The 71040-nt window shown below is 49.1% G+C and overlaps 4 protein-coding genes across 6 annotated transcripts in view; 3 read left to right on the top strand and 1 right to left on the bottom strand.

The window, feature by feature from the left end:
• The first annotated feature begins 13928 nt into the window (after positions 1–13928).
• On the top strand, positions 13929–46930 carry LOC122922319 (nuclear receptor subfamily 1 group I member 3-like). 2 transcript variants are annotated; one of them, XM_044272890.1, is made up of 9 exons: positions 13929–14061; positions 32429–32676; positions 33345–33475; positions 39292–39482; positions 42139–42353; positions 44344–44489; positions 44781–44897; positions 44981–45086; positions 46288–46930. In XM_044272890.1, the coding sequence occupies exons 1-9, from the start codon at positions 14020–14022 to the stop codon at positions 46421–46423; spliced, it is 1332 nt and encodes a 443-aa protein (XP_044128825.1). In that variant the 5' UTR covers positions 13929–14019; the 3' UTR covers positions 46424–46930. The 2 variants fall into 2 exon arrangements, with proteins under 2 accessions (XP_044128825.1, XP_044128826.1); XM_044272891.1 differs by lacking the exon at positions 13929–14061 and adding an exon at positions 18287–18379.
• Positions 46931–48476: 1546 nt separating this feature from the next.
• Positions 48477–59158, bottom strand: TOMM40L (translocase of outer mitochondrial membrane 40 like). Its single transcript, XM_044272882.1, has 9 exons — positions 58986–59158; positions 58662–58875; positions 58446–58513; positions 58124–58216; positions 57937–58038; positions 57763–57868; positions 57341–57463; positions 55010–55086; positions 48477–49062 (listed from the first exon to the last, which is right to left on the bottom strand). The coding sequence occupies exons 2-9, from the start codon at positions 58771–58773 to the stop codon at positions 48820–48822; spliced, it is 924 nt and encodes a 307-aa protein (XP_044128817.1). The 5' UTR covers positions 58774–58875; positions 58986–59158; the 3' UTR covers positions 48477–48819.
• Positions 59159–59485: 327 nt separating this feature from the next.
• On the top strand, positions 59486–68727 carry SLC25A44 (solute carrier family 25 member 44). The gene is made up of 5 exons (XM_044272881.1): positions 59486–59621; positions 61384–61471; positions 64040–64691; positions 64874–65001; positions 67509–68727. Exons 3-5 carry the CDS (start codon positions 64061–64063, stop codon positions 67698–67700), a joined length of 951 nt encoding a protein of 316 aa, XP_044128816.1. The 5' UTR covers positions 59486–59621; positions 61384–61471; positions 64040–64060; the 3' UTR covers positions 67701–68727.
• Positions 68728–70745: 2018 nt separating this feature from the next.
• The window catches only part of PMF1 (polyamine modulated factor 1), a 4852-nt gene continuing 4557 nt past the window's right edge, over positions 70746–71040 (top strand). The window contains exon 1 of one of the 2 annotated variants that reach the window (XM_044272884.1): positions 70746–70954. In XM_044272884.1, the coding sequence (XP_044128819.1) occupies positions 70794–70954 (161 nt within the window). In that variant the 5' untranslated portion in view covers positions 70746–70793. The remainder of the gene's footprint in view (positions 70955–71040) is intronic. The other variant, XM_044272883.1, reaches the window with a different exon arrangement.

Below are 71040 nucleotides of genomic sequence, written 5' to 3'. Positions count from 1 at the left end.
AGACTTTTATTGTTTGATTATTGATGATTTTGGCCACAGCTCATGAAAACCCAAATTTCCCATCTAAAAAAATTAGCATATTTCATCCGACCAATAAAAGAAAAGTGTTTTTAATACAAAAAAAGTCAACCTTCAAATAATTATGTTCAGTTATGCACTCAATACTTGGTCGGGAATCCTTTTGCAGAAATGACTGCTTCAATGCGGCGTGGCATGGAGGCAATCAGCCTGTGGCACTGCTGAGGTGTTATGGAGGCCCAGGATGCTTCAATGCGGCGTGGCATGGAGGCAATCCGCCTGTGGCACTGCTGAGGTGTTATGGAGGCCCAGGAGGCTTCACTGCGGCGTGGCATGGAGGCAATCAGCCTGTGGCACTGCTGAGGTGTTATGGAGGCCCAGGAGGCTTCACTGCGGCGTGGCATGGAGGCAATCAGCCTGTGGCACTGCTGAGGTGTTATGGAGGCCCAGGATGCTTCAATGCGGCGTGGCATGGAGGCCATCAGCCTGTGGCACTGCTGAGGTGTTATGGAGGCCCAGGAGGCTTCACTGCGGCGTGGCATGGAGGCAATCAGCCTGTGGCACTGCTGAGGTGTTATGGAGGCCCAGGATGCTTCAATGTGGCGTGGCATGGAGGCAATCAGCCTGTGGCACTGCTGAGGTGTTATGGAGGCCCAGGATGCTTCAGTGCTGCGTGGCATGGAGGCAATCCGCCTGTGGCACTGCTGAGGTGTTATGGAGGCCCAGGATGCTTCGATAACGGCCTTAAGCTCATCCAGAGTGTTGGGTCTTGCGTCTCTCAACTTTCTCTTCCCAATATCCCACAGATTCTCTATGGGGTTCAGGTCAGGCGAGTTGGCAGGCCAGTTGAGCACAGTAATACCATGGTCAGTAAACCATTTACCAGTGGTGTTGGCGCTGTGAGCAGGTGCCAGGTCATGCTGAAAAATGAAATCTTCATCTCCATAAAGCTTTTCAGCAGATGGAAGCATGAAGTGCTCCACAATCTCCTGATAGCGGCTGCATTGCCCCTGCCCTTGATAAAACACAGTGGACCAACACCAGCAGCTGACATGGCACCCCAGACCATCACTGACTGTGGGTACTTGACACTGGACTTCAGGCATTTTGGCATTTCCCTCTCCCCAGTCTTCCTCCAGACTCTGGCACCTTGATTTCCGAATGACATGCAACAGTCCAGTGCTGCTCCTCTGTAGCCCAGGTCAGGCGCTTCTGCCGCTGTTTCTGGTTCAAAAGTGGCTTGACCTGGGGAATGCGGCACCTGTAGCCCATTTCCTGCACACGCCTGTACACGGTGGCTCTGGATGTTTCTACTCCAGACTCGGTCCACTGCTTCCGCAGGTCCCCCAAGGTCTGGAATCGGTCCTTCTCCACAATCTTCCTCAGGGTCCGGTCACCTCTTCTCGTTGTGCAGCGTTTTCTGCCACACTTTTTCCTTCCCACAGACTTCCCACTGAGGGGCCTTGATACAGCGCTCTGGGAACAGCCTATTCCTTCAGAAATTTCTTTCTGTGTCTTACCCTCTTGCTTGAGGGTGTCAATGATGGCCTTCTAGACAGCAGTCAGGTCGGCAGTCTTACCCATGATTGCGGTTTTGAGTAATGAACCAGCCTGGGAGTTTTTAAAAGCCTCAGGAATCTTTTGCAGGTGTTTAGAGTAAATTTGTTGATTCAGATGATTAGGTTAATAGCTCGTTTAGAGAACCTTTTCATGATATGCTAATTTTTTTAGATAGGAATTTTGGGTTTTCATGAGCTGTGGCCAAAATCATCAATATTAAAACAATAAAAGGCTTGAACTACTTCAGTTGGTGTGTAATAAATCTAAAATATATGAAAGTCTAATGTTTATCAGCACATTACAGAAAATAATGAACTTTATCACAATATGCTAATTTTTTTAGAAGGACCTGTATATATATATATATATACAGTCCTGATCAAAAGTTTAAGACCACTTCAAAAATGGCAAAAAAATCATAATTAGCATGGCTGGATCTTAACAAGGTTCCAAGTAGAGCTTCAACATACAACCAGAAGAGATGGGAGTGAGACAAAACATTTTTTGAGCATTTAATTAATCGAAAATAACGATTAAACTGAAACAGGCTGTTTTTCAGCTGATCCATAGTTTAGGACCACGTGCCTTTAAAAGGCCAAATCTGTGCAAAGATGTGGATTTATTGTCATCTTCTGTCAGGTAGTCACACGTTGTGATGGCAAAGGCAAAAAAACTCTCCCTTTTTGAACGTGGTGGGGTTGTTGAACTGCATAAGCAGGGTCTCTCACAGCGCGCCATCGCTCCTGAGGTGGGACGCAGTAAGACAGGCATTTGGAATTTCTTAAATGATCCTGTCATCAGCACTGAGCCGGAGGATCCAATTGGCTGTCCGTCAAGACACTGGACGATCCTCGACCCAAATTAAGGCCCTTACTGGTGCTGACTGCAGCCCCATAACCATCAGACGGCATCTGAGACTGAAGGGCTTCAAAAACAAAAAACGTCTTCAAAGACCTCGTCTCCTTGAACGCCACAGAACTGCTCGCTTGGACTTTGCAGGAGAGCACCAAACATGGGACATTCAAAGGTGGAAGAAAGTTTTATTCTCTGATGAGAAAAAAATTAACTTTGATGGTCCTGATGGTTTCCATCGTTACTGGCATGACAAGCAGATCCCACCTGAGATGTTTTCTACGCGCCACAGTGGAGGGGGCGCCATAATGGTCTGGGGTGCTTTTTCCTTCAGTGGAACAATGGAGCTCCAGGAACCGCAGGGGCGTCAAACGGCCGCTGGCTATGTCCAGATGTTGCAGAGAGCATTCCACATGACTGAGGGATCTCGTCTGTGTGGTAACGACTGGGTTCTTCAACAGGACAACACTACAGTACACAATGCCCGCAGGACAAGGGACTTCTTCCAGGAGAATAATATCGCTCTTTTGGCCCATCCTGCGTGGTCCCCTGATCTAAATCCAATTGAGAACCTTTGGGGATGGATGGCAAGGGAAGTTGACAGTAGATGGCCTTCGTGCGGCCGTCTTCACCACTTGGAGAAATGTTCCCACTCACCTCATGGAAACGCTTACATCAAGCATGCCGAAACAATAACGGTGGAGCTACTCATTACTGAGTTAATGTTTGGAAGTTGGATTTCTGTTTTGGGGGGGTTTAGTTTTTTTTTGGAGGTGTGGTCCTAAACTTTTGATCAGCTGAAAAACAGCCTGTTTCAGTTTATTCGTTGTTTTCATTACATTGAATGCCCAAAAAATGTTTTGTCTCCCTCCCATCTCTTCTTGTTGCACGTTGAAGCGCTACTTGGAACCTTGTTAAGATCCAGCCATTTTTCAAGTGGTCTTAAACTTTTGATCAGGACTGTATATTACCATCTTGAGTGCTGTAAAGAGTGAATTTAGGATTACCACCAGGATCCTTGCCTGTAAAGTATCAGCATTAGAAGAATCCCTCCATATACCTCTGCCATTACCTGATCATAGAATCAGTCTTTATAAATAAGGTGGTCGCGCTGCCAGGTATACGTCTCAGTTCACAAGCTCAAGAGAAGCGCCAGTCTTCTGTGCCACAGCCAGCACACCCGAGTCCCGTCGGATGGCAGCCTTTTCTCAAAGCAACCCTCCTACGGAATCTAAGTTTCGGGTGCATAGTGAAGGGCCGCAAGGTTGAGTAAATAGAACTCTTTTATTATACTCACAATAAAATCATAAAATCAGGTCCATCGAATCCAATGCCCATAAAACTTAGATTCCGTAGGAGGGTTGCTTTGAGAAAAGGCTGCCATCCGACGGGACTCGGGTGTGCTGGCTGTGGCACAGAAGACAGACGCTTCTGTTGAGCTTGTGAACTGAGACGTATACCTGGCAGCGCGACCACCTTATTTATAAAGACCGATTCGTGGTCATTTTACCTGCATCGCACGGAGGTCAGCGAAGCCGATTTGACATCAAGAAACGCAGTGGTGAACTTTTTATTTTTGGTTTATTTCACTTTATTTCTTTTATAATTTTAGAATTACCTGACCATAGGATTGCCAGAGAACTTGTTGTGCATATAGAAGCTTCCCATTGATGAACTGCACCAACTGTCCAGAGACTATTGATTGTCAGTAAATGTTCAACTGGTTTACAACCACTGACTCCTCATTCTTACTACCACTACTCTCAACATTTGCACCTAATGGTGCTGGCGTCACGAACCAGGGGCCCAGCCACAAGCACCCTAAACATCACCACCATCAAGGGCACCTCAACCAACATCTGGCTGGAGTGCCTCAGAAGATCCCGTGCTCTCTTCCCATCCGCTGCACTGCTGGCCCCAAGGGACAGCGAAATCGTGAGGACTACTATCCTCACCACCTCATTCACTAGTCAGTTCACACCCAAAATAATCCTTCTGAGTACATTATCTGTACTCAGAGAGCTATCACTATGTGACATCTGTGGTGTTACATAGGACTGCAGGTGACATCTACTACGTTATCTGTACTCAGAGAGTGATCACTGTGTTATCTGTGGTGTTACATAGGACTGCAGGTGACATCTACTACATTATCTGTTCTCAGAGAGTTATCACTGTGTTATCTGTGGTGTTACATAGGACTGCAGGTGACATCGACCACATTATTTGTACTCAGAGAGTTCTCACTGTGTAATCTGTACTTGCAGCGTGCCAGGGCTCCCTGAGAACTCTCTGAGTACAAATAATGTGGTAGATGCCATCTGCAGTCCCATGTAACACCACAGATAACACACTGATAACTCAGTGAGTACAGATAATGTAGTAGATGTCTCCTGCAGGCAGTCCTATGTAACACCACAGATAACACAGTGATCACTCTCTGAGTACAGATAATGTGGTAGATGTCACCTGCAGTCCTATGGAACACCACAGATAACACAGTGATAACTCTCTGAGTACAGATAATGTAGTAGATCTCACCTGCAGTCCTATGTAACACCACAGACAACACAGTGATAAATGTCTGAGTACAGATAATGTAGTAGATGTCTCCTGCAGGCAGTCCTATGTAACACCACAGATAACACAGTGATCACTCTCTGAGTACACATAATGTAGCAGATGTCTCCTGCAGTCCTATGTAACACCACAGGTAACACAGTGATAACTTTGAGTACACATAATGTAGTAGATGTCACCTGCAGTCCTATGTAACACCACAGACAACACAGTGATAACTCTCTGAGTACAGATAATGTAGTATATGTCACCTGCAGTCCTATGTAACACCACAAACAACACAGTGATAACTCGCTGAGTACACATAATGTAGTAGATGTCTCCTGCAGTCCTATGTAACACCACAGACAACACAGTGATCACTCTCTGAGTACACATAATGTAGCAGATGTCTCCTGCAGTCCTATGTAACACCACAGGTAACACAGTGATAACTTTGAGTACACATAATGTAGTAGATGTCACCTGCAGTCCTATGTAACACCACAGACAACACAGTGATAACTCTCTGAGTACAGATAATGTAGTATATGTCACCTGCAGTCCTATGTAACACCACAAACAACACAGTGATAACTCTCTGAGTACAGATAATGTAGTAGATGTCACCTGCAGTCCTATGTAACACCACAGACAACACAGTGATAACTCTCTGAGTACAGATAACGTAGTAGATGTCTCCTGCAGTCCTATGTAACACCACAGACAACACAGTGATAACTCTCTGAGAACAGATAATGTAGTAGATGTCACCTGCAGTCCTATGTAACACCACAGACAACACAGTGATAACTCTCTGAGTACAGATAATGTAGTAGATGTCACCTGCAGTCCTATGTAACACCACAGACAACACAGTGATAACTCTCTGAGTACAGATAATGTAGTAGATGTCACCTGCAGTCCTATGTAACACCACAGACAACACAGTGATAACTCTCTCTTTATATATATATATATTTCTTTATTCAAAGTTATAAAGCATATATAAAATCTTTTTCCCACATATATATAATTAGCCCTGCCCAAACATATTAATTTACAAATAATTTTCGCACAGATATATCCCTTAATATTCCCCCTGCCCCCCATGGTAGCAAAAAAAAAAAGAAAAGAAAAAAAGGTGAAATGACTTAAATGTCTCCAGTCCATAGTGTTATCGGTGAACCTCTCCCGTTTCCTCCACAATCGGGGTGGACAGGCTCCTTCTTCTGCCACTGACCTGTTTACAGTCATCACATTTCTCCGTTCCCTGGTCGTGGGCACAGCAGATGCCAAACATTTCCTAGCAATTTATAGACGAGCCATAAAAAAGGACTTCTATACCATATACTCCATGTCTTTCGTCAAATTACATGGTAAGAACACCAAAAATATCTCCAATCATCTCGCAACTCCACCGCAAATAAATTCTCCCAGTGACTTATTATACCATAAGGGGGTCGTGCTAATAATTCCCTCTAATCCTACCATGTTTCCCCAAAAATAAGACATCCCCCGAAAATAAGACCTCCCCGATAATAAGGCCACCCCCGAACATAAGACCGCCCCAGTAATAAGGCACTCCCGAAATATAAGGCCCCCGAAGCTACGGTAAGGCGCCTGACTCCTCTGGAGCGTAGCGGCGGGCGCCGCCGCGCAGCTCACTGATTGGCCGCAGCCAGAGCTGTTCAGGCTGTGCGAGGTCCCATTAAATCAGAGAGCCCGCGCCGCCGCCAGGACAAGCTGCCGCCTGCTGCTCGCTCTGCCCTGACGGGGTCTGGCTGACTCACAATTAGACAGTGAGTGAGTCGCGCAGGGCAGGAGCCGGGCACATTGTGTGGAATCTGTCCGGCATAGACACACAGGGGGGGGGGGGGGATGTCTGGTGAAGGTGGGAGGGGGGGGGGAGACTAAATAATCCACTGTCCACTGGCACAGGGGAGGGGGATCACTTAAAATGACACAGGGGGATCAGAGGGGGGAATCAAAATGACACAGGAGGATCAGAAGGGGGAATCAAAATGGCACAGGGGGATCAGAAGGGGGGAATCAAAATGACACAGGGGGATCAGAAGGGGGAATCAAAATGACACAGGGGGATCAGAAAGGGGAATCAAAATGACACAGGGGGATCAGAAGGGGGAATCAAAATGACACAGGAGGATCAGAAGGGGGTACTAAAATGGTAATCCCCCTTCTGATCCCCCTGTGCCATTTTGATTCCCCCTTCTGATCCCCCTGTGTAATTTTGATTCCCCCCTTCTGATCCCCCTGTGTAATTTTGATTCCCCCCTTCTGATCCCCCTGTGCCATTTTGATCCCCCTTCTGTTCCCCCTGTGTCATTTTGATTCCCCCTTCTGATCCCCCTGTGCCATTTTGATTCCCCCTTCTGATCCCCCTGTGCCATTTTGATTCCCCCTTCTGATCCCACTGTGTTATTTTGATTCCCCCTTCTGATCCCCCTGTGCCATTTTGAATCCCCCTTCTGATCCCCCTGTGTCATTTTGATTCCCCCTTCTGATCCCCCTGTGCCATTTTGATTCCCCCTTCTGATCCCACTGTGTTATTTTGATTCCCCCCTCTGATCCCCTGTGTCATTTTGATTCCCCCTTCTGTTCCCCCTGTGCCATTTCGATTCCCCCTTCTGATCCCCCTGTGTCATTTCGATTCCCCCTTCTGATCCCCCTGTGTCATTTTGATTCCCCCTTCTGATCCCCCTGTGTCATTTTGATTCCCCCCTCTGATCCGCCTGTGTCATTTTGATTCCCCCTTCTGATCCCCGTGTCATTTTGATTCCCCCTTCTGATCCCCCTGTGCCATTTTGATTCCCCCTTCTGATCCCACTGTGTTATTTTGATTCCCCCTTCTGATCCCCCTGTGCCATTTTGATTCCCCCTTCTTATCCCCTGTGTCATTTTGATTCCCCCTCTGATCCCCCTGTGTCATTTTGATTCCCCCCTCTGATCCCCCTGTGCCATTTTGATTCCCCCTTCTGATCCCCCTGTGTCATTTTGATTCCCCCTCTGATCCCCCTGTGTCATTTTGATTCCCCCCTCTGATCCCCCTGTGCCATTTTGTTTCCCCCTTCTGATCCCCCTGTGTCATTTTGATTCCCACCTCTGATCCCCCTGTGCCATTTTGTTTCCCACCTCTGATCCCCCTGTGCCATTTTGTTTCCCCCTTCTGATCCCCCTATGTCATTTTGATTCCCCCCTCTGATCCCCCTGTGCCATTTTGATTCCCCCTTCTGATCCCCCTGTGCCATTTTGATTCCCCCTTCTGATCCCCCTGTGTCATTTTGATTCCCCCTTCTGATCCCACTGTGTCATTTTGATTCCCCCTTCTGATCCCCCTGTGCCATTTTGATTCCCCCTTCTTATCCCCTGTGTCATTTTGATTCCCCCTTCTGATCCCCCTGTGTCATTTTGATTCCCCCCTCTGATCCCCCTGTGTCATTTTGATTCCCCCCTCTGATCCCCCTGTGCCATTTGTTTCCCCCTTCTGATCCCCCTGTGTCATTTTGATTCCCCCCTCTGATCCCCCTGTGCCATTTTGATTCCCCCTTCTGATCCCCCTGTGCCATTTTGATTCCCCCTTCTGATCCCCCTGTGTCATTTTGATTCCCCCTTCTGATCCCCCTGTGTCATCTTGATTCCCCCTTCTGATCCCCCTGTGCCATTTTGATTCCCCCTTCTGATCCCCCTGTGTCATTTTGATTCCCCCTTCTGATCCCCCTGTGTCATCTTGATTCCCCCTTCTGATCCCCCTGTGTCATTTTGATTCCCCCTTCTGATCCCCCTGTGTCATTTTGATTCCCCCCTCTGATCCCCCTGTGTCATTTCGATTCCCCCCTCTGATCCCCTTGTGTCATTTTGATTCCCCCCTCTGATCCCCTTGTGTCATTTTGATTCCCCCCTCTGATCCCCTTGTGTCATTTTGATTCCCCTTCTGATCCCCCTGTGTCATTTTGATTCCCCCCTCTGATCCCCTTGTGTCATTTTGATTCCCCCTTCTGATCCCCCTGTGTCATTTTGATTCCCCCTTCTGATCCCCCTGTGTCATTTTGATTTTCCCTTCTGATCCTCCTGTGTCATTTCGATTCCCCCCTCTGATCCCCTTGTGTCATTTTGATTCCCCCCTCTGATCCCCTGTGTCATTTTGATTCCCCCTTCTGATCCCCCTGTGTCATTTTGATTCCCCCTTCTGATCCCCCTGTGTCATTTTGATTCCCCCCTCTGATCCCCCTGTGCCATTTTGATTTTCCCTTCTGATCCTCCTGTGTCATTTCGATTCCCCCCTCTGATCCCCTTGTGTCATTTTGATTCCCCCCTCTGATCCCCTTGTGTCATTTTGATTCCCCCCTCTGATCCCCTTGTGTCATTTTGATTCCCCCTTCTGATCCCCCTGTGTCATTTTGATTCCCCCTTCTGATCCCCTTGTGTCATTTTGATTCCCCCTTCTGATCCCCCTGTGTCATTTTGATTCCTCCTTCTGATCCCCCTGTGTCATTTTGATTTTCCCTTCTGATCCTCCTGTGTCATTTCGATTCCCCCCTCTGATCCCCTTGTGTCATTTTGATTCCCCCCTCTGATCCCCTTGTGCCATTTTGATTCCCCCTTCTGATCCCCCTGTGTCATTTCGATTCCCCCCTCTGATCCCCCTGTGTCATTTGATTCCCCCCTCTGATCCCCTTGTGCCATTTTGATTCCCCCTTCTGATCCCACTGTGTTATTTTGATTCCCCCTTCTGATCCCCCTGTGCCATTTTGATTCCCCCTTCTTATCCCCTGTGTCATTTTGATTCCCCCTCTGATCCCCCTGTGTCATTTTGATTCCCCCTTCTGATCCCCCTGTGTCATTTTGATTCCCCCCTCTGATCCCCCTGTGTCATTTTGATTCCCCCCTCTGATCCCCCTGTGCCATTTTGTTTCCCCCTTCTGATCCCCCTGTGTCATTTTGATTCCCCCCTCTGATCCCCCTGTGCCATTTTGATTCCCCCTTCTGATCCCCCTGTGTCATTTGATTCCCCCTTCTGATCCCCCTGTGTCATCTTGATTCCCCCTTCTGATCCCCCTGTGCCATTTTGATTCCCCCTTCTGATCCCCCTGTGTCATTTTGATTCCCCCTTCTGATCCCCCTGTGTCATCTTGATTCCCCCTTCTGATCCCCCTGTGTCATTTTGATTCCCCCTTCTGATCCCCCTGTGTCATTTTGATTCCCCCCTCTGATCCCCCTGTGTCATTTTGATTCCCCCCTCTGATCCCCCTGTGCCATTTTGATTCCCCCTTCTGATCCCCCTGTGCCATTTTGATTCCCCCTTCTGATCCCCCTGTGTCATTTTGATTCCCCCTTCTGATCCCCCTGTGTCATTTTGATTCCCCCCTCTGATCCCCCTGTGCCATTTGATTTTCCCTTCTGATCCTCCTGTGTCATTTCGATTCCCCCCTCTGATCCCCTTGTGTCATTTTGATTCCCCCCTCTGATCCCCTTGTGTCATTTTGATTCCCCCCTCTGATCCCCTTGTGTCATTTGATTCCCCCTTCTGATCCCCCTGTGTCATTTTGATTCCCCCCTCTGATCCCCTTGTGTCATTTTGATTCCCCCTTCTGATCCCCCTGTGTCATTTTGATTTTCCCTTCTGATCCTCCTGTGTCATTTCGATTCCCCCCTCTGATCCCCTTGTGTCATTTTGATTCCCCCCTCTGATCCCCTTGTGTCATTTGATTCCCCCTTCTGATCCCCCTGTGTCATTTTGATTCCCCCTTCTGATCCCCCTGTGTTATTTTGATTCCCCCTTCTGATCCCCCTGTGCCATTTTGATTCCCCCTTCTTATCCCCTGTGTCATTTTGATTCCCCCTCTGATCCCCCTGTGTCATTTTGATTCCCCCCTCTGATCCCCCTGTGCCATTTTGATTCCCCCTTCTGATCCCCCTGTGTCATTTTGATTCCCCCTCTGATCCCCCTGTGTCATTTTGATTCCCCCCTCTGATCCCCCTGTGCCATTTGTTTCCCCCTTCTGATCCCCCTGTGTCATTTTGATTCCCCCCTCTGATCCCCCTGTGCCATTTTGTTTCCCCCTTCTGATCCCCCTATGTCATTTTGATTCCCCCCTCTGATCCCCCTGTGCCATTTTGATTCCCCCTTCTGATCCCCCTGTGCCATTTGATTCCCCCTTCTGATCCCCCTGTGTCATTTTGATTCCCCCTTCTGATCCCACTGTGTCATTTTGATTCCCCCTTCTGATCCCCCTGTGCCATTTTGATTCCCCCTTCTTATCCCCTGTGTCATTTTGATTCCCCCTTCTGATCCCCCTGTGTCATTTTGATTCCCCCCTCTGATCCCCCTGTGTCATTTTGATTCCCCCCTCTGATCCCCCTGTGCCATTTTGTTTCCCCCTTCTGATCCCCCTGTGTCATTTTGATTCCCCCCTCTGATCCCCCTGTGCCATTTTGATTCCCCCTTCTGATCCCCCTGTGTCATTTTGATTCCCCCTTCTGATCCCCCTGTGTCATCTTGATTCCCCCTTCTGATCCCCCTGTGCCATTTTGATTCCCCCTTCTGATCCCCCTGTGTCATTTTGATTCCCCCTTCTGATCCCCCTGTGTCATCTTGATTCCCCCTTCTGATCCCCCTGTGTCATCTTGATTCCCCCTTCTGATCCCCCTGTGTCATTTTGATTCCCCCTTCTGATCCCCCTGTGTCATTTGATTCCCCCCTCTGATCCCCCTGTGTCATTTTGATTCCCCCCTCTGATCCCCCTGTGCCATTTTGATTCCCCCTTCTGATCCCCCTGTGCCATTTTGATTCCCCCTTCTGATCCCCCTGTGTCATTTTGATTCCCCCTTCTGATCCCCCTGTGTCATTTTGATTCCCCCCTCTGATCCCCCTGTGCCATTTTGATTTTCCCTTCTGATCCTCCTGTGTCATTTCGATTCCCCCCTCTGATCCCCTTGTGTCATTTTGATTCCCCCTCTGATCCCCTTGTGTCATTTTGATTCCCCCCTCTGATCCCCTTGTGTCATTTTGATTCCCCCTTCTGATCCCCCTGTGTCATTTTGATTCCCCCCTCTGATCCCCTTGTGTCATTTTGATTCCCCCTTCTGATCCCCCTGTGTCATTTTGATTTTCCCTTCTGATCCTCCTGTGTCATTTCGATTCCCCCCTCTGATCCCCTTGTGTCATTTTGATTCCCCCCTCTGATCCCCTTGTGTCATTTTGATTCCCCCTTCTGATCCCCCTGTGTCATTTTGATTCCCCCCTCTGATCCCCTTGTGTCATTTTGATTCCCCCCTCTGATCCCCTTGTGTCATTTTGATTCCCCCTTCTGATCCCCCTGTGTCATTTTGATTCCCCCTTCTGATCCCCCTGTGTCATTTTGATTCCCCCTTCTGATCCCCCTGTGTCATTTTGATTCCCCCTTCTGATCCCCCTGTGTCATTTTGATTTTCCCTTCTGATCCTCCTGTGTCATTTTGATTCCCCCCTCTGATCCCCTTGTGTCATTTCGATTCCCCCCTCTGATCCCCTTGTGTCATTTTGATTCCCCCCTCTGATCCCCCTGTGCCATTTTGATTCCCCCTTCTGATCCCCCTGTGTCATTTCGATTCCCCCCTCTGATCCCCCTGTGTCATTTTGATTCCCCCCTCTGATCCCCCTGTGTCATTTTGATTCCCCCCTCTGATCCCCCTGTGTCATTTTGATTCCCCCCTCTGATCCCCTTGTGTCATTTCGATTCCCCCCTCTGATCCCCTTGTGTCATTTTGATTCCCCCCTCTGATCCCCCTGTGCCATTTTGATTCCCCCTTCTGATCCCCCTGTGTCATTTCGATTCCCCCCTCTGATCCCCCTGTGTCATTTTGATTCCCCCCTCTGATCCCCCTGTGTCATTTTGATTCCCCCCTCTGATCCCCCTGTGTCATTTTGATTCCCCCCTCTGATCCCCTTGTGTCATTTCGATTCCCCCCTCTGATCCCCTTGTGTCATTTTGATTCCCCCCTCTGATCCCCCTGTGCCATTTTGATTCCCCCCTTCTGATCCCCCTGTGTCATTTCGATTCCCCCCTCTGATCCCCCTGTGTCATTTTGATTCCCCCCTCTGATCCCCCTGTGTCATTTTGATTCCCCCCTCTGATCCCCCTGTGTCATTTTGATTCCCCCTTCTGATCCCCCTGTGTCATGGAAAAATAAGACCTAGCGCATCTTTGGGAGCAAAAATGAACTTTTCAGTGACACCAACTTTACTATTGGAAGTTTGTATAACCCAGTATTATTCACATGAAGCCTAATAAACCAATACGATCCGGTTGTGACTGTGAGGAGTATAAATGTCCATGATATTCCCTAAACACATCCAGGATCTTATCTGGCTCATAACAGATCGCGCCTCCTTTATCGCGAATCGTAGCGACCTTTTTCGTCATATCCATGTAACAGCACAGATGATACAGTGATAACGCTCTGAGTACAGATAATGTAGTAGATGTCACCTGCAGTCCTATGTAACACCACAGATAATACAGTGATAACGCTCTGAGTACAGATAATGTAGTAGATGTCACCTGCAGTCCTATGTAACACCACAGATAATACAGTGATAACACTCTGAGTACAGATAATGTAGTAGATGTCACCTGCAGTCCTATGTAACACCACAGATAATACAGTGATAACTCTCTGAGTACAGATAATGTAGTAGATGTCACCTGCAGTCCTATGTAACACCACAGATAATACAGTGATAACTCTCTGAGTACAGATAATGTAGTAGATGTCACCTGCAGTCCTATGTAACACCGCAGGTAACATTATTTGTGCGGAGTTGTCAGGTGATGATGGGAGTTGTAGTCAGGGCACGGTGTGTGACACTCCTCGCGGGGCTGGGGCAGGTGATGGGGGCGGGCGCTGTTTACCCAGCAGCAGGGAGGGCGGGGGCGCAGGTACAGGCTGTTCTGTACTGACAGGACGGGCAGGTCTGACTTCATTCCCTCGGCATTGTGGGTATTGTGGTCGGACGCTGGAGGTTCTGCAGATGATTACATGGGGCGACCGTACAGATCTGACCGCTGCACAGGTAACCTGGAGCCCAGGACCGGGGCGTTCCCACCTGGCGGATTGTGCTGCCCATGTCTCCCCTCAGTTTCTTTTTTACATCACATATGCAGCAATCTGGCTTCGCCCTATATGATATGTGCGCATCTCCCCCTGAAGGCTGCAGCGCCAGGATGTGACAACCCGGAGCCCCTCTCCTCCAATCACAGGCTGGAGACGTCCAGCATAGGAACCTGCAGCCTGTGATTGGTTCTTTACCTCCAGCCCAATCATTATCTGCTAATGTACAGACACCGATCAGATAAAGCACAAGCGATCGGCCAGAATGTGCAGATACTATAGATTGTCTGATTGTGCAGATGTAATTGGATGGATGACATAGAGATGATTGGACACATCTGATTGTATAGATTGTACGGTGCTGTTATTAGGACGCTGTACGGTGCTGTTATTAGGACGCTGTACGGTGCTGTTATTTGGACGCTGTATGTACGGAGCTGTTATTAGGACGCTGTATGTACGGAGCTGTTATTAGGACGCTGTACGGTGCTGTTATTAGGACGCTGTACGGTGCTGTTATTTGGACGCTGTACGGAGCTGTTATTAGGACGCTGTACGGTGCTGTTATTAGGACGCTGTACGGCGCTGTTATTAGGACGCTGTACGGTGCTGTTATTAGGACGCTGTACGGTGCTGTTATTAGGACGCTGTACGGTGCTGTTATTAGGACGCTGTACGGTGATGTTATTAGGACGCTGTACGGTGCTGTTATTAGGACGCGGTACGGTGCTGTTATTAGGACGCTGTACGGTGCTGTTATTAGGACGCTGTACGGTGCTGTTATTAGGACGCTGTACGGTGATGCTATTAGGACGCTCTACGGTGCTGTTATTAGGACGCTGTACGGCGCTGTTATTAGGACGCTGTACGGTGCTGTTATTAGGACGCTGTACGGTGCTGTTATTAGGACGCTGTACGGTGCTGTTATTAGGACGCTGTACGGTGATGTTATTAGGACGCTGTACGGTGCTGTTATTAGGACGCGGTACGGTGCTGTTAGTTGGACGCGGTACGGTGCTGTTATTAGGACGCTGTACGGTGCTGTTATTAGGACGCTGTACGGCGCTGTTATTAGGACGCTGTACGGAGCTGTTATTAGGACGCTGTACGGCGCTGCTATTAGGACGCTGTACGGTGCTGTTATTAGGACGCTGTACGGTGCTGTTATTAGGACGCTGTACGGTGCTGTTATTAGGACGCTGTACGGTGATGTTATTAGGACGCTGTACGGTGCTGTTATTAGGACGCGGTACGGTGCTGTTAGTTGGACGCGGTACGGTGCTGTTATTAGGACGCTGTACGGTGCTGTTATTAGGACGCTGTACGGTGCTGTTATTAGGACGCTGTACGGTGCTGTTATTAGGACGCTGTACGGTGCTGTTATTAGGACGCTGTACGGCGCTGTTATTAGGACGCTGTACGGAGCTGTTATTAGGACGCTGTACGGCGCTGCTATTAGGACGCTGTACGGCGCTGTTATTAGGACGCTGTACGGTGCTGTTATTAGGACGCTGTACGGTGCTGTTATTAGGACGCTGTACGGTGATGTTATTAGGACGCTGTACGGTGCTGTTATTAGGACGCGGTACGGTGCTGTTAGTTGGACGCGGTACGGTGCTGTTATTATGACGCTGTACGGTGCTGTTATTAGGACGCTGTACGGCGCTGTTATTAGGACGCTGTACGGTGCTGTTATTGGGACGCTGTACGGTGCTGTTATTAGGACGCTGTGCGGTGCTGTTATTAGGACGCGGTACGGTGCTGTTAGTTGGACGCGGTACGGTGCTGTTATTAGGACGCTGTACGGTGCTGTTATTAGGAACGCTGTGCGGTGCTGTTATTAGGACGCTGTACGGCGCTGTTATTAGGACGCTGTACGGTGCTGTTATTAGGACGCTGTACGGTGCTGTTATTAGGACGCCGTACGGTGCTGTTATTGGGACGCTGTACGGTGCTGTATTAGGACGCTGTACGGAGCTGTTATTAGGACGCCGTATGGTGCTGTTATTAGGACGCTGTACGGCGCTGTTATTAGGACGCTGTACGGTGCTGTTATTAGGACGCTGTACGGTGCTGTTATTTGGACGCTGTACGGTGCTGTTATTGGGACGCTGTACGGTGCTGTTATTGGACGCTGTACGGTGCTGTTATTAGGACGCTGTACGGTGCTGTTATTTGGACGCTGTACGGTGCTGTTATTGGGACGCTGTATGGTGCTGTTATTGGGACGCTGTACGGTGCTGTTATTTGGACGCTGTACGGTGCTGTTATTTGGACGCTGTACGGTGCTGTTATTAGGACGCTGTACGGTGCTGTTATTTGGACGCTGTATGTACGGTGCTGTTATTAGGACGCCGTGCGGTGCTGTTATTAGGACGCCGTGCGGTGCTGTTATTAGGACGCTGTACAGTGCTGTTATTAGGACGCTGTACGTGCTGTTATTAGGACGCTGTACGGTGCTGTTATTAGGACGCTGTACAGTGCTGTTATTTGGACGCTGTACGGCGCTGTTATTAGGACGCTGTACGGTGCTGTTATTAGGACGCTGTACAGTGCTGTTATTAGGACGCTGTACAGTGCTGTTATTAGGACGCTGTACAGTGCTGTTATTAGGACGCTGTATGTACGGTGCTGTTATTTGGATGCTGTACGGCGCTGTTATTAGGACGCTGTACAGTGCTGTTATTAGGACGCTGTACAGTGCTGTTATTAGGACGCTGTATGTACGGTGCTGTTATTTGGATGCTGTACGGTGCTGTTATTAGGACGCTGTACGGTGCTGTTATTTGGACGCTGTATGTACGGTGCTGTTATTTGGATGCTGTACGGCGCTGTTATTAGGACGCTGTACAGTGCTGTTATTAGGACGCTGTACGGTGCTGTTATTAGGACGCTGTACGGTGCTGTCATTTGGACGCTGTATGTACGGTGCTGTTATTTGGACGCTGTATGTACGGAGCTGTTATTAGGACGCTGTATGTACGGAGCTGTTATTAGGACGCTGTACGGCGCTGTTATTAGGACGCTGTACGGCGCTGTTATTAGGACGCTGTACGGTGCTGTTATTAGGACGCTGTACGGTGCTGTTATTAGGACGCTGTACGGCGCTGTTATTAGGACGCTGTACGGCGCTGTTATTAGGACGCTGTACGGTGCTGTTATTAGGACGCTGTACGGTGCTGTTATTAGGACGCTGTACGGTGCTGTTATTAGGACGCTGTACGGTGCTGTTATTAGGACGCTGTACGGTGCTGTTATTTGGACGCTGTACGGTGCTGTTATTTGGACGCTGTACGGTGCTGTTATTAGGACGCTGTACGGTGCTGTTATTAGGACGCTGTACGGAGCTGTTATTAGGACGCTGTACGGCGCTGTTATTAGGACGCTGTACGGCGCTGTTATTTGGACGCTGTACGGTGCTGTTATTTGGACGCTGTACGGTGCTGGTATTAGGACGCTGTACGGTGCTGTTATTAGGACGCTGTACGGTGATGTTATTAGGACACCGTACGGTGATGTTATTAGGACACTGTACGGTGCCGTTATTAGGACGCTGTACGGTGCTGTTATTTTGACGCTGTATGTACAGTGCTATTATTAGGACGCTGTACGGTGATGCTATTAGGACGCTCTACGGTGATGTTATTAGGACGCTGTACGGTGCTGTTATTAGGACGCTGTACGGCGCTGTTATTAGGACGCTGTACGGTGCTGTTATTAGGACGCTGTAGGGTGCTGTTATTAGGACGCTGTACGGTGCTGTTATTGGGACGCTGTACGGCGCTGTTATTAGGACGCTGTACGGTGCTGTTATTAGGACTCTGTACGGCGCTGTTATTTGGACGCTGTACGGCGCTGTTATTAGGACGCTGTACGGTGCTGTTATTAGGACGCTGTACGGTGCTGTTATTAGGACGCTGTACAGTGGCACCATTAACCCTTAAATCCCTCTTGGCTATAGAGGTGTATTTTGGGGCCCAGTATTCTGCACTCCCATGACACTTTGCACTGATTCATGAGTATACGCGTTCAGCTTTGCTAGGCAGTCTGGTGGAAGTCCCCTTTAATTGTATCTTCCTGTAGTAGACATGGCAGCCGGGTGATATCTGCCCTCAGCTCATATCCTCTCTACCTTTACATGAGCAAAGTTCAAATTCCGATCCCTGGATGAAAACACTTTAATGGTTTGGCAGCGTGGCGATAGTTGTCAGCTGTCATGTCACAGGCACTCAGGTGGACGGGCATCCTGCCCCGAGACATGATCTAAAGTCACCGCTGAGGTAAGTCCCATCTGATGGGCCACCACATGTTCCCTAATTACCTGACAGATCCGTGACCTCCGCAGTTATACATATATGTATATATAGCTCAACCCTGTAGGATAAGATGTACACGTATGTTTCTAAGCAACGCATTTTATCAACCGTGACTGCAAGCGCCAAATAAAAAATTATGAAACATTCAAGCAGGTAGGTTTATAAGTTATATATGGAGAGTGGTGATGTCACTGATGTAATATATCATTATATGTGGAGAGCGGTGATGTCACTGATGTAATATATCATTATATGTGGAGAGCGGTGATGTCACTGATGTAATATATCACTTATATGTAGAGAGCGGTGATGTCACTGATGTAATATATCATTATATGTGGAGAGCGGTGTAACGGACCGTTTCAGCAGACAAGGGGTTAAAATCCATTTAGGCGATATGCCCCTTTCTGAGAGACAGGCACAGCTACTGCACAACACCAAACTCCCGAATTGGATACAAAATAGCACTCCAAACTGGAACCTCGCGAATAGCTGCTAGCAGACGAACAGGAAAAGCATACAATCAGCTTACACTCCTGGCAATCAGTCTCTAACAGCATACAGGGAATCCCCCAAATAACGAGACAAGGCTCCGTGTTGAGGGTCAAGCAGTGGTCTGTGAGTTAAAATGGCCGCTATCTATTGTTCTCACCATGTGCTTCATCCATTGTTCTCCCCATGGGAATAGTAAAATCCAAGCAAGTAAGGCAAATTATGCAATCCAGGGACAGAGGGCTCAGTCCCAAGTGCCTTAAGACCCAATAACTTAAGGGACCATAATCCCAGGGCAGGAGGCTGGCAAACAGCCCCCTCCAAAACACTGTGGCGAGGTTGGTTTCGCCACACATCTCCCCCTCCCAGGGAAGACTAACCAGATACCTGACCTGGCGGTCAGTACCTGAGTTAGTCTGGCAGTCCAACCACAACCCAATACTGGACCTGTTGAATCTTGGGGCCTGGCTCTGTTCTGTATGTCCCCAGCTGTTGAGTGTGCATCTGCTACTCCTTGCTTTGTGGTTCTCCAGCTTGGAGCTGTAGGTACTTGGTGGGCAGAGGCCAACTGTGCTCTGCCCAGATGCCAGCTCTTCTGCTGGGGTGAGGGGGGTACAAGCCAGTCCTGTAACAAGGGGGTCGGTGGAGCAGAGGCTAGCGGCTCTCTGCCCTGATGCCAGCTCTTCCGCTGGGAAGGGATCAGTGGGTATTGCAGGCTCATCCCCTGCCCCCAGAACTCGGTTGGGAAGTAGCTGGGAAGGGGAGGACTCGCTTACCTCCTCCTCCTGGTATCCCTACGGAGATGGCTGGAGATCTGGTTGTTTGAGGGGGAGACCGACTGTCTCCTCTTTGGCTAAACAGCCCTGTTGCTGGGGGACAGGACCGACTGTCCCTACCCCCTGTGCTGTGAGTGCAGAGACCACGGTCCCATCTGCACAGTTGTGGGGCTTACTGTCTCCCCCTGGTGCGTTAAGCTGCCGCTGGGGAATGGAGACTGGGCTCCCAATTCCCAAAAAATCATGCTGCTGCTGGGGGGCAGGAACAACTACCTCTGCCCCCTGTAACTCAGTCTGCCGCTGGGGAGGGAGGACGCTGCTCTCCTCTCCCTGCATTTCACACTGCCGCTGGGGAATGGAGACTGGGCTCCCAATTCCCTGCAGGACCGGTGGAGAGACCTCGGTCCCATCTCTACCGGCCACCTGGGGTCCTTCCCAGTAACGCTCTACAATATCTGCCCAGCTGAATGGGTCTGGATCTGGGTCTGTCACCTTACTGTCCTGCTGAGCCTTCCCAATGGAGTGGAAGAGATCTCGGTAGTCCTGCTCCAGTTCCCACTCCAGGGTTGCTAGGTGAGCCAGGTCTTGCTCTACCTCATGGGGGTCATCCCACTCATGCCTAGCCTCCCTCTCATAGAAAATGTCCTGAAGTCAGGACTGTGCAGGGCTCCCGAAGTCAGGCTCTGCAAAGGACTCCCATAACAAGCCAGGACCATCAAACTCCTCTCCCTCTGGCTTGTCATGCTCAGCTGTCGAGGGTATATACTGTGCCATATACCACCAGAGCGCCTGGTAGGCATCCTCCAGCCATAGCTCCTGCCATACCCGGTGCTCTAGTTCCTTCACCCATTCCTCCAGGGGCTGCTCTCCCAGGAAGGACATCCGCAGGGCCACTTGCTTCTGCAACCGCTGCTCTTCACTGGGGAGACTCTCACCCCGCTGATATTGTACATTATCCAGGGCCTGGTACCAGATGCCTTTCCTTAATGCATCCCAGCCATCCAGGTCCTCCTCCTCGTATAACACTGCTGGTTCCATCCTGCAGCTGTCTGGGTCGCTGTACTGAGACATGCGTTGCCCTTAAGTTGTAAAATCCACAGAAATGGTGTCTCCTGTAGCTGTCCTTCTGGCTGTAGGAACGATCCCACTGCTGCCACCAATGTAACAGACCGTTTCAGCAGACAAGGGGTTAAAATCCGTTTAGGCGATATGCCCCTTTCTGAGAGACAGGCACAGCTACCGCAGAACACCAAACTCCCGAACTGGATACAAAATAGCACTCCAAACGGGAACCTCGCGAATAGCTGCTAGCAGACGAACAGGAAAAGCATACAATCAGCTTACACTCCTGGCAATCAGTCTCTAACAGCATACAGGGAATCCCCCCAATAACGAGACAAGGCTCCGTGTTGAGGGTCAAGCAGTGGTCTGTGAGTTAAAATGGCCGCTATCTATTGTTCTCACCATGTGCTTCATCCATTGTTCTCACCATGGGAATAGTAAAATCCAAGCAAGTAAGGCAAATGATGCAATCCAGGGACAGAGAGCTCAGCCCCAAGTGCCTTAAGACCCAATAACTTAATGGACCATAATCCCAGGGCAGGAGGCTAGCAAACAGCCCCCTCCAAAACACCGTGGCGAGGTTGGTTTCGCCACAAGCGGTGATGTCACTGATGTAATATATCACCTATATGTGGAGAGCAGTGATGTCACTGATGTAATATATCACCTATATGTGGAGAGCAGTGATGTCACTGATGTAATATATCACCTATATGTGGAGAGCAGTGATGTCACTGATGTAATATATCACTTATATGTGGAGAGCGGTGATGTCACTGATGTAATATATCACCTATATGTGGAGAGTGGTGATGTCACTGATGTAATATATCACCTATATGTGGAGAGCGGTGATGTCACTGATGTAATATATGACCTATATGTGGAGAGCGGTGATGTCACTGATGTAATATATGACCTATATGTGGAGAGCGGTGATGTCACTGATGTAATATATCACCTATATGTGGAGAGCAGTGATGTCACTGATGTAATATATCACCTATATGTGGAGAGCGGTGATGTCACTGATGTAATATATCACCTATATGTGGAGAGCAGTGATGTCACTGATGTAATATATCACTCATATATGGAGAGCGGTGATGTCACTGATGTAATATATCACCTATATGTGGAGAGCGGTGATGTCACTGATGTCATATATCATTATATGTGGAGAGCGGTGATGTCACTGATGTCATATATCATTATATGTGGAGAGCGGTGATGTCACTGATGTAATATATCACTATATGTGGAGAGCGGTGATGTCACTGATGTAATATATCATTATATGTGGAGAGCGGTGATGTCACTGATGTAATATATCATTATATGTGGAGAGCGGTGATGTCATTGATGCAATATATCATTATATGTGGAGAGCGGTGATGTCACTGATGTAATATATCATTATATGTGGAGAGCGGTGATGTCACTGATGTAATATATCACTTATATGTGGAGAGCGGTGATGTCATTGATGTAATATATCATTATATGTGGAGAGCGGTGATGTCATTGATGTAATATATCATTATATGTGGAGAGCGGTGATGTCACTGATGTAATATATCACTCATATGTGGAGAGCGGTGATGTCACTTATATGAGTATATATTGTAACGGCACCGTTTCAGCAGACAAGGGGTTAAAGTCCGTTTAGGCGATATGCCCCTTTCCGAGAGACAGGCACAGCTACCGCAGAACACCAACCTCCCGAACTGGATACAAAATAGCACTCCAAACTGGAACCTCACAAGTAGCTGTCAGTCAGACGAACAGGAAAAGCGTATCCGTCAGCTTACACTCCTGGCAATCAGTCTCCAACAGCATACAGGGAATCCCCCAATAACGAGACAAGGCTCCGTGTTGAGGGTCAAGCAGTGATCTGAAGTGCTGGCACACCCAGCCTGGTTTTTATTACAGTTTTTGCAGATACAGAACAGATACAACATATCCCCACAATGCATCATGGTTTCCTCCTCTCTGTCCCGGAGACGACCGAACACAATCCAATTATCTCTCAGGACAAAGGGAAGTCGCCAATACACATGTGGAGACAACAGGACAGGAATCACCACCCAAACACACAATGGCACACCCCCACAGCAAACACAGACATTTAACATATCCCCAGATAGCTCAAGTCTGAGTGCATATCATTAGGTGAATGGCACTCAGACAACACGAATACAATACTATTAGCTATCTGGGTGCCTCACATAACATACAATTCTACAGACAGATTTAAGCTGTGCGGCCGGTCTGTCTTCTCCTTTACAGTTACTATGGGCCATAATCCTGAGGCAAGAGGCTTTTAAACAGTCCTCTCCAAAACCCAGTGGCGAGGTTGGTTTCGCCACACATCTCCCCCCCCCAGGGAAGACTAACCAGATACCTGACCTCACGCCGGTCGGTACCTGAGTTAGTCTGGCAGGCCACCCACAACAAAATACTGGACCTGCTGAATTTCGTAGCATGTCTCTGTCCAGTGAATCCACCAAAGTTATGTTGGAAGCTGGTACTCCCGGTCTCTGTGTTGCTCCCTGGTTTGGAGTGGAGGTTGCTTTGTGGGCAGGGATCAGCGGTACTCAGCCCTGGTGCCAGCGCTACCACGGAAGAAGCCTGGTTGGAGCCTGGTTGTTGGAGGGGGAGACCGACTGTCTCTACCCCCTGTGCTGTAAGTGCAGAGACCACGGTCCCATCTGCACTGTTGTGGGGCTTACTGTCTCCCCCTGGTGCGTTAAGCTGCCGCTGGGGAGAGGGGGTAACGAGCTCCTCTCCCATACATACTTCCAGCCGCTGGGGAGAGTGACCGACCGCCTCCGCTCCCAATACAGTGTCCTGCTGCTGGGGAAAGGAGACTGGGCTCTCTATTCCCTGTAGGACACTCTGCCGCTGGGGGACAGGACTGACTGTCTCTGCCCCCTGTAACTCCGCCTGCCGCTGGGGAATGGAGACTCGGCTCCCAATTCCCAAAAAATCATGCTGCTGCTGGGGGGCAGGAACAACTACCTCTGCCCCCTGTGACTCAGCCTGCCGCTGGGGAGGGAGGCCGTTGCTCTCCTCTCCCTGCATTTCACACTGCCTTCCCGGCACATCACTCTGCTGCTGGGGGGCAGGAACAACTACCTCTGCCCCCTGTAACTCAGCCTGCCGCTGGGGAGGGAGGCCGCTGCTCTCCTCTCCCTGCACTTCACACTGCCTTCCCGGCATATCACTCTGCTGCTGGGGGGCAGGAACAACTACCTCTGCCCCCTGTAACTCAGCCTGCCGCTGGGGAGGGAGGCCGCTGCTCTCCCCTCCCTGCACTTCACACTGCCGCTGGGGAATGGAGACTGGGCTCCCACTGTCCCGCAACCGTAACTTCCGATGGAGGTCCACCCAACGTGGCAGCTGACCGTCACCTTCTGCCCGGTATAGTAGGGTCGTAGACACTAGATTCCTCACGAACTTCACGTATTTCTCACCTGGATTGGGTCCGAAGAAGTTCAGCCGCAACCACATCATACGGTCAAATTCCTCCACAGAGTATCTGTACTCCACTGCTGGTTCCATCCTGGTGCTTTTAGGGTCACTGTACTGAGACATGCGTTGCCCTTAAATTGTAGAATCCACAGAAATGGTGTCTCCTGTAGCTGTCCTTCTGGCTGTAGGAACGATCCCACTGCTGCCACCAATGTAACGGCACCGTTTCAGCAGACAAGGGGTTAAAATCCGTTTAGACGATATGCCCCTTTCCGAGAGACAGGCACAGCTACTGCAGAACACCAACCTCCCGAACTGGATACAAAATAGCACTCCAAACTGGAACCTCACAAGTAGCTGTCAGTCAGACGAACAGGAAAAGCGTATCCGTCAGCTTACACTCCTGGCAATCAGTCTCCAACAGCATACAGGGAATCCCCCCAATAACGAGACAAGGCTCCGTGTTGAGGGTCAAGCAGTGATCTGAAGTGCTGGCACACCCAGCCTGGTTTTTATTACAGTTTTTGCAGATACAGGACAGATACAACATATCCCCACAATGCATCATGGTTTCCTCCTCTCTGTCCCGGAGACGACCGAACACAATCCAATTATCTCTCAGGACAAAGGGGAGTTCACCAATACACATGTGGAGACAACAGGACAGGAATCACCACCCAAACACACAATGGCACACCCCCACAGCAAACACAGACATTTAACATATCCCCAGATAGCTCAAGTCTGAGTGCATATCATTAGGTGAATGGCACTCAGAATACACGAATACAATAATATTAGCTATCTGGGTGCCTCACATAACATACAATTTAACCGAACGCATAATAACATAAAATACAATTCTACAGACAGATTTAAGCTGTGCGGCCGGTCTGTTTTCTCCTTTAAAGTTACTATGGGCCATAATCCTGAGGCAAGAGGCTTTTAAACAGTCCTCTCCAAAACCCAGTGGCGAGGTTGGTTTCGCCACATATATATATATGTGTGTGTGTATGAATGCATGTGTAAGTATTGTGTATGTATGGTTGTACAGTATATATGAATGTACAGTATGTTTACTCTGGGGGTTCGCTCTGGTAGACAGTGTAAGCGGACGCAGTACAGAGGCAAAAACCAGTTTGTAAAGCAAAACTTCAGTGTTTATTCACACATAAGGCAAAAACAAAACAACACTTTGCAGTCTTGGTGTTAGTTCACACAATGAAAAAATCCCCTTGCTGGCAGTTCTGCCTCCTGTAGTCCACAGCAGGCTTTAGGGGGCCTGTTTCCCCAGCATGCGGCTCTCAGCCCTCCAGCACGGCACAAAGCCTCAGATCCCAAAACAGAGACATCTCTGCTGAGCCCAGCTGCCTATTTAAGGACAGCCAGGTGCTGCCAAAACCCGGAACGGCACTTAAACTCCAGTCCGGTATTTGACCTCACCTGGCTGGAAACCAGCCCAGCCGCACATATTGGGAGGAAAATACCTGCCTTCCCAGACAAAACCCCTCGCTGTGTCACATACCCCCCCTTTGTTCAACCCTGAGGGGGTGAACACACGCCAGACAGTGTACCCAGGACAGGGCATCCGCGTTTCTCTGTAACCGGCCTGCCTATGTTCCACCGAAAACTTTAAAGTTTTGCAAGGAGAGAAACCATCCGGTGACCCGGGCATTTCTGTCCTTGGCCTGTCTCATCCACTCCAGAGGGCAGTGGTCGGTCACCAGGTGGAACTTTCTCCCCAATAAATAAGAGCGGAGAGACTCGAGTGCCCACTTGATAGCCAGGCACTCTTTCTCCACTATACTATACCGGGTCTCGGCTGGGGTCAGCTTACGGCTGAGGAAGACAATGGGATGTTCCTCCCCGTTGACTTCCTGAGACAGTACAGCACCGAGGCCTACTTCGGAGACATCGGTCTGTACTATAAACTCCCTTTTGAAGTCGGGCGTCACCAAAAACAGGGACCCGCACAGGGCCGACTTCAAAGCGGAGAAAGCCTCTTCCGCCCGATGATCCCAGCGACCATCACTGACTTGTGTCCCTTCAAGAGCCCTGTCAAGGTTGCGACTAGAGTAGCAAAGTGGGGGACGAACCTCATGTAATAGCCCACCATTCCCAGGAACGACTTTACTTGCCTAGAGGTGACAGGTCAGACCAATTTCTTATCGCCTCTATTTTGTTCACTTGGGGTTTGATGACTCCTCGCCCATTGACATACATCAGGTACTTAGTCTCCTCTAACCCTATCGCACAATTTTTGGGGTTAGCGGTTAGTCCCGCTTTCCGAAGGGAATCCACTACAGCCTGTACTTTGGGCAGGTGACTTTCCCAATCGGTACTGTGGATGACAATATCGTCCAGGTAAGCCAAAAGTACTGACCATGTGGACGAAGCACAATGTCCAAAAGTCGCTGAAAAGTGGCAGTGGCGCCATGCAGACCAAAGGGTACCATCTTATAATGGTATAGCCCCTCCGGTGTGAGGAAGGCAGTTTTCTCTTTGGCAGCCTCCATTAAGGGCACCTGCCGGTACCCTTTGGTGAGGTCCAAAACAGAAAAATACTGTGCTTGTCCTAACTTATCGACTAGCTCATCCACCCGGGGCATGGGATACGCGTCGAACTTAGAAAATATCGTTATGTTTACGAAAGTCCCATCCGGCTTGGGTATCAATACTATAGGACTGGCCCACTCACTTTTTGACTCCTCAATGACGTCTAGCTGGAGCATTAGCTGCACCTCCTCCGAGATGGCTTGTCGCCGAGCCTCGGGTACCCGGTATGGATTTAACCGGACTTTTTCCTGAGGCTCAGTGACAATGTCATGCTGGATTATGGAAGTGCGTCCAGGGAGGTCCGAGAATGCATCCGTGTTCCGACTAACAAACTCCCTGGCCTCCTGAGTCTGTTTAGAGTAGAGGCTGTCAGCAATCTTTACTGTGGCAGCCGCCTCTCTTGCATCAGACAGATGGGACAGTACCTCTTCTCCTAGAAAATCTGGCTGCGGGCTGTCTTCTGTACAGGTTTCCCTATCTTTCCACAGTTTGAGTAAATTCACATGGTAAACCTGCTCCGGCTTTTGCCGCCCTGGCTGGTGTACCTTGTAGTTTACATCTCCAATTTTCTGGAGTACCTCGTAGGGCGCCTGCCACCTAGCCAGGAATTTACTGTCCACGGGCGGCACCAGAACCAAAACCCGATCACCCGGGTTAAAGATCCGGACCCAAGCCTGCGGATTATAGACCCGACTCTGGGCTCGCTGAGATGCCTCCATATGCTCCCTAGCAAGAGCATATGTCCGATCTTGCATCTGGGTGACGTACTCAATGACACTTTTATGTGGAGTGGGTTGTTGTTCCCATGTCTCTTTGGCTACGTCCAAGAGACCGCGAGGATGTCTGCAATATAGCAGTTCGAAGGGCGAGAACTCAGTAGAGGACTGGGGTACCTCTCGCACTGCGAACATGAGATAGGGCAGAAGGAGGTCCCAGTCCTTCCCATCTTTAGACACTACCCTTTTCAACATATTTTTTAATGTTTGGTTAAACCGTTCTACCAGACCGTCCTTTTGCGGATGGTAAACGGACACCTGTAGTTGTTTTATGTGCAGCAACTTACAGAGTTCCCTCATCACCTTGGACATAAAAGGGGTCCCTTGGTCGGTCAGAACCTCTTTAGGTAGTCCTACTCGGGAAAACATCTTCATTAACTCCTTAGCTATGAGTTTGGCTGAGGTATGTCGCAGTGGCACCGCCTCCGGGTACCGAGTGGTGTAGTCTAGAATGACTAAGATGTGTTGATGCCCTCTGGCGGACTTCGGTACTGGGCCTATGAGGTCCATAGCTATTCGGTCAAACGGTACCTCGATAATCGGGAGAGGTACTAGGGGACTACGGAAATGTGGCTGGGGGCTAGTTATCTGGCAGGTCGGGCAAGACTTACAAAACTCTTCCACTTCTTTGAATATGCTGGGCCAGTAAAACTGCTGTAGAATACCATCCTGAGTTTTCTGCAGCCCCAGGTGACCCCCGAGAACGTGTTCGTGGGCTAGATCTTACACAAGCTTGCGATAAGCCTTGGGGACCACCAACTGTTTAATAGGCTCACCCTGTAGTTGGTTTACCCGATACAGCACATCCTGATAAAACAACAAAACGGGGAAACACTGACTCTGCCCCAGGTTGTTGTGGTTCACCATCTACTATTAACACATTTTCCCAGGCGCGGGATAAGGTTGGGTCCCGACGTTGGGAGGTACCAAAATTATCTCCTGAGATATTTAGGTCTGCCAATTCAGGACCCGGCAGCAAGTCCTCCACGTCTCCCACAATCACACTTAGCGGGTTGTCTCCTCCTCTTCCACCGAAGTGGCGGTCACCCCTACCGCTCGCCCTTTGGTCTCAGGTTCCCAGGGTTCTGGTCTCCCCCTTGAGCCGGGCCACTCTTCTAGGGTTACCCCTGTCTCATGGGTATCAGTCACTCTCATAGCAGGCCACAGTGCCAGGAAGCCCGGGAAGTCTCTCCCCATCATAAGTTCGTAGTGTAGATTGGTGGCGACGGCCACCTCGTGGGTCCACCTGCCGGCAACCGTGGATAGAGACACCATAGAGGTGGGGTAGTCTTTTAAGTCTTTATGAATACACATTACCCCGACTTTCCAGCCAGTATACTCAGCGGGCCGTACTAGTGTAGCCCTTACCAGGGATACCAGAGTCCAGCAACGCCACCGCCAGAGTGTTTCCTACTTCCACCTGGCACAAGTGGTTGTTGTCTATAGTCTCTGGGGTACTGGAGGCACATAGCTTCCTGGCATATAATAAGTGTCGGTAGCCATAGTTAGTGTCCATCGGCTCACCCCGACAGGGACAATCAGCCCTTACGTTGCCAGGCTTCTGGCTCCGCCAGCAGACTATCGGAGCCGGGTCCGTAGGGGGTACAACCCAGACCCTGGGCCTGGGGTGGAGATGTCCGGGGTTTGACTGCCCCCCTCCCAAAAGAACCCCCCTGTAGATTCCTGGTAGCCTCATAGTGCTCCACCAGGTCCACCATCTTAAGGGCATTACCAGGAGACACCTGGCCGATCCAGTGCTGGAGGGAAAACGGCAAAGCCCTCTAGAATACATCAGCTAACAGACGGTCCAGCTTAGCAGTAGAACTAGGCACGTCAGGCTGCAGCCATTTTTGCAACAGGTGTAATAGATCATAATACTGAGGTCTCGCGGGTTCAGCCGGGTTAAACTCACACTGATGCCCCCTCTTGGCCCGGACCAACACATTCTTACCCAGTCTTGCCAGAATCTCACCCTTTACTGTCGGGTAATCGGCCGCTTGATCGTCCGGTAAGTCAAAATACACCTGCTGGGGTCCAGACGCCAGGAATGGAGCGACGACCTCAGCCCATTGAGCTCGGGGTAGCTTCTCCCTCACGGCCACCTTTTCGAACACCACCAGATAGGTTTTGACGTCATCCGAGGGGGTCATCTTGAGGATTGCCGCACGGACCACTTTCCGGGCATCGTGGATGCTCTGGAATGCTCCTGCTGCTTGTAAAGTCATCACATGTTGTAACAGCAGCTGGTTTGTTTCCTGCTGTTGCTTATTGGCCTCCCGCCTCTGCAGGTTAGCCTCCACAAGGGCTTTCATGACTGCTTCCATTTTGTAGGGGGCACACGGGTTGTAACCTCCCTAGTTTGATTAAGGACATTCAACCATGCCCGGAAAAAAACTAAAATATTTCGTCCTTTTACGCCAACCTCACTGCAACGCCCGCCTCCTCCACCAATTGTGGGGGTTCGCTCTGGTAGACAGGGTAAGCGGACGCAGTATAGAGGCAAAAAACTTTGTAAAGCAAAACTTCAGTGTTTATTCACACATAAGGCAAAAAGGCAAAATATAAAGGCAAACGACACTTTGCAGTCTTGATCTTAGTTCACACAATGGAAAGTCCACTTAACAAAAAATCCCCTTGCTGGCAGTTCTATCTCCAGCGGTCCACAGCAGGCTTTAGGGGGCCTGTTTCCTCAGCGTGCCGCTCTCAGCCCTCCAGCACGGCACAAAGCCTCAGATCCCCAAAACAGAGACTCAGCCTCTGAGCCCAGCTGCTTATTAAAGGACAGCCAGGTGCTGCCAAAACTCAGACCGGCATTTAAACTCTGGTCCGGTATTTGACCTCACCTGGCTGAAAACCAGCCCAGCCGCACATGTTGGGAGGAAAATACCTGCCTGTGTCACAGTACGTATCTATGCATCGGCTCCATCTTCCTGACACCCATGTAGCATTAAGGTGTTGGGGCCGTTCTGTGTTCTCCTCCATTTCCTCTGAGTGTAAAGGTATGAGGGCGCCAGGCTGTAGATGTGGGGGATCCGGTTCTGTGGTATTCTCTGCGGGCTCATAAACAGCAGGTCACAGACAGGGGACAGCGTGGCGGTATGACTGTGACCGACAATCGCACTTGAAAAATAAACATGACTGCGGAATTTCAGCTTCCATCTCATGTAGACCTCCTGTATGTGTCATACATGTAACAGTATGGACGCCGGGGCGGACTGAGAGCTCACGGGGACGACCACCTTGCCACACTCTACTGCGCCGTCACATGGCGCGCTGTCAGGTTTACAGCACATTCCTTGGTCTGCCAGATACTTGGCGCTTGTTTGCGGGGTGCAGGCTGCTGCTCGCTGGTGGTAGCCCCTCTCATGCAGGATGTACAGGGTCAATGACTGGGACCCAGGGCGGCCAACCTTCTCATCGTATATCCTACGCCGGGTGATAGAGGAGCCCTGCTATGCCCTCAGTGTGCTGAGGGGGCCCACATTGTATTATAGGGGCCCCTTATAGCATCACAGTTGGAGGGCTCACATTAGGCAGATGACTTGCGGAATCTAGACGGTGCCATCATAAAGGGGTGAAACTAATTTCTGGAGCCGCAGTTTATCTATCCAGGAGTGAGGGATTTAAATACCCAGTGCCCCAGAAAATTCCTGCAGCCGCGGGTCTGGATGGCGGTATTAATATTACATGATGGTGAAGTAGTGTTCTGGACAGCCGCCTCACGCACTCATCGTGCATGGAGGTGATAACTCAGCACATCTATCATTCATGACTTCCACAACGCTGCAAAATGCTGAGAAAGGCCCATAATCCAGAGCCTGCACTGTAATCCGGAGCCTGCATTGTAATCCAGAGCCTACGATGTAATCCAGAGCCTACAATGTAATCCGGAGCCTGCTCAGTAATCCAGAGCCTGTGCTGTAATCCAGAGTCTGCCCTGTAATCCGTAGCCTGCATTGTAATCCAGAGCCTACTATGTAATTCAGAGCCTGCCCAGAAATCCAGAGCCTGTGCTGTAATCCAGAGCCTGCCCTGTAACCCACAGCCTGCGCTGTAATCTAGACCTTGTACAGTAATCCAGAGTTTGCACAGTAATCCAGAGCCTACGATGTAATCCAGAGCCTACGATGTAATCCAGAGCCTACGATGTAATCCAGAGCCTACACTGTAATCCAGAGCCTGCACTGTAATCCAGAGCCTACGATGTAATCCAGAGCCTGCCTGGTAATCCAGAGCCTGTGCTGTAATCCAGAGCCTGCCCTGTAATCCACAGCCTGCGCTGTAATCTAGACCTTGTACAGTAATCCAGAGTTTGCACAGTAATCCAGAGCCTGCACTGTAATCCAGGGCCTACGATGTAATCCAGAGCCTACGATGTAATCCAGAGTCTACAATGTAATCCAGAGCCTGCACTGTAATCCAGAGCCTACGATGTAATCCAGAGCCTGCCTGGTAATCCAGAGCCTGTGCTGTAATCCAGAGCCTGCCCTGTAATCCACAGCCTGCACTGTAATCTAGACCTTGTACAGTAATCCAGAGCATGCGCTGTAATCAAGAGCCTGCGCTATAATCAAGAGCCTTCCCAGTAATCCAGAGCCTGTCCTGTAATCCAGAGCCTGCACTGTATTCTAGACCTTGTACAGTAATGCAGTGTTTGCACAGTAATTCAGACCTCGTATAGTAATAGTAGAGTTTTCTGATGTGCTCAATGCTTCGGAAACGGTTGGGGTTAAAGGTCCCTGTATAATGTGTCTGAACACAATGTAATTATATGATGTCAGTAACAGGGGGCGGGGCTGTGACAACCTCTCTGTTATGGGGGATTTGTGGGTTTACATTTTACTTAAAGTGACCCTTGTTCTTCTTGGACCCTCCAGATGAATAACCCGGAGCTGGACCCCCCCATGACCCAGTCAGACTGGGGCTCAGCCATGTTCTCAGTGTATGAGGAGGACAGTAACAGCAGCTGCGGGTCTCTGGGGGCGTCTGCACTGAGCCTGAAGACACCCGAGGGCGAGGACAATGACCCCGACGCCGAAGAGAAGCTGTGCGCGGTGTGCGGCGATAAGGCCAATGGCTACCACTTCCACGTCCTGACCTGCGAGGGCTGCAAGGGGTTCTTCAGGTAAAAGCCTCAGGAAACCAACCCTAAAACCTGAAGAAAAGTCTATTCAGTCGTCCGTCACAGGGAAAGCTGGGTGACAACCAATATGGCCGCTCTGTGGTGGACCCATTACATAACCAGACTGTAGCTAATCCAGATTACAGCTCCCAGTGGGGTTATCATTTATTATATTACGGTATAGTGTATTACATTATACCTGTGCTGTATTCCTGTGTATATTTATATTACACCACAGTACATTATATCTTATTACAGCACAGGATTATATGACCGCATAGTATATTACAGTATGGTATTATTATACATTACGGTATTATTTACATTCCAGTAGCCATTAGGTATTGTGCATCATTGGATTATGTATATTATATAACGGTATGTTATATGATATTACGGTAGATTACCATACAGTATGTTATATTATGTTACAGTACTATACACTATATTTTATTTATCATATTACGGTTTACTACCTTAAGGTATGGGGCATTATATTGTATTATGTATATTATCTTACAGTATGGTATACTATATTTGTATTATGTATATTATATTACGGTTTATAGGGCATTTGATTGTATTAGGTATATTGCGGTATAGCGCACTGTTTTACATCTTGATGTAACTGGTTTTCCCCAGAACATTATCCTCTTCCGTGTTTTCCTCAGACGTTCTATGACTAAAGGTCTGACCTTCACCTGTCCCTTCACCCGCTCTTGCCCGGTCAACAAAGCCAAGCGGAGAAGGTGCCAGGCCTGCCGCCTGCAGAAATGTCTGGAGGTTGGGATGAGGAAAGACAGTAAGTTCTCCAGATATCCCCTGACCTCGCTCTATACTACGGAAAAGACGAAATTCGTTCCAAATCACCCTCCCCAAGCCAGTTCCCAGAAGCCTTCCCCACCACCAAGAGGACCTGGCACATGGTGGCTCCAGCAGGGGGCAGCATGATTCTTGGGTTGTTTCTGCTTGTTGGCAATGCTGGGGTTCCTGCAGAGAGGTGGGGGGCCCCTGCAGCTGCTTTGGGGCCCTACGAAACAACACTGGTTGGCCCTTTATTAATGGTTGGTAAGGACCTGAGCAGAGGGACTGATAGCAAGTATGGGGGGAGGAGGGGGACGCAAGCACCGGGCCCTGCAGTCCTGCACATACAAAAGCCAGCAAACGTGGATCTTTGCTGCGGGGCCCCTCTCGTCTATACCCGCCACTGTTTGAGCAGGTTCATTCTGCCCACCGCCATCTGAGTTGTGCCCCTCTGTAGAGACCCCAGCTGTCTTTGGTCCTAGTTCCTCATGCGGGATCATTACCCCCATAGGAGGCTCTGATGGACGGGGCGCACGGGGGTGGCACAGGCCTGGCTCCAGGGGCAGATCTATAAGCAGCCCCCATTTATTCCTTTCATGTTATCTCAATAAACATCATCCACAAGAGCAGCAGGCGTCACGCTGCCGCCCCTGGAGAGATGGGGGGGTCCTCAGGGAGAGGGGGAGCGCGAGATCTGAGCATTAGTACGTGATTCTGCTGGTGGCTCAGCGCGGAAACGTGTGAAATATTAAACCAAGGGTTTATCCCAGGACACGTCCCGGCCCGAGGCGCGTTATATAATGGTAAGAGTATTTATAGCGCAGGCTCAGACAATCATCTGTGTGCGGAACTGACGGGAACAGGGAGAAGAAGAACAGAAGGGGTTAAATAACAGCGATGGAAGAGGTTAATAATCAAAATAATAATGATCACCTAAAAATAATAATCCGAAATATTAAGAAAATACTAAATATGAAGAAATAATAATGATGAATATTAGTAAAAATAATAATAATAAAAGTGATCGGAAAAGAAATGACAGAATAAGAATGAATATACATCCGCGTCACCGGGGGCTCCTGTCAGGGGGTCCCTGCACTAATACGCCAATCACTGCCGCCGCACCGCAGCACCTGCAGGAAACAAGACCCTGCTATCAGGCTAAGCCCCCTTATCACCGGCCCCACCAACCCGCAGCCACCGCAGCAATATCCGCCGGGCACCGTGTGAACCGATCTCAGAATCTCACCGCTCCACCAGGAATATAACAAGCAGAAATATACCAAAACAATGCAAAGAATAATGGCAAAAAAATATGAAACATATAACTATAAAAAATAAGGATGTGACAGCAACATAATAATCAGCCTAACAGTAATATAATAATTCTCTATAATCATAATGTTTTTTATTGTTATTATTATAAAAAACTAAATGCCGATACTTTTCTAAAAAAAAATGCTGAAAATAAAACTGATAATACTAGATAAATAATTAACTAAAATAAACATACCTATACAGTATACATATATATACACACAGTACATTTAGAAAGTCTTCACACCCTCAGACTATCCTCACATTCTGTTCTCTCGCTTCTTGTGCCATCAGTCCCCATCATTCTGCCTCAATCCCCCATGATGAGAAATTGAGAACAGAAGGTGAGAAATCTTTAGTAATTTTCTGAAAAGGGAAAACTGAAATATCACATTGACATAAGTCTTCGGCCCCTTTACTGGGGACACAAGTCTTCGGCCCCTTTACTCGGGTCATAAGTCTTCGGCCCCTTTACTCGGGTCATAAGTCTTCGGCCCCTTTACTCGGGTCATAAGTCTTCGGCCCCTTTACTGGGGACACAAGGCTTCGGCCCCTTTACTCGGGTCATAAGTCTTCGGCCCCTTTACTCGGGTCATAAGTCTTCGGCCCCTTTACTGGGGACACAAGGCTTCGGCCCCTTTACTCGGGTCATAAGTCTTCGGCCCCTTTACTCGGGTCATAAGTCTTCGGCCCCTTTACTCGGGTCATAAGTCTTCGGCCCCTTTACTCGGGACACAAGTCTTCGGCCCCTTTACTGGGGACACAAGTCTTCGGCCCCTTTACTCGGGTCATAAGTCTTCGGCCCCTTTACTCGGGTCATAAGTCTTCGGCCCCTTTACTCGGGACATAAGTCTTCGGCCCCTTTACTCGGGTCATAAGTCTTCGGCCCCTTTACTCGGGTCATAAGTCTTCGGCCCCTTTACTCGGGTCATAAGTCTTCGGCCCCTTTACTCGGGACATAAGTCTTCGGCCCCTTTACTCGGGACACAAGTCTTCGGCCCCTTTACTCGGGACACAAGTCTTCGGCCCCTTTACTGGGGACACAAGTCTTCGGCCCCTTTACTGGGGACACAAGTCTTCGGGCCCTTTACTGGGACATAAGTCTTCGGCCCCTTTACTGGGGAAATAAGTCTTCGGCCCCTTTACTCGGGTCATAAGTCTTCGGCCCCTTTACTCGGGACACAAGCCTTCGGCCCCTATACTGGGGACACAAGTCTTCGGCCCCTTTACTGGGGACACAAGTCTTTGGCCCCTTTACTGGGGACATAAGTCTTTGGCCCCTTTACTGGGGACATAAGTCTTTGGCCCCTTTACTGGGGACATAAGTCTTTGGCCCCTTTACTGGGGACATAAGTCTTTGGCCCCTTTACTGGGGACATAAGTCTTTGGCCCCTTTACTGGGGACATAAGTCTTTGGCCCCTTTACTGGGGACATAAGTCTTTGGCCCCTTTACTGGGGACATAAGTCTTTGGCCCCTTTACTGGGGACATAAGTCTTTGGCCCCTTTACTGGGGACATAAGTCTTTGGCCCCTTTACTGGGGACATAAGTCTTTGGCCCCTTTACTGGGGACATAAGTCTTTGGCCCCTTTACTGGGGACATAAGTCTTTGGCCCCTTTACTGGGGACATAAGTCTTTGGCCCCTTTACTGGGGACATAAGTCTTTGGCCCCTTTACTGGGGACATAAGTCTTTGGCCCCTTTACTGGGGACATAAGTCTTTGGCCCCTTTACTGGGGACATAAGTCTTTGGCCCCTTTACTGGGGACATAAGTCTTTGGCCCCTTTACTGGGGACATAAGTCTTTGGCCCCTTTACTGGGGACATAAGTCTTTGGCCCCTTTACTGGGGACATAAGTCTTTGGCCCCTTTACTGGGGACATAAGTCTTCGGCCCCTTTACTGGGGAAATAAGTCTTCGGCCCCTTTACTGGGGACATATGTCCCGAGTAAAGGGGCCGAAGACTTATGTCCCCAGTAAAGAGGCCGAAAACTTAAGTCTTCGGCCCCTTTACTCGGGTCATAAGTCTTCGGCCCCTTTACTTGGGTCATAAGTCTTCGGCCCCTTTACTCGGGTCATAAGTCTTCGGCCCCTTTACTCGGGTCATAAGTCTTCGGCCCCTTTACTCGGGTCATAAGTCTTCGGCCCCTTTACTCGGGTCATAAGTCTTCGGCCCCTTTACTCGGGTCATAAGTCTTCGGCCCCTTTACTCGGGTCATAAGTCTTCGGCCCCTTTACTGGGGACATAAGTCTTCGGCCCCTTTACTGGGGACATAAGTCTTCGGCCCCTTTAATGGGGACATAAGTCTTCGGCCCCTTTACTCGGGACATAAGTCTTCGGCCCCTTCATTCGAGACAGAAGTCTTCGGCCCCTTTACGCGGGACATACTCTGTCAGGTTGGATGGGGGCCATCGGTAGACAGCCATTTTCAGGTCTCTGCAGAGATGTTATATTGGGTTCAGGGCTCTGGCTGGGACCCTCAAGGACATTCACAGAGTTGTCCCTAAGCCGATCCTGTGTTGTCCTGGCCGTGTGCTTCAGGTCATTGTCTTGTTGGAAGGTCAAGAGCTCTGGATCAGGTCTTCATTAAGAATATCTCTGTACTTTCCACTGTAGGAATGGTATTGGAAAGGTAATGAACATGATGCTTAGAATTGAGGCCAAAAAGTTCCATCAGAGCAGAGAATCTCGTTTAGGTGCTTTACTACAAACTTTAGGAGACTTTCATGTGTCTTTTACTGAGGAGAGGTTTTTTTCTGGCTACTCCGCCATAAAGCCCAGATTGGTGGAGGCTGCAGTGATGGTTGACCTTCTGGAATCTTCTCCCATCTGCACACAGGATCTTAAGAGCTCTGACAGAGTAACCATTAGGTTCTTGGTTTCCTCTCCTACATAGGACCTTCTCCCCTGATTACTTACTTTGTGTGGTGGAAGCTCTAGGTAGAGTCCTGATTGTTCTCCTTTCATGTAAGAATTATGGAGGCCTCTGTGCTCTTGGTAACTTTCAGTGCAGTAGGTATGTTTTGTCCTCTTCTCCAGTTCTGAGCCTCCACACAATCCTGTCTCTGAGCTCTACAGGCAGGAGAAAGGGGCTGACGGCTTACGTCCAGGAGAAAGGGGCTGAAGACTTATGTCCAGGAGAAAGGGGCTGAAGGCTTATGTCCAGGAGAAAGGGGCTGAAGGCTTATGTCCAGGAGAAAGGGGCTGAAGGCTTATGTCCAGGAGAAAGGGGCTGAAGGCTTATGTCCAGGAGAAAGAGGCTGAAGGCTTATGTCCAGGAGAAAGGGGCTGAAGGCTTATGTCCGGGAGAAAGGGGCTGAAGGCTTATGTCCGGGAGAAAGGGGCTGAAGGCTTACGTCCGGGAGAAAGGGGCTGAAGGCTTACGTCCGGGAGAAAGGGGCTGAAGGCTTACGTCCGGGAGAAAGGGGCTGAAGGCTTACGTCCGGGAGAAAGGGGCTGAAGGCTTACGTCCGGGAGAAAGGGGCTGAAGGCTTACGTCCGGGAGAAAGGGGCTGAAGGCTTACGTCCGGGAGAAAGGGGCTGAAGGCTTACGTCCGGGAGAAAGGGTCTGAAGGCTTACGTCCGGGAGAAAGGGTCTGAAGGCTTACGTCCGGGAGAAAGGGGCTGAAGGCTTACGTCCGGGAGAAAGGGGCAGAAGGCTTACGTCCGGGAGAAAGGGGCTGAAGGCTTACGTCCGGGAGAAAGGGGCTGAAGGCTTACGTCCGGGAGAAAGGGGCTGAAGGCTTATGTCCGGGAGAAAGGGGCAGAAGGCTTACGTCCGGGAGAAAGGGGCTGAAGGGTTATGTCCTGGAGAAAGGGGCTGAAGGCTTACGTCCGGGAGAAAAGGGCTGAAGGCTTACGTCCGGGAGAAAGGGGCTGAAGGCTTACGTCCAGGAGAAAGGGGCAGAAGGCTTATGTCCGGGAGAAAGGGGATGAAGGGTTATGTCCAGGAGAAAGGGGCTGAAGGCTTACGTCCGGGAGAAAGGGGCTGAAGGCTTACGTCCGGGAGAAAGGGGCTGAAGGGTTATGTCCAGGAGAAAGGGGCTGAAGGCTTACATCCGGGAGAAAGGGGCTGAAGGCTTATGTCCAGGAGAAAGGGGCTAAAGGCTTACGTCCAGGAAAAGGGACTGAAGACGTACGTCCAGGAAAAAGGGGCTGAGGGCTTATGTCCAGGAGAAATGAGCTGAGGGCTTATGTCCAGGAAAAGGGGCTGAAGACGTACGTCCAGGAAAAAGGGGCTGAGGGCTTATGTCCAGGAGAAAGGGGCTGAGGGCTTATGTTTAGACCATATTTTTTTTATTTTTCAATACATTTCCAAACACTTCTAAAATACTCTTACGGTGGCTATAACTAGCAGAATGAATGAGAGGGTTGTCACAGCCACAATAAAGCAGGGGGCGGGGCTGTGACAACCTCTTAGGATAAATAGGCAGGTTGTCAGAAGTAATAGATACGTAGATGTTACTGTAGTATAAATATAGGTTTGTGATTTCTAGTGATTTTGTCGGATGAGGCCTTGATGGCGCGACGTGATCTGAGAATGAGGAAGAAGCAGGAACGTCTGCAGAGGATGCAGAAGGCGCCAGAAGTGGGATCTCTGACCGAGGAGCAGAAGCAGCAGATCTCCGTCCTCATCGAGGCTCATAGGAAACACTTCGATAATTTTGAACATTTTGTGGATTACAGGGTGAGAGGGGCTGTCTACTGAGCTGTGTATCTAATCCTATCCTGTGCGATACTGTCTGCTGAGCTGTGTATCTAATCCTGTCCTGTGTGATACAGTCTGCTGAGCTGTGTATCTAATCCTATCCTGTGTGATACAGTCTGCTGAGCTGTGTATCTAATCCTATCCTGTGTGATACTGTCTGAGCTGTGTATCTAATCCTGTCCTGTGTGATACTGACTGCTGAGCTGTGTATCTAATCCTATCCTGTGTGATACAGTCTGCTGAGCTGTGTATCTAATCCTATCCTGTGTGATACAGTCTGCTGAGCTGTGTATCTAATCCTATCCTGTGTGATACTGTCTGAGCTGTGTATCTAATCCTGTCCTGTGTGATACAGTCTGCTGAGCTGTGTATCTAATCCTATCCTGTGCGATACTGTCTGCTGAGCTGTGTATCTAATCCTATCCTGTGTGATACTGTCTGCTGAGCTGTGTATCTAATCCTATCCTGTGTGATACTGCCTGCTGAGCTGTGTATCTAATCCTATCCTGTGTGATACTGACTGCTGAGCTGTGTATCTAATCCTGTCCTGTGTGATAGTCTGCTGAGCCGTGTATCTAATCCTATCCTGTGTGATACTCCCTGCTGAGCTGTGTATCTAATCCTATCCTGTGTGATACTGCCTGCTGAGCTGTGTATCTAATCCTATCCTGTGTGATACTGTCTGCTGAGCTGTGTATCTAATCCTATCCTGTGCGATACTGTCTGCTGAGCTGTGTATCTAATCCTCTCCTGTGTGATACAGCCGGCACCTGTGTATCTAATCCTCTCCTGTGTGATACAGCCGGCAGCTGTGTATCTAATCCTGTCCTGTGTGATACAGCCGGCAGCTCTATGTATCTAATCCTGTCCTGTGTGATACAGCCGGCAGCTGTGTATCTAATCCTCTCCTGTGTGATACAGCCGGCAGCTGTGTATCTAATCCTCTCCTGTGTGATACAGCCGGCAGCTCTGTGTATCTAATCCTCTCCTGTGTGATACAGCCGGCAGCTCTGTGTATCTAATCCTCTCCTGTGTGATACAGCCGGCAGCTCTGTGTATCTAATCCTCTCCTGTGTGATACAGCCGGCAGCCGTGTATCTAATCCTGTCCTGTGTGATACAGCCGGCAGCTCTGTGTATCTAATCCTATCCTGTGTGATACAGCCGGCAGCTCTGTGTATCTAATCCTCTCCTGTGTGATACAGCCGGCAGCTCTGTGTATCTAATCCTCTCCTGTGTGATACAGCCGGCAGCTCTGTGTATCTAATTCTATCCTGTGTGATACAGCCGGCAGCTGTGTATCTAATCCTCTCCTGTGTGATACAGCCGGCAGCTGTGTATCTAATCCTCTCCTGTGTGATACAGCCGGCAGCTGTGTATCTAATCCTATCCTGTGTGATACAGCCGGCAGCTGTGTATCTAATCCTCTCCTGTGTGATACAGCCGGCAGCTGTGTATCTAATCCTCTCCTGTGTGATACAGCCGGCAGCTGTGTATCTAATCCTCTCCTGTGTGATACAGCCGGCAGCTGTGTATCTAATCCTATCCTGTGTGATACAGCCGGCAGCTGTGTATCTAATCCTCTCCTGTGTGATACAGCCGGCAGCTGTGTATCTAATCCTATCCTGTGTGATACAGCCGGCAGCTGTGTATCTAATCCTCTCCTGTGTGATACAGCCGGCAGCTGTGTATCTAATCCTCTCCTGTGTGATACAGCCGGCAGCTGTGTATCTAATCCTCTCCTGTGTGATACAGCCGGCAGCTGTGTATCTAATCCTCTCCTGTGTGATACAGCCGGCAGCTGTGTATCTAATCCTCTCCTGTGTGATACAGCCGGCAGCTGTGTATCTAATCCTATCCTGTGTGATACAGCCGGCAGCTGTGTATCTAATCCTATCCTGTGTGATACAGCCGGCAGCTGTGTATCTAATCCTCTCCTGTGTGATACAGCCGGCAGCTGTGTATCTAATCCTCTCCTGTGTGATACAGCCGACAGCTGTGTATCTAATCCTCTCCTGTGTGATACAGCCGGCAGCTGTGTATCTAATCCTATCCTGTGTGATACAGCCGGCAGCTGTGTATCTAATCCTCTCCTGTGTGATACAGCCGGCAGCTGTGTATCTAATCCTCTCCTGTGTGATACAGCCGGCAGCTGTGTGTACCGCTCTTGCAGTCGGATGGCGGTGACCCGCGGGTGTGCAGGGCGGCAGGAGGTCACCATTACCTTGATGATGGCACCTCTGACCTTTGACTGTGTGATATCGGGTACAAACCTTCACGTGTAATCTGGCAAGAACATGAAGTACTATTCGGTGCCAATCCAGGCGGGCGCGGCCAGATGGCACCGGACCGCGGACTCCACTAAGTGACTCATTAACTGGAGGTTGTGAGATAACGCGACCCTCCTCCCATAGCACACGGGCGCTCCACCTGCCATGTCACTGTGTCACTTCCCCGAGACGATGCCACAGCTATGCCCTCTGTTCCTGCACACGGGCACATTTCAGGCTTAGAGCCAGGGGCAGAGGGAGCAGCCATTTTCTTTCCTTTTCAAATAAATAGAATGTACATTAATCTTCAGGGAAAGAGCGCCATCCAGTGGCTACAAATGAATGTTATACATTTTCCCTCTCCAGCCACAGCCCATTTTAAGGGTGAACTGGGAGAACATGAGGCAGCACGGCCCATCGTCCTGCCCCCCCGCTGGTCTGGACCAGTGCCTCACATCGCCCCACCATTCGGACCTGGTCACTGCAGGAGACACTTTAATGGAGTTACCACATTTTGCAGATATGAGCACTTACATGATTCAGCAAGTCATCAAGTTCGCCAAGGAGATACCAGTTTTCCGGTGAGTCCAGGGGGTCTGCAGACGTGTTCAGTGCCGTGCATGGCCATGTAGAAGACGACAGCATGGGACACACGGCAACTGCACAGGAAGATCATAGAACTATCCTGCTGTCACTGTGTACATTACTTATCCTGTATTGTACTCCAGAGCTGCACTCACTATTCTGCTGGTGCAGTCACTGTGTACATTCATTACTTATCCTGTACTGATCCTGAGTTACATCCTGTATTATACTCCAGAGCTGCACTCACTATTCTGCTGGTGCAGTCACTGTGCACATACATTACTTATCCTGTACTGATCCTGAGTTACATCCTGTATTATACTCCAGAGCTGTACTCCCTATTCTGCTGGTGCAGTCACTGTGTACATACATTACTTATCCTGTACTGATCCTGAGTTACATCCTGTATTATACTCCAGAGCTGCACTCACTATTCTGCTGGTGCAGTCACTGTGTACATACATTACTTATCCTGTACTGATCCTGAGTTACATCCTGTATTATACTCCAGAGCTGCACTCACTATTCTGCTGGTGCAGTAACTGTGTACCTACATTACTTATCCTGTACTGATCCCAAGTTACATCCTGTATTATACTCCAGAGCTGCACTCACTATTCTGCTGGTGCAGTCACTGTGTACATACATTACTTATCCTGTACTGATCCGGAGTTACATCCTGTATTATACCCCAGAGCTGCACTCACTATTCTGCTGGTGCAGTCACTGTGTACATTCATTACTTATCCTGTACTAATCCTGAGTTACATCCTGTATTATACTCCAGAGCTGCACTCACTATTCTGCTGGTGCAGTCACTGTGTACATACATTACTTATCCTGTACTGATCCCAAGTTACATCCTGTATTATACTCCAGAGCTGCACTCACTATTCTGCTGGTGCAGTCACTGTGTACATACATTACTTATCCTGTACTGATCCTGAGTTACATCCTGTATTATACTCCAGAGCTGCACTCACTATTCTGCTGGTGCAGTCACTGTGTACATACATTACTTATCCTGTACTGATCCGGAGTTACATCCTGTATTATACCCCAGAGCTGCACTCACTATTCTGCTGGTGCAGTCACTGTGTACATTCATTACTTATCCTGTACTAATCCTGAGTTACATCCTGTATTATACTCCAGAGCTGCACTCACTATTCTGCTGGTGCAGTCACTGTGTACATACATTACTTATCCTGTACTGATCCCAAGTTACATCCTGTATTATACTCCAGAGCTGCACTCACTATTCTGCTGGTGCAGTCACTGTGTACATACATTACTTATCCTGTACTGATCCTGAGTTACATCCTGTATTATACTCCAGAGCTGCACTCACTATTCTGCTGGTGCAGTCACTGTGTACATACATTACTTATCCTGTACTGATCCTGAGTTACATCCTGTATTATACTCCAGAGCTGCACTCACTATTCTGCTGGTGCAGTCACTGTGTACATACATTACTTATCCTGTACTGATCCTGAGTCACATCCTGTATTATACTCCAGAGCTGCACTCACTATTCTGCTGGTGCAGTCACTGTGTACATACATTACTTATCCTGTACTGATCCTGAGTTACATCCTGTATTATACTCCAGAGCTGCACTCACTATTCTGCTGGTGCAGTCACTGTGTACATGCATTACTTATCCTGTACTGATCCTGAGTTACACCCTGTATTATACTCCAGAGCTGCACTCACTATTCTGCTGGTGCAGTCACTGTGTACATGCATTACTTATCCTGTACTGATCCTGAGTTACATCCTGTATTATACTCCAGAGCTGTACTCACTATTCTGCTGGTGGAGTCACTGTGTACATACATTACTTATCCTGTATTACACTCTAGAGCTGCACTCACTATTCTGCTGGTGCAGTCACTGTGTACATACATTACTTACCCTGTATTATACTCCAGAGCTGCGCTCACGATTCTGCTGGTCCTTACGCTACTTCTCTCCTACCAGCGCTCTGTCCATAGACGATCAGATCTCGCTGCTGAAGGGCTCTACCATGGAGGTCTCACATTTGCAGTTTAATACGGTCTTTAACCTGGAGACGAAGATCTGGGAGTGCGGCCGCCATAAGCTGAGTATAGAGCACGGCCTGTTGAGTAAGTATAAGCCAACTGAAGGGGCACCCGTCATATGCCACCCCATTAGGGGCATCAAATGTACATATGATCACATTCACTGACAGCAAGCTGAGATCTTGAAAATAGTGAGTAATACAAAACCTATTGAAATTATAAATGGAGAGGTCCTTTAAGACAACTTACCCCCACATGGTGGGGCCCGTGCTGCCCACGCACAACCCCTTTAAGAGTAGGAGACTTACAGACTGTGGGTAGTCAGTACTTTGGGGTAGAGGCGACTTCTCCATCTGTCCCGTTTCTCGCACTCAGCCGGATTCCAGCGCATGTACTTGGAGCCGCTACTGAAATTCCACATCGGCCTCCGCAACCTGAAGCTGCACGAGTCTGAATACGTCCTGATGGAGGCGCTGGCGCTCTTCTCCCCAGGTACGACCAGCAGGGCCCTGACATTCTGAGGATGGCGAGGGGCCCAGGGGTCACACCCTGTTATAACCACCATCTCTCCACAGACCGGCCGGGCGTCATCGAGCACACCCACATCGATAAGATCCAGGAGATGATGGCCATGACCCTGAAATGTTACATCGATTACCACCACCCACTTCCAGGCAGCCGGTAACACCCGCATGTGGGAGGAGCCTAATTATACAGACACTGCATACGAAGTAGAGGAGGGGGTAAACCTGCGTCCTAGTGCCCACTCTGCCCAGTGGCTGCAGGTCTGAGCCAGCTGTGCCCCCGTAATGTTACCAGTCACAGGCAGCGCGGCCCCGTAATGTTACCAGTCATAGGCAGAGCGCCCACGTAATGTTACCAGTCACAGGCAGCGCCCCCCCGTAATGTTACCAGTCACAGGCTGCGCCCCTGTAATGTTACCAGTCACAGGCAGCGCCCCCCGTAATGTTACCAGTCACAGGCAGCGCGCCCCCGTAATGTTACCAGTCACAGGCAGCACTCCCGGTAATGTTACCAGTCACAGGCAGCGCGCCCCCGTAATGTTTCCAGTCACAGGCAGCGCGCCCCCGTAATGTTACCAGTCACAGGCAGCGCGCCCCCGTAATGTTACCAGTCACAGGCAGCGCGCCCCCGTAATGTTACCAGTCACAGGCAGCGCGCCCCCGTAATGTTACCAGTCACAGGCAGCGCGCCCCCGTAATGTTATCAGTCACAGGCAGCGCGCCCCCGTAATGTTACCAGTCACAGGCAGCGCGCCCCCGTAATGTTACCAGTCACAGGCAGCGCGCCCCCGTAATGTTACCAGTCACAGGCAGAGCCCCCGTAATGTTACCAGTCACAGGCAGAGCCCCCGTAATGTTACCAGTCACAGGCAGAGCCCCCGTAATGTTACCAGTCACATGCAGCGCGCCCACGTACTGTTACCAGTCACAGGCAGCACACCCGGTAATGTTACCAGTCACAGGCAGTGCGCCCACGTAATGTTACCAGTCACAGGCAGCGCGCCCACGTAATGTTACCAGTCACAGGCAGCGCGCCCCCGTAATGTTACCAGTCACAGGCAGCGCGCCCCCGTAATGTTACCAGTCACAGGCAGCACCCCCCCCGTAATGTTACCAGTCACAGGCAGCACCCCCCCCGTAATGTTACCAGTCACAGGCAGTGCGCCCCCGTAATGTTACCAGTCACAGGCAGCGCGCCCCCGTAATGTTACCAGTCACAGGCAGCGCGCCCCCGTAATGTTACCAGTCACAGGCTTCTGCCTCCAGCCGTTTCATACTTGCATCCGATTCAGGAAAAGCTGGGCTATTATAAGGTGGGCGGGGCTTGACTAACATTTCTCGCTGGCCCCTCCCTACAGATTCTTGTTCGCCAAGCTGCTCTCCATGTTGGCCGAACTGCGCACCTTGAATGAGGAGAACGCCAAACAGATGGTTCACATTCAGAACGTGATGGAGGACGCCATGACGCCGCTGATGAAGGAGATATTCAGCTGACGAAACGGGAACTGATTGCGTGGCGCACAAGGCACCGCTGCGTCGCCCTCATTCTTGGATGACGGTCCATAGGGGGAGGGGTACTGCAACGCCAAGATGGCGGCTCGACATTCAGTATTATCATGTTGCTACCCCCTGTATTTCGGTAGTTTCGGTGACTTCTCAATATGACATGACCTTCAGTCAAGTGCTCTCTGCTATCAGCCACTGGGCGCTGATGGACGCCATTTCCCAGTGGAAGAGACCTCTTACCGGCCCCGTCAGGGAAGGACGCCTCCCTGTATACTGTGATTGGGCCATTCAGACAAATCCATGGATCCCGATCAATCAGATCTGCCGGACCAGCTGCTGCAGCGCACAATATGAGTACATGTAGCACTCTATGGGCACCCGGTGCCATGGACGTCCCAAAGAACAAGCCACTACTGCCCGGCGTGGAACATGTCTGCATTTTGTTGTAAAACGTGTGAAGCTTTTACTAAAAAATAAAATATATATAGATAGATATATAAATCGCACCGTATAATAACTTGTATCATCATCACAGATCCGCCCCTTAAAACAAGACCACGCCCACCGCCAGCATTGGCGATACCGGTATTATACACCAGACATGGGTCACAAGATGGGAAAATGATAATCTGCTGCCATCTGGTGGCTGTTTGGACGTACTACACCACAAATGTTATATAATAGATGCCCTGCAGCTGCTATAGCTCCCCCTCTGTCTACAGCCCTGTAAGAACAATCATTTCACATACAAGCTCTTCAGCACCTAGGAAAGCTGAGTGACAATAATAAATACCACTGATCACACAACGTACTGTACCCCGAGTGTCAGTATCCTCTACCCCCAGTGTCGGCGTCATTACCCTGTACCCCCAGTGTCATTATCCTGTGCCCCCCAGTGTCATTATCCTGTGCCCCCCAGTGTCATTATCCTGTGCCCCCCAGTGTCATTATCCTGTGCCCCCAGTGTCATTATCCTGTACCTCCAGTGTCATTATCCTGTGCCTCCAGTGTCATTATCCTGTGCCCCCAGTGTCATTACCCTGTGCCCCCAGTGTCAGCGTCATTATCCTGTACCCCAGTGTCAGCGTCATTATCCTGTACCCCCAGTGTCAGCGTCATTATCCTGTGCCCCCCAGTGTCATTATCCTGTGCCCCCCAGTGTCATTATCCTGTACCCCCAGTGTCAGCGTCATTATCCTGTACCCCCAGTGTCATTATCCTGTGCCCCCAGTGTCATTATCCTGTGCCCCCAGTGTCAGCGTCATTACCCTGTGCCCCCAGTGTCAGCGTCATTACCCTGTGCCCCCAGTGTCAGCGTCATTACCCTGTGCCCCCAGTGTCAGCGTCATTACCCTGTGCCCCCAGTGTCAGCGTCATTACCCTGTGCCCCCAGTGTCAGCGTCATTACCCTGTGCCCCCAGTGTCAGCGTCATTACCCTGTGCCCCCAGTGTCAGCGTCATTACCCTGTGCCCCCAGTGTCAGCGTCATTACCCTGTGCCCCCAGTGTCAGCGTCATTACCCTGTGCCCCCAGTGTCAGCGTCATTACCCTGTGCCCCCAGTGTCAGCGTCATTACCCTGTGCCCCCAGTGTCAGCGTCATTACCCTGTGCCCCCAGTGTCAGCGTCATTACCCTGTGCCCCCAGTGTCAGCGTCATTACCCTGTGCCCCCAGTGTCAGCGTCATTACCCTGTGCCCCCAGTGTCAGCGTCATTACCCTGTGCCCCCAGTGTCATTACCCTGTGCCCCCCAGTGTCATTACCCTGTGCCCCCAGTGTCATTATCCTGTACCCCCAGTGTCATTATCCTGTTCCCCCAGTTCCATTATCCTGTTCCCCCAGTTCCATTATCCTGTTCCCCCAGTTCCATTATCCTGTTCCCCCAGTGTCATTATCCTGTACCCCCAGTGTCATTATCCTGTACCCCCAGTGTCATTTATCCTGTACCCCCAGTGTCATTTATCCTGTACCCCCAGTGTCATTTATCCTGTACCCCCAGTGTCATTATCCTGTACCCCAAGAAAGCAGCTCTCAGATCAGAGATGGGAGAGAACGGCTTTATATACATGAACAGCGCCTCCACCAGGCCACACAGATCTGTAACATAACAGGAAAGCAAGAGGAGAAGATTTCTAGCTCCAGCCGCATGGACCTTGTAAACGTGGACCGCGGGGTATCCTGAGTCCCGGGCAGTGTAGGGGGTCATCAGAGTGGAGTCCCTGAGCGTGTACCCCAGAGCTAGGCATGCAGTGTCTTCTCTCACCACCAGGGGCAGCAGCGTCCTGTGTCCCAGAAAGTCATTCCCCCTCAGACTGATAATAATTTAGGCTGTATACGGACATGTGCCCCATGTTATAGAGCAGGCGGGAGAGTCATCCGGCGCTCATCATCCCACCATGATGCTGAACCCGCAGTGAAATTTATTCTTCCAGTGGTTCATAAAAGCCCCAAGGGCCAAAGTGACTGGGAGAGGGGGCAGTTTTTTCTCCAGGACTCCCCCCACGCACCACGAACTGTCCACAGACCCTTTAAATACCAGGTTTGCCTTGGGGATGTTCAGGTGATATCCAAAAGCAAAGGACGTCTCCTGCAGACGGGTGTTGGCTTCAAACTCCACTCCGACCTGGATCTAAAGGAGGAGCGAGGAGAAAGAAAGGCTGTAATACCAGTATAACATCCAATCCAATGTAATACCAGTATGTAATACCAGTCTAATATCCAATCCAATGTAATACCAGGCTGTAATACCAGTATAACATCCAATCCAATGTAATACCAGTATAACATCCAATCTAATGTAATACCAGGCTGTAATACCAGTATAACATCCAATCTAATGTAATACCAGTATGTAATACCAGTCTAACATCCAATCTAATGTAATACCAGGCTGTAATACCAGTATAACATCCAATCCAATGTAATACCAGTATGTAATACCAGTCTAATATCCAATCCAATGTAATACCAGGCTGTAATACCAGTATAACATCCAATCCAATGTAATACCAGTATAACATCCAATCTAATGTAATACCAGGCTGTAATACCAGTATAACATCCAATCTAATGTAATACCAGTATGTAATACCAGTCTAACATCCAATCTAATGTAATACCAGGCTGTAATACCAGTATAACATCCAATCCAATGTAATACCAGTATGTAATACCAGTCTAATATCCAATCCAATGTAATACCAGGCTGTAATACCAGTATAACATCCAATCCAATGTAATACCAGTATGTAATACCAGTCTAATATCCAATCCAATGTAATACCAGGCTGTAATACCAGTATAACATCCAATCCAATGTAATACCAGTATAACATCCAATCTAATGTAATACCAGGCTGTAATACCAGTATAACATCCAATCTAATGTAATACCAGTATGTAATACCAGTCTAATATCCAATCCAATGTAATACCAGGCTGTAATACCAGTATAACATCCAATCCAATGTAATACCAGTATAACATCCAATCTAATGTAATACCAGGCTGTAATACCAGTATAACATCCAATCTAATGTAATACCAGTATGTAATACCAGTCTAACATCCAATCTAATGTAATACCAGGCTGTAATACCAGTATAACATCCAATCCAATGTAATACCAGTATGTAATACCAGTCTAATATCCAATCCAATGTAATACCAGGCTGTAATACCAGTATAACATCCAATCCAATGTAATACCAGTATGTAATACCAGTCTAATATCCAATCCAATGTAATACCAGGCTGTAATACCAGTATAACATCCAATCCAATGTAATACCAGGCTGTAATACCAGTATAACATCCAATCTAATGTAATACCAGTATGTAATACCAGTCTAACATCCAATCTAATGTAATACCAGGCTGTAATACCAGTATAACATCCAATCCAATGTAATACCAGTATGTAATACCAGTCTAATATCCAATCCAATGTAATACCAGGCTGTAATACCAGTCTAATGTACCAAGTATGTAATACCAGTATAATATCCAATCTAATGTAATACCAGGCTGTAATACCAGTCTAATATCCAATCCAATGTAATACCAGTATGTAATACCAGTCTAATATCCAATCCAATGTAATACCAGTATGTAATACCAGTATAACATCCAATCTAATGTAATACCAGGCTGTAATACCAGTATAACATCCAATCTAATGTAATACCAGTATGTAATACCAGTCTAATATCCAATCCAATGTAATACCAGTATGTAATACCAGTATAATATCCAATCCAATGTAATACCAGGCTGTAATACCAGTCTAATGTACCAAGTATGTAATACCAGTCTAATATCCAATCTAATGTAATACCAGTATAATATCCAATCCAATGTAATACCAGGCTGTAATACCAGTCTAATGTACCAAGTATGTAATACCAGTCTAATATCCAATCTAATGTAATACCAGTATAATATCCAATCTAATGTAATACCAGGCTGTAATACCAGTATAAATATCCAATCCAATGTAATATGTAATACCAGTATAATATCCAATCTAATGTAATACCAGGCTGTAATACCAGTATAATATCCAATCCAATGTAATATGTAATACCAGTATAATATCCAATCTAATGTAATACCAGGCTGTAATACCAGTATAATATCCAATCTAATGTAATACCAGTATAATATCCAATCTAATGTACCAAGTATGTAATACCAGTATAACATCCAATCTAATGTAATACCAGTATGTAATGCTAGTATAATATCCAATCTAATGTAATACCAGTATAATATCCAATCTAATGTAATACCAGTATAATATCCAATCTAATGTACCAAGTATGTAATACCAGTATAATATCCAATCTAATGTAATACCAGTATGTAATGCTAGTATAATATCCAATCTAATGTAATACCAGTATGTAATACCAGTATAATATCCAATCTAATGTACCAAGTATAATATCCAATATGTCACATATAGTATAATAGAGTATGACGTAATATCATCTAGTATAATACAACATAATACAGTAATCTAGTATAAAGTCACATAATCCAGTATAACATATGGCCAGTATAAAGACTGTAGTGTAATTTCCACCCTTCTTCTCTCTTGCGGCTTCTACAGTATTGGATGTTACTGACCCATTAAAGGGGTTATCCAAATTCACAAACAACCCCCCCATAGCAGGGCTCCAGATGGCGACCAAAATGGTCGCCAATGCGACTTAGAATTTACAAATGGCGACAAGACTTTTTAGTCCTGTCGCCAATTGCGACTAGACACTCCGCGGCAGCTCTGCAGTAGAATAGCGGCGGGCACAGGAGCTGACAGTTCTCTGCCGCCGATGTTCTTCTCAGCCTGAGTCAGCTCGCTCACAGCACACAGAGCCGCCGGCAGCGGGGAGGGGAGGGGCTGGGAGGAGCGTAATCTGATCCTAGAGTGGAAGCTGCTTCTGCCAGCCCCTCCCCTCCCCGCCCACCAACCAATCAGAGCTGAGGCAAGGCGAGCACCAGCAGCTCTGAGTCACTGACAAGTACAGGGAGAAAGAATCCAATGAGTCACAGGTGAAAAGAACTAAAGATCCGACTTAGTGACTCATTCCATTCTTTCTTAGACTCCCTGTACAGTGTGCCCCCCCCCCCACAGTATAAGAAACATTGGTGGCACAGTGTGCCCCCCCCCCCACAGTATAAGAAACATTGGTGGCACAGTGTGCCCCCCCCCCCCCACAGTATAAGAAACATTGGTGGCACAGTGTGCCCCCCCACACCCCAGTATAAGAAACATTGGTGGCACAGTGTGCCCCCCCCCCACACCAGTATAAGAAACATTGGTGGCACAGTGTGCCCCCCCAACACCCCAGTATAAGAAACATTGGTGGCACAGTGTGCCCCCTAACACCCCAGTATAAGAAACATTGGTGGCACAGTGGGAAGTGCCAATGAGGGTTAAAGAATAATTTAAAAAAAATTAACTCACCTCCTCCAGTTGATCGCGTAGCTGCCGGTCTCCTGTTCTTGCTTCAGGACCTGTGGTGATGTCACTGAGCTCATCACATGGTCCATTACCATGGTGATGAATCATGTGATGAGCACAGTGATGTCACCACAGGTCCTTTGACAGGTCGTGAAGAAAGAACAGGAGACGATCAATTGGAGGAGGTGAGTTAATTTTTTTTTTTTATTTTTTTTTTTAACCCTCATTGGCACTGCCCACTGCGCCACCAATGTTCATTATATTGAGGGGGGGGGCACACTGCGCCAATGTTTATCATATTGAGGGGGGCACACTGCGCCCCCCAATGTTTATTATACTGGGGTGTTGGGGGGGGGAGGGGGTGCGCACTGCGCCACCAATGTTTATCAAACTGGGGTGGGGGGGGCGCACTACGCCACCAATGTTTATTATATTGAGGGGGGCATACTGCGCCCCCCAATGTTTATTATACTGGGGTGTTGGGGGGGGGAGGGGGTGCGCACTGCGCCACCAATGTTTATCAAACTGGGGTGGGGGGGCGCACTACGCCACCAATGTTTATTATATTGAGGGGGGCATACTGCGCCCCCCAATGTTTATTATACTGGGGTGATGGGGGGGAGGGGGTGCGCACTGCGCCACCAATGTTTATCAAACTGGGGTGGGGGGGGGCGCACTACGCCACCAATGTTTATTATATTGAGGGGGGCACACTGCACCACCAATGTTTATTATACTGGGGTGTTGGGGGGGGAGGGGGTGCGCACTGCGCCACCAATGTTCATCAAACTGGGGTGTTGGGGGGGGCGCACTACGCCACCAATGTTTATTATATTGGGGGAGCACACTGCGCCACCAATGTTTATCATACTGGGGTGTTGGGGGGTGCACTGCGCCACCAATGTTTATCATACTGGGGTGTTGGGGGGTGCACTGCGCCACCAATGTTTATCATACTGGGGTGTTGGGGGGTCGCACTGCGCCACCAATGTTTATCATACTGGGGTGTTGGGGGGTGCACTGCGCCACCAATGTTTATCATACTGGGGTGTTGGGGGGGTCGCACTGCGCCACCAATGTTTATCATACTGGGGTGTTGGGGGGTGCACTGCGCCACCAATGTTTATCATACTGGGGTGTTGGGGGGTGCACTGCGCCACCAATGTTTATTATATTGGGGGGACGCACTGTGCCACCAATGTTTATCATACTGGGGTGTTGGGGGGGCGGGGGGGGTGCACTGCGCCACCAATGTTTATCATACTGGGGTGATGGGGGGGCGCACTGCGCCACCAATGTTTATTATATTGACCTTCTACTATGCATTCTGTATTAAAGAATGCTATTATTTTCTCTTATAACCATGTTATAAGGGAAAATAATACAGTGAATAGACTTTCATCCTAGCAACCATGCGTGAAAATCGCACCACATCCGCACTTGCTTGCGATTTTCACGCAGCCCCATTAGCTTCTATGGGGCCTGCGTTGCGTTAAAAAACGCACAAAGAGGAGCATGCTGCGATTTTCACACAACGCACAAGTGATGTGTGAAAATCACCGCTCATGTGCACAGCCCCATAGAAGTGAATGGGTCCGGATTTAGTGCGGGTGCATTCCGGTATTTTGAATGCCAGATCCGGCACTAATACATTCCTATGGGAAAAATGCTGGATCCGGCGTTCAGGCAAATCTTCAGGGTTTTTTTCGCCGGAGATATAACCGTAGCATGGCTGCGGTATTATCTCCGCCCTGAACAGTCAAAATGACTGAACTGAAGACGTCCTGATGCATCCTGAACGGATTGCTCTCCATTCAGAATGCATGGGGATGAAACTGATCAGTTCTTTTCCGATATTGAGCCCCTAGGACGGAACTCTATGCCGGAAAAGAAAAACGCCAGTGTGAAAGTGCCCTAAAATATTAAGTTTAAATCCCCCCTTTCCCAATTTTACATATAAAATATATAAAGAATAAATAAACATATTACATAGCGCTGTCCAAACTATTCAACTAAAAAATATCTCCTATGCGGTGAGCATTCGGCATTTTTTAGTCACCTTGTCACCCAAAAAAATAGGATAGGACTGCTCTATTATGGGCCGAATGTTTCATAATATGCAAAATGCACGCGGCTTTTTTTGGTGTTTTTTTTTTTTGCGCGGTATTGAGTATCGCAATACTTTATGGTGACGAAAGCGAATCAAAATTTTGGTATCAAAACAACCCTATGCCGATCTGATCGGCGTAGCGTTGTCACGATACCAAAATTTTGATTCGGTTTCGATTTGGCAACTAAAAATTAGATTTGGCTCCTAAATTTTTCAGTTCAGGAGCCAATGGCTACTAGGTAATTTTTTTAGTCTGGAGCACTGCATAGGTAATATACTTACCCCGCTCCTGGTTCCCGCACCGCCGCTGCTGCTTCTTCCTGTACACGGATGAAAACAACGGCTGCTCAACCCCCCCCCCCCCCTCATCCGTGTACAGGGAGAAGCAGCAGCAGCGGCGGTGCGGGGACTAGGTGTAGGTGCGGCGCCGGGTAAGTATATTACCTGTGAGGGGCCCGGTGTTTGTGAAAATGGATAACCCCTTTAATGGTGGAGTCTCACCTGTTGGTTTGCTCTGTGATAGTAGCTGGCATGGGCTCCGCCGTACCCGATATTCAGAGTCGCCACCCAGTTTTGGGCTAGAGATAAAAACAAGAGGAAAATCAATGACCCCGGCAGTGCAGACATGGCGGCATCTCACACAGGAGTCTTAGGAGGAGGTCCTATCAGTGACTGACAGCCTTCCCTCTATGAGGAGGTCCTATCAGGGACTGACAGCCTGCCCTCTATGAGGAGGAGGTCCTATCAGTGACTGACAGCCTTCCCTCTATGAGGAGGAGGTCCTATCAGTGACTGACAGCCTTCCCTCTATGAGGAGAAGGTCCCATCAGTGACTGACAGCCTTCCCTCTATGAGGAGAAGGTCCCATCAGTGACTGACAGCCTTCCCTCTATGAGGAGAAGGTCCCATCAGTGACTGACAGCCTTCCCTCTATGAGGAGAAGGTCCCATCAGTGACTGACAGCCTTCCCTCTATGAGGAGAAGGTCCCATCAGTGACTGACAGCCTTCCCTCTATGAGGAGGAGGTACTATCAGTGACTGACAGCCTTCCCTCTATGAGGAGAAGGTCCCATCAGTGACTGACAGCCTTCCCTCTATGAGGAGGAGGTCCTATCAGTGACTGACAGCCTTCCCTCTATGAGGAGACGGTCCTATCAGTGACTGACAGCCTTCCCTCTATGAGGAGGAGGTCCTATCAGTGACTGACAGCCTTCCCTCTATGAGGAGGAGGTCCTATCAGTGACTGACAGCCTTCCCTCTATGAGGAGGAGGTCCTATCAGTGACTGACAGCCTTCCCTCTATGAGGAGAGGTCCTATCAGTGACTGACAGCCTTCCCTCTATGAGAAGAAGGTCCTATCAGTGACTGACAGCCTTCCCTCTATGAGGAGGAGGTCCTATCAGTGACTGACAGCCTTCCCTCTATGAGAAGAAGGTCCTATCAGTGACTGACAGCCTTCCCTCTATGAGGAGACGGTCCTATCAGTGACTGACAGCCTTCCCTCTATGAGGAGGAGGTCCTATCAGGGACTGACAGCCTTCCCTCTATGAGGAGACGGTCCTATCAGTGACTGACAGCCTTCCCTCTATGAGGAGACGGTCCTATCAGTGACTGACAGCCTGCCCTCTATGAGGAGGAGGTCCTATCAGGGACTGACAGCCTGCCCTCTATGAGGAGGAGGTCCTATCAGGGACTGACAGCCTGCCCTCTATGAGGAGGAGGTCCTATCAGGGACTGACAGCCTGCCCTCTATGAGGAGGAGGTCCTAACAGGGACTGACAGCCTGCCCTCTATGAGGAGGAGGTCCTAACAGGGACTGACAGCCTTCCCTCTATGAGGAGGAGGTCCTATCAGTGACTGACAGCCTTCCCTCTATGAGGAGACGGTCCTATCAGTGACTGACAGCCTTCCCTCTATGAGGAGACGGTCCCATCAGTGACTGACAGCCTTCCCTCTATGAGGAGGAGGTCCTATCAGTGACTGACAGCCTTCCCTCTATGAGGAGACGGTCCTATCAGTGACTGACAGCCTTCCCTCTATGAGGAGACGGTCCTATCAGTGACTGACAGCCTTCCCTCTATGAGGAGACGGTCCTATCAGTGACTGACAGCCTTCCCTCTATGAGGAGATGGTCCTATCAGTGACTGACAGCATTCCCTCTATGAGGAGGAAGTCCAATCAGTGACTGACAGCCTGCCCTCTATGAGGAGACGGTCCTATCAGTGACTGACAGCCTGCCCTCTATGAGGAGACGGTCCTATCAGTGACTGACAGCCTGCCCTCTATGAGGAGACGGTCCTATCAGTGACTGACAGCCTTCCCTCTATGAGGAGACGGTCCCATCAGTGACTGACAGCCTTCCCTCTATGAGGAGGAGGTCCTATCAGTGACTGACAGCCTGCCCTCTATGAGGAGACGGTCCTATCAGTGACTGACAGCCTGCCCTCTATGAGGAGACGGTCCTATCAGTGACTGACAGCCTGCCCTCTATGAGGAGATGGTCCTATCAGTGACTGACAGCCTTCCCTCTATGAGGAGGAGGTCCTATCAGTGACTGACAGCCTTCCCTCTATGAGGAGGAGGTCCTATCAGTGACTGACAGCCTGCCCTCTATGAGGAGACGGTCCTATCAGTGACTGACAGCCTTCCCTCTATGAGGAGAAGGTCCTATCAGGGACTGACAGCCTTCCCTCTATGAGGAGGAGGTCCTATCAGTGACTGACAGCCTTCCCTCTATGAGGAGACGGTCCCATCAGTGACTGACAGCCTTCCCTCTATGAGGAGGAGGTCCTATCAGGGACTGACAGTGACTCCCACTATTTATCACCGTACCAGAATATTTTCCTGCTAAAGTCAAGATGGCTCCTTCTTCTCCCATCCGCTGATGATAAACCAGCTCTCCGCCCAGGACCAGTCGGGGAGTGATACTCTGCAGAAAATGTGTCACCAGGATCACTGCAAGCAAAGTACAGATGAGAGGAGATAAGAACATGACGGACGTCAAACTTCAGAGTCCGGCAAAACTGGGATGTGGAGGTGGAGACAACCACGGCGGTCACCCGACAGCCGGAGACAACCACGGCGGTCACCCGACAGCCGGAGACAACCACGGCGGTCACCCGACAGCCGGAGACAACCACGGCGGTCACCCGACAGCCGGGGAACATACTGCCCTCTGGTGGCTGCTGGTAGAATACACAATAATGGGCGTGATCCTGAGCAGGAAGGACACACCTGGTGGGGCATCCACACACCTGATTGGTTGATGATGTCGGGGTTCCCCAGGGTCAGGGTCCCCGTACAGTCGTCCCCTCTGTACTCAACGTCCACTTGCCAGGTAAGGAATTTGGAATGACGAGTCTGCAGGAAAGCACATGTCAGACAGGCGTCCCCCCGAACCCCAGCTCCGCCTGCCCTGGGGGCCTCACCTGGAACACGGCCTTGGAGCGGACCCGTTCGGCCAGCAGACAGGCGGCCTGGGCGTTGAGGCTGCCCGTGTTGTCCAGGTCCCCGGTCAGCAGGGGCAATGCCTGTAAGGAGAGAGAAGATGGCGTCCAGTCAGACAGCGTCGGCTCCTGATTGGCTGGCGCGGTGACACTAGGGGGAGGGGCTTACCTCGTTGGTGCCGGGCTGCTCCTCCCCAACGTACTTGGCATTGAAGTGATATTCGGAGAGGCCGATGGCGCTCATGTGAATCTGGTGGTAGACCTGCGGGCAGGAGAGAGTTAATCAATTGTATTCACCCCCTTCACGATCTCTGCTTGCTGTCAGCGAAGGTCATCAGTGCTGCTTGATGCGCTTAGCTCACGGAGGATTGTCCAGACTGGCCACAACAGTAACGGATCACCAGCTGTGGGAAGTGTCCGGTCAGGACGGGTTCTCATACACTGACAGCAAGCAGAGATTGCTTGAGAATGGAGGCGGCGGCGGCTAATACCTGGAAGTGGCTGCTCAGGTTCTTGTTGATGATGAGCTTCATCCCCTCCATCTGCTGCGGGAAAACCTCTGCAAGAGACAACGAGACCAGATGAGCGGAGAGCCCGGCACCGACAGGCGGAGGACCCCTTTACAACACGGGGCGTTCCCCTCTAACACAGCGGGGCGCCCTCCATCATCCATGTGGTGCTCCCCTTTAAGCCTTGTGTCGTTTCACCTTTGCAGTTTTTGTGCAGTTCATCGAAGCTCCCGGGATTGGGTAAAGGGGCCCTCCGCTGCCTCATCCACCAGGTGCCCCCGGGGGAGGACAGCGCGCACACATTGCCCATGGCGGTTATTGCTGGCAGTACCGGGTGGCGCTCACTGTTGGCATGCGGTAGGCACTTCCCAGAGACGTGTAGGGGCCCCCCACATGATCACCTACAGTGGGGCTGAGAAGAAGAGCAATCAGCGGCGGGCGTGGCGACATGGCGACATCAGTACCGTAAACTACCTGGAGCCATCGCCCTATGTACTAAGCCTGTGTCACCCAGCTACTTACCTGTAATATGAGGGAACTACCCGCTGCCTGAGGTCCCAGGGGCGCTCTGGCGGGTCACCACTGACACCCCAGCTCCTCCATTGCCTTCTCCTGCCCTCACTTTCCTCCTATTCATGACGTTAGGATGATGGCAGCCATTGGAACTCCTGGCAGGGTCCGCCTGCAGTGACGTCACCCGCCCCAGGGCGGCCATGTCTAGTGTGGGCAACAGGGAGTGGGCGTAGAACTGTTGCCATGGCAAGTAGGTCATCGGGAGGAGGAGGGCGCCCTGAGAACATGAATTAAAGATGAGAACCCATTAGTAGAACGGAAAAACCCTGCCAGAGTAGGAGAAAGGCGGGGTCTGTTACCATGGCAGCCGGGAGGAGTCCTCACCAAATGTACAGGAGGCGAGAGCAGGAAGGTCACGTGATCCACCACCCCGCTCCGGAGCGATGGATTAGCCCACATGTGACGCAACGGACCGCTGTGATTGGCTCTCCCGACCAGGCCCTTCACTTCCGGTTTTTGGGGCAGGCTGATGGTGGAGCAAGGTGTCCCCGGGAAGCGAGGGCAGACGAGCGGCCGGGGCTGAGCAGGACAGTGCGGGGCTGAGGCCTGGACGGGCGAGGAGACCGAGCTGTGGAGGAGTGAGAGGTACCGGGGCTGGGGCGTGACCCGGCGGGTGTCTATGGCTACATCACCGAGGAACTACAAGACCCAGCATGCCCTGTCACTCTAGTAATCTCATCGGCCGTGGAACTACAAGTCCCAGCATGCCCTACCACTCTAATCTCCTCTGTGGTAGTACTACAAGTCCCAGCATGCCTTGTCACTCCAGTAATCTCATCTGCTGTGGAATTACAAGTCCCAGCATGCCCTGTCACTCTAATAATCTCCTCTGTGGTAGTACTACAAGTTCCAGCATGCCCGATCACGCTAATCTCCTCTGTGGTAGTACTACAAATCCCAGCATGCCCTGTCACTCTAATAATCTCCTCTGTGGTAGTACTACAAGTTCCAGCATGCCCGATCACTCTAATCTCCTCTGTGGTAGTACTACAAGTCCCAGCATGCCCTGTCACTCTAATAATCTCCTCTGTGGTAGTACTACAAGTTCCAGCATGCCTTGTCACTCCAGTAATCTCATCTGCTGTGGAACTACAAGTCCCAGCATGCCCGATCACTCTAATCTCCTCTGTGGTAGTACTACAAGTTCCAGCATGCCCGATCACTCTAATCTCCTCTGTGGTAGTACTACAAGTTCCAGCATGCCCGATCACTCTAATCTCCTCTGTGGTAGTACTACAAGTCCCAGCATGCCCTGTCACTCTAATAATCTCCTCTGTGGTAGTACTACAAGTTCCAGCATGCCCGATCACTCTAATCTCCTCTGTGGTAGTACTACAAGTTCCAGCATGCCCGGTCACTCTAGTAATCTCATCGGCCGTGGAACTACAAGTCCCAGCATGCCCTATCACTCTAATATTCTCCTCTGTGGTAGTACTACAAGTCCCAGCATGCCCTATCACTCTAATATTCTCCTCTGTGGTAGTACTACAAGTCCCAGCATGCCTGGGCACTCTAATATTCTCCTCTGTGGTAGTACTACAAGTCCCAGCATGCCCGGCCACTCCAATCTCCTCTGTGGTAGTACTACAAGTCCCAGCATGCCCGGCCACTCCAATCTCCTCTGTGGTAGTACTACAAGTCCCAGCATGCCCGGCCACTCCAATCTCCTCTGTGGTAGTACTACAAGTCCCAGCATGCCCGGCCACTCCAATCTCCTCTGTGGTAGTACTACAAGTCCCAGCATGCCCGATCACTCTAATCTCCTCTGTGGTAGTACTACAAGTCCCAGCATGCCCGGCCACTCCAATCCCCTCTGTGGTAGTACTACAAGTCCCAGCATGCCTTAGCACTCTAATAATCCCCTCTGTGGTAGTACTACAAGTCCCAGCATGCCCGATCACTCCAATCCCCTCTGTGGTAGTACTACAAGTCCCAGCATGCCTTATCACTCTAATAATCTCCTCTGTGGTAGGACTACAAGTCCCAGCATGCCCGGCCACTCCAATCCCCTCTGTGGTAGTACTACAAGTCCCAGCATGCCCGGCCACTCCAATCCCCTCTGTGGTAGTACTACAAGTCCCAGCATGCCTTAGCACTCTAATAATCCCCTCTGTGGTAGTACTACAAGTCCCAGCATGCCCGATCACTCCAATCCCCTCTGTGGTAGTACTACAAGTCCCAGCATGCCTTATCACTCTAATAATCTCCTCTGTGGTAGGACTACAAGTCCCAGCATGCCCGATCACTCCAATCTCCTCTGTGGTAGTACTACAAGTCCCAGCCACAGGCTTGTGGTGTTTCCCCATGCAGTGTGTGTCTCTAAGCCCCTGCTCTGTGATGTCATCAGGTGATGTCTCCGCGCCCCCTGCCTGGGAAGAGGCCGCAGCGTTCCCCGGAGGATGGTCGTCTGTGAGAGGAGGGCGGCCTGAGGAGAGGTAAGAGCTGCCGGATTACCGGATCAACTTTAACTCCTTCCTGGCCAGTCCCCAAACACCTCTGAGGGCTGTAATGGGAATTCTAGAGCAAAGTTCAGGAGCCGCCCTTGTATGAACACAGAGCGGAGCCCAAGTAACAGCGAGCCTCCGAATGTACCGCCAACTGCGAAGTGTGTTCACCGCCAAGAGGGCGGGAGAAACCAGATGCTATGCCAGCTGTCCATGTATAGTTATATACAGGAGATGCCCAGGTTATACCAGCTGTACCTATATAGTTATATACAGGAGATGCCCAGGTTATACCAGCTGTACATGTATAGTTATATACAGGAGATGCCCGGGTTATACCGGCTGTACATATATAGTTATATACAGGGGATACCCAGGTTATACCGGCTGTACATGTATAGTTATATACAGGAGATACCCAGGTTATACCAGCTGTACATATATAATTATATACAGGAGATGCCCAGGTTATACCGGCTGTACATATATAATTATATACAGGAGATGCCCGGGTTATACCGGCTGTACACATATAGTTATATACAGGAGATGCCCAGGTTATACCAGCTGTACACGTATAGTTATATACAGGAGATGCCCAGGTTATACCGCCTGTCCATATATAGTTATATACAGGAGATACCCAGGTTATACCAGCTGTACATGTATAGTTATATACAGGAGATACCCAGGTTATACCAGCTGTACATATATAATTATATACAGGAGATGCCCGGGTTATACCGGCTGTACACATATAGTTATATACAGGAGATGCCCAGGTTATACCAGCTGTACACGTATAGTTATATACAGGAGATGCCCAGGTTATACCGCCTGTCCATATATAGTTATATACAGGAGATGCCCAGGTTATACCAGCTGTCCATATATAGTTATATACAGGAGATGCCCAGGTTATACCGCCTGTCCATATATAGTAATATACAGGAGATGCCCGGGTTATACCAGCTGTCCATATATAGTTATATACAGGAGATGCCCGGGTTATACCAGCTGTCCATATATAGTTATATACAGGAGATACCCGGGTTATACCAGCTGTACATATATAGTTATATACAGGAGATGCCCGGGTTATACCGGCTGTACACATATAGTTATATACAGGAGATGCCCAGGTTATACCGGCTGTACACATATAGTTATATACAGGAGATGCCCAGGTTATACCGGCTGTACACATATAGTTATATACAGGAGATGCCCGGGTTATACCGCCTGTCCACATATAGTTATGTACAGGAGATGCCCGGGTCATACCGCCTGTCCATATATAGTTATGTACAGGAGATGCCCGGGTCATACCGCCTGTCCATATATAGTTATGTACAGGAGATGCCCGGGTCATACCGCCTGTCCATATATAGTTATGTACAGGAGATGCCCGGGTCATACCGCCTGTACATATCTAGTTATGTACAGGAGATGCCAGGGTCATACCGGCTGTACATATCTAGTTATGTACAGGAGATGCCCGGGTCATACCGGCTGTACATATCTAGTTATGTACAGGAGATGCCCGGGTCATACCGGCTGTACATATCTAGTTATGTACAGGAGATGCCCGGGTCATACCGGCTGTACATATCTAGTTATGTACAGGAGATGCCCGGGTCATACCGGCTGTACATATCTAGTTATGTACAGGAGATGCCCGGGTCATACCGGCTGTACATATCTAGTTATGTACAGGAGATGCCCGGGTCATACCGGCTGTACATATCTAGTTATGTACAGGAGATGCCCGGGTCATACCGGCTGTACATATCTAGTTATGTACAGGAGATGCCCGGGTCATACCGGCTGTACATATCTAGTTATGTACAGGAGATGCCCGGGTCATACCGGCTGTACATATCTAGTTATGTACAGGAGATGCCCGGGTCATACCGGCTGTACATATCTAGTTATGTACAGGAGATGCCCGGGTCATACCGGCTGTACATATCTAGTTATGTACAGGAGATGCCCGGGTCATACCGGCTGTACATATCTAGTTATGTACAGGAGATGCCCGGGTCATACCGGCTGTACATATCTAGTTATGTACAGGAGATGCCCGGGTCATACCGGCTGTACATATCTAGTTATGTACAGGAGATGCCCGGGTCATACCGGCTGTACATATCTAGTTATGTACAGGAGATGCCCGGGTCATACCGGCTGTACATATCTAGTTATGTACAGGAGATGCCCGGGTCATACCGGCTGTACATATCTAGTTATGTACAGGAGATGCCCGGGTCATACCGGCTGTACATATCTAGTTATGTACAGGAGATGCCCGGGTCATACCGGCTGTACATATCTAGTTATGTACAGGAGATGCCCGGGTCATACCGGCTGTACATATCTAGTTATGTACAGGAGATGCCCGGGTCATACCGGCTGTACATATCTAGTTATGTACAGGAGATGCCCGGGTTATACCGGCTGTACATATCTAGTTATGTACAGGAGATGCCCGGGTTATACCGGCTGTACATCTGGAAGTCTTCGCTCTGACATGGTCTTTATATGGCGGTCTCTCGGCAGGTGTGGCGGTCACCACTTCTGATGGGAGACATGGAGGACAAGAGGAACATCCAGATCATAGAGTGGGAGCACCTGGACAAGAAGAAGTTCTACGTGTTCGGGGTGTGTATGACGATGATCATCCGGGTCAGCGTCTACCCCTTCACTCTCATCCGCACGCGGCTTCAGGTCCAGAAGGGGAAGAGCCTCTACAACGGGACGTTTGACGCTTTTGTGAAGATCCTGAGGTCGGAGGGGGCGGCCGGACTTTACCGTGGCTTCCTGGTCAACACGTTCACCCTGATCTCCGGCCAGTGCTACGTCACCACCTACGAGCTCACCCGTAAATACGTGTCGCGGTACAGCAGCAGCAACACTGTGAAATCGCTGGTGGCGGGCGGCTCGGCGTCATTGGTGGCCCAGAGCATCACAGTGCCCATCGACGTCATATCTCAGCACCTTATGATGCAGCGGGTGGGACGGAGTATGGGGCGCTTCCGTGTCCAGGTCTCCGACCAGAGACAGACTGTGATGTTTGGACAGACCAAGGACATCATCCTCCAGATCTTCAAAGCCGATGGTCTGAAGGGGTTCTACAGAGGTTACGTGGCCTCCCTGCTCACCTACATCCCAAACAGCGCCGTCTGGTGGCCGTTCTACCACTTCTATGCAGGTATGTACTGAAGGCGTGGGGCTCATTCACTAACGGGAATATGCCTAGATCAGCGGTGACATCACTGAGAATCCAGCCTATCCATCACTAGAGATCAGCGGTGTGGTTATGTCTGCTGCCGCTGCTCTGTCATGGGGGGTCTCTTCTGTTCCTGTCCTTGACTCTCGGTCTGCTTCTTGTAGAACAATTATCCAGCCTGTCGCCCAAGGACTGTCCTCACCTCCTGCTGCAGGCCATCTCCGGCCCACTAGCTGCTGCCACGGCCTCCACCATCACCAACCCGATGGATGTCATAAGAGCCCGAGTGCAGGTAAGTGCACCCCAATATCTTCCCAAATACAGATGACTAAATCCACCGCACACATCAGCAGGATCCAAAGTCCCAGAACAGAGAGATGTTTATTCTGTCACGTGTCGTGTTTACTCCAGGAGGCGCCCCCCCCCCCCCCCCCCCCCAATGTACAGGCAGTATGTTATACATGAGGGTAGTGGTATAGCAGTTATATTCCTGTACATAGGAGCAGTATTATAGTAGTTATATTCTTGTACATAGGAGCAGTATTATAGCAGTTATATTCCTGTACATAGGAGCAGTATTATAGTAGTTATATTCTTGTACATAGGAGGCAGTATTATAGTAGTTATATTCTTGTACATAGGGGGCAGTATTATAGTAGTTATATTCTTGTACATAGGAGGCAGTATTATAGTAGTTATATTCTTGTACATAGGAGCAGTATTATAGTAGTTATATTCCTGTACATAGGAGGCAGTATTATAGCAGTTATATTCTTGTACATAGGGGCAGTATTATAGTGGTTATATTCTTGTACATAGGAGCAGTATTAGAGTAGTTATATGCTTGTACATAGGAGCAGTATTATAGTAGTTATATTCCTGTACATAGGAGGCAGTATTATAGTAGTTATATTCTTGTACATAGGAGGCAGTATTATAGTAGTTATATTCTTGTACATAGGAGCAGTATTATAGTAGGTATATTCTTGTACATAGGAGCAGTATTATAGTAGGTATAGTCTTGTACATAGGAGCAGTATTATAGTAGTTATATTCTTGTACATAGGAGCAGTATTAGAGTAGTTATATGCTTGTACATAGGAGCAGTATTATAGTAGTTATATTCCTGTACATAGGAGGCAGTATTATAGTAGTTATATTCTTGTACATAGGAGCAGTATTATAGTAGGTATATTCTTGTACATAGGAGCAGTATTATAGTAGGTATATTCTTGTACATAGGAGCAGTATTATAGTAGGTATAGTCTTGTACATAGGAGCAGTATTATAGTAGTTATATTCTTGTACATAGGAGCAGTATTATAGTAGTTATATTCCTGTACATAGGAGCAGTATTATAGTAGTTATATTCCTGTACATAGGAGCAGTATTATAGTAGTTATATTCCTGTACATAGGAGCAGTATTATAGTAGTTATATTCTTGTACATAGGAGTAGTATTATGGTAGTTATATTCTTGTACATAGGAGCAGTATTATAGTAGTTATATTCTTGTACATAGGAGCAGTATTATAGTAGTTATATTCTTGTACATAGGAGCAGTATTATAGTAGTTATATTCTTGTACATAGGAGGCAGTATTATAGTAGTTATATTCTTGTACATAGGAGGCAGTATTATAGTAGTTATATTCTTGTACATAGGAGCAGTATTATAGCAGTTATATTCTTGTACATAGGAGCAGTATTATAGTAGTTATATTCTTGTACATAGGAGCAGTATTATAGTAGTTATATTCTTGTACATAAGAGCAGTATTATAGTAGTTATATTCCTGTACATAGGAGGCAGTATTATAGTAGTTATATTCCTGTACATAGGAGCAGTATTATAGTAGTTATATTCTTGTACATAGGAGCAGTATTATAGTAGTTATATTCTTGTACATAGGAGGCAGTATTATAGTAGTTATATTCTTGTACACAGGAGCAGTATTATAGTAGTTATATTCTTGTACATAGGAGCAGTATTATAGTAGTAATATTCTTGTATATAGGATGCAGTATTATAGCAGTTATATTCTTGTACATAGGAGCAGTATTATAGTAGTTATATTCTTGTACATAGGGGCAGTATTATAGTAGTTATATTCTTGTACATAGAAGCAGTATTATAGTAGTTATATTCCTGTACATAGGGGCAGTATTATAGTAGGTATATTCTTGTACATAGGAGCAGTATTATAGTAGTTATATTCTTGTACATAGGAGCAGTATTATAGCAGTTATATTCCTGTACATAGGAGCAGTATTATAGTAGTTATATTCTTGTACATAGGAGCAGTATTATAGTAGTTATATTCTTGTACATAGGAGCAGTATTATAGTAGTTATATTCTTGTATATAGGAGCAGTATTATAGTAGTTATATTCCTGTACATAGGAGGCAGTATTATAGTAGTTATATTCTTGTACATAGGAGCAGTATTATAGTAGTTATATTCTTGTACATAGGAGCAGTATTATAGTAGTTATATTCTTGTACATAGGAGCAGTATTATAGTAGTTATATTCTTGTACATAGGAGCAGTATTATAGTAGTTATATTCTTGTACATAGGAGCAGTATTATAGTAGTTATATTCTTGTACATAGGAGGCAGTATTATAGTAGTTATATTCTTGTACATAGGGGCAGTATTATAGTAGTTATATTCTTGTACATAGGAGCAGTATTATAGTAGTTATATTCCTGTACATAGGAGGCAGTATTATAGTAGTTATTGTCTTGTCTGTTTCTTGAGTATTCACATCTGGTAATACTTTATTTATTTTTTTGCAGGTGGAAGGGAAAACCTCTATTATAAGCACGTTCCGGCAGCTCATGGTTGAGGAGGGCCCCTGGGGTCTGACCAAAGGCCTCTCCGCTCGGATTATCTCGTCCACACCCTCCACCATTGTTATAGTCATAGGCTATGAGACTTTGAAAAAGTTAAGCCTGCGTCCTGAACTGGTGGACTCTAGACACTGGTGATGGTTACATACAGAGAGGGTACTGTGTCTATATACTTGGATGATGCCCCCGTGATGGAGCGCACGAGTCTGGAGTATTGTTGAGATTCCACTGGAGTGTACACTACGTGTGTATATATTTATTATGTGTATTGTACAGTCAGGATAAGGGGTCTTATCCAGAAAACCACTTCTTCTTCTGCACTGGGTTCTACTGGGATTTCAGCCTCCGCCAGCGTCCATTTTGTATTTTTTCCAGTATGGTTACCGAAATGATTTCGTGGATGATGGCGAATTCTCCATCACCACCCTGGGGGATTCTGGGAGAAGTAATCGCCTGCTCTGCAATTTTTTATTCCTTTTATTTTTTTTAAAATGATAAACGATTATGTTTTTAGAATTGCCTATAGATTTTTATACAGAGCTCTATTTGAGTTTTATTTAATTTTTATGTGATTGCCAAATCTGGGGGCGAGTTTACGCATGTAAGAAGTCTACAAGGGTTTTTTTTTTTTTTTTTTATTGTTAAATTTTAATTTTTTAATTTTATTTTTCATTTAATTTTCCTTCTCAGTTTTTCATTTTATTTTAGTTTTTAGCTGCTAGTTTTTTTTTTTCTCTTTTTCTTAGTATTTTATATTATTTTTTTTTTTCTTCCTGTAAAGCTTCTTCAATGGTTCTCTTCTCACGCCGGACGCGCTGGGTCAGTAAACTCGAGATTGGTCCGATAATTTTGCAGGGGTACGTCAGTTGGGGTCTCTTCCTCGTGTGACCTCTTGTATCTGTGTCCGTGAGGTGACCCGCTATGTGTCTGTCTCTGTGTACATGCCTTGAGCGGGAGTCGCGGCCGCCGCTGCGTTGTGCCGCTAACTGGGAAGCTCGAATCGCAGGCGCGGAGTTGCAAGGGAATATCCAGGTCTTCTCACAGGTCCCATTAATATCTTGTGTTGCAGACAAAAAAAAAAAAACTTTTTCCGTTGCATTATTCAATGTCAAGATTGATTTAAAAAAAAGGCTAAAAAAATTAAATTTTGTGTGTATTTTTAGCAGGTTACTTTGTTTTTATTTTACGGTCTTGAAATCTCATTAGCGTTCAATTCGAGATTACTGGGTTCCAGATTAAGGGAGTTTTCTGGTGACGGCTATATTGGGACGGCATGGGATATGTTCACACAGTGCGGTCAGATTGTGTTGGGGGGGGGGGTCTCAGAGGGGGGACTTGCACCTATCTGACATTAGTGGCATATCCTAGCGATAAAACCCTCGGGACCCCGGTCATGTGACGCTGCTCTTCCCCCGACGTCATGTTCTTTACCAGGTTGGACGGGTCTTAACTGTTCCTCTCCCTGCTCTGATGAGGTGGGTTCAGGAGGACCACATGTACCAGGTTAGTTCATGACGTCTTGTCCATAGCTCAGGCCGGAGAACGGGTACAGGACGGGTTCTTGGCAGAAGCATCAATAGCTCAGGCCGGAGAACAGGTACAGGACTGGTTCTTGGCACAGGCATCCATAGCTCAGGCCGGAGAACGGGTACAGGACTGGTTCTTGGCAGATGAGGCCATAGCTCAGGCCGGAGAACGGGTACAGGATGGTTTCTTGGCAGAAGCGGCCATAGCTCAGGCCGGAGAACGGGTACAAGACGGGTTCTTGGCAGAAGCGGCCATAGCTCAGGCTGGAGAACGGGTACAGGACGGGTTCTTGGCAGAAGCATCCATAGCTCAGACTGGAGAACGGGTACAGGACGGGTTCTTGGCAGAAGTGGCCATAGCTCAGCCGCAAAACGGGTACAGGACGGGTTCTTGGCAGAAGCGGCCATAGCTCAGGCCGGAGAACGGGTACAGGACGGGTTCTTGGCAGAAGCAGTCATAGCTCAGGCCGGAGAACGGGTACAGGACGGGTTCTTGGCAGAAGCGGCCATAGCTCAGGCCGGAGAACGGGTACAGGACGGGTTCTTGGCAGAAGCAGTCATAGCTCAGGCAGGAGAACGGGTACAGGACGGGTTCTTGGCAGAAGCAGTCATAACTCAGGCAGGAGAACGGGTACAGGACGGGTTCTTGGCACAAGCGTCCATAGCTCAGGCCGGAGAACGGGTACAGGACGGGTTCTTGGCACAAGCGTCCATAACTCAGGCCGGAGAACGGGTAAAGGACGGGTTCTTGGCAGAAGCGGTCATAGCTCAGGCAGGAGAACGGGTACAGGACGGGTTCTTGGCACAAGCGTCCATAGCTCAGGCCGGAGAACGGGTACAGGACGGGTTCATGGCACAAGCGTCCATAGCTCAGGCCGGAGAACGGGTACAGGACGGGTTCTTGGCAGAAGCGGCCATAGCTCAGGCCGGAGAACGGGTACAGGACGGGTTCATGGCACAAGCGTCCATAGCTCAGGCCGGAGAACGGGTACAGGACGGGTTCTTGGCAGAAGCAGTTGTTTCAGAATGGCATGACTTGTGCCCGATCTGTGAAACGCTGGCTGGGTCCCCCCCCGATGGTAATCCTACGTGATCTCTGCCGCTAGGTTCCTGCTCCATTGCCGCCCCTGCTTGAAGCCAGGTCATGTGACTGCTGCAGCCGTGGGGAGTCAGTGGTGACGTCATGAACGTGGCCAAAATGTATACGGACACAGGGACACCCGGGCCTGGCAAAGCTGATGGAGCTGCAGCCCAACGGCCGGACCAGGTATGATGACGACCACAGGCCCACTCTGTCCTCAAAGGTGAACAACCCCTTGAAGGCTCCTTCACACAGTCTTACAACATGTATAATGTATTGTTTTTTTTTAAAGCCCCCCACGGCAGTGATATCTGCTTTCCCGGTGCTGTTAAAGCGTCTGGTTTCATTTCCATGTGAATATGACACAACCAGCCATTAAGCTGTAGATTTTTTTAAGTAAATTTCCTTGAGAGAAGGAAGCCAGTATCTTTGCTGAGGAGTGTACTGTTGCTTAGCAACAAGTGCCGCCGTCATGGGGTGACCACTCTGAGGGCTGTGCACTGTGTGAGGCGTCTACGTGCCCTCAGCCAATGACATTCCGTCACTGAGGCGGGCTTTATGAGTGACGGCTCAAATAGCCAATGAGGAGGTAGAATAGCGCGGCGGGAAGCGTTGGCCGAGAAGATGGAGGCTGAGGAGACAGCCTCGTCGTGTGGCGTCCCCGGTCCTTCGCAGCCGGCGGTGAAGACCGAAGCCGCGGCTACAAGTGCTGACACGTCCGGCCGTCTCCTCCTCTTTAACACCATGGTGGAGAAGTTTCTGGAGGGGCTGATAGAGGGAGGGAGGTGAGTCACAGCGCCGCCTTCTAATTGGCGGAACGCTGCGTGCTGCTTCCGCGTGATTGGCCGGTGTGATAGTATCCCTGTAATGC

This window comes from Bufo gargarizans, unplaced genomic scaffold, assembly GCF_014858855.1.
Source record: "Bufo gargarizans isolate SCDJY-AF-19 unplaced genomic scaffold, ASM1485885v1 fragScaff_scaffold_187_pilon, whole genome shotgun sequence".
In the NCBI taxonomy this organism is placed as follows: domain Eukaryota; kingdom Metazoa; phylum Chordata; class Amphibia; order Anura; family Bufonidae; genus Bufo; species Bufo gargarizans.
The sequence above is the reverse complement of the archived record's forward strand: the minus strand, read 5'-3'. Positions and strand labels throughout refer to the sequence as shown.

Bases quoted from the DNA above. Each gene is read 5' to 3' on its own strand.
- TOMM40L (XM_044272882.1), bottom strand. From the start codon at position 58,773: ATGGGCAATGTGTGCGCGCTGTCCTCCCCCGGGGGCACCTGGTGGATG. The intron at 58,039-58,123 runs GTAAGCCCCTCC...CTCTCCTTACAG, and splicing joins AGCAGCCCGGCACCAACGAG to GCATTGCCCCTGCTGACCGG. The intron at 57,464-57,762 runs GTGTGTGGATGC...CTTTGCTTGCAG, and splicing joins CGACATCATCAACCAATCAG to TGATCCTGGTGACACATTTT.
- LOC122922319 (XM_044272890.1), top strand. From the start codon at position 14,020: ATGATTACATGGGGCGACCGTACAGATCTGACCGCTGCACAG. The intron at 42,354-44,343 runs GTGAGTCCAGGG...CTCTCCTACCAG, and splicing joins AAGGAGATACCAGTTTTCCG to CGCTCTGTCCATAGACGATC. The intron at 44,898-44,980 runs GTACGACCAGCA...ATCTCTCCACAG, and splicing joins GCTGGCGCTCTTCTCCCCAG to ACCGGCCGGGCGTCATCGAG.
- SLC25A44 (XM_044272881.1), top strand. From the start codon at position 64,061: ATGGGAGACATGGAGGACAAGAGGAACATCCAGATCATAGAGTGGGAG. The intron at 64,692-64,873 runs GTATGTACTGAA...TGCTTCTTGTAG, and splicing joins GTTCTACCACTTCTATGCAG to AACAATTATCCAGCCTGTCG. The intron at 65,002-67,508 runs GTAAGTGCACCC...ATTTTTTTGCAG, and splicing joins TCATAAGAGCCCGAGTGCAG to GTGGAAGGGAAAACCTCTAT.